The sequence below is a fragment of the Lygodium microphyllum genome, chromosome 22 (assembly GCF_053477565.2).
Source record: "Lygodium microphyllum isolate KBCC chromosome 22, Lygodium_microphyllum_v1.1.10, whole genome shotgun sequence".
Lineage (NCBI taxonomy): Eukaryota > Viridiplantae > Streptophyta > Polypodiopsida > Schizaeales > Lygodiaceae > Lygodium > Lygodium microphyllum.
The window spans coordinates 110527119-110599207 of record NC_141156.1 but is presented as its reverse complement, the minus strand read 5'-3'; positions in this window follow the sequence as shown (position 1 = coordinate 110599207).

Genomic DNA, 72089 nt, shown 5'->3' with positions numbered 1-72089 from the left:
AGCCATGCAGGCCTACCCCCGAGTTTTTGGGCTGAGGCAGTTAGTACGTCAGTGCATGTCATAAACCGATCGCCTTCCAGTGGATTGGATTTCCAGGTTGTAGAGGAAGTTTGGGCTGGTAAGCCACCCTCTTATGCGCATCTCCGTGTCTTTGGATGTGAGGCATTCTGCCATGTGCCCAAGGACAAGAGGAGTAAATTGGATCCAAAGAGCATTAAATGCATATTCCTTGGCTATGGTGAGTCAGGAGAGATGGGCTATCGCCTATGGGATCCGCAGGCGCGGAAAATAGTACGCAGCCATGATGTCGTCTTCCATGAAGACAAGATGCACAGGCAGCCTGAGAAGGTGGTTGAGATCCGCAGAGTGATCTTTCAGGAGGAGCCTAAAGCTCCAACACAGCCAGTAGTACAGCCTACAGCAGTTCCTCCACAAGGCCAGGATGTTGGACAGGTAGTTAGACAGGCAGCAGAGCCTGCGGTGAGACGGTCTACTAGAGATAGACGTCCACCTGACAGATTTCAGCCCTCTATGCATTATGTTTTGGTTACAGATGCAGGAGAGCCTTTCACTTATGATGAGGCTATGCGCAGGGGTGACAGTCATTCCTGGGAGAGGGCTATGCAGTCTGAGATAGACTCCCTGCATAAAAATGAGACTTGGGATTTGGTTGCCTTGCCTAAGGGCAAGAAGGCTTTGCCATGCAAGTGGGTGTACAAGCTGAAAAGTACCCCTGGACACCCCAAGCCGGCATACAAGGCTAGATTGGTAGCAAAGGGTTTTAAGCAGGAACATGGTGTGGACTTTGATGAGGTCTTCTCTCATGTGGTTAAGATGACCACCCTGCGCTTAGTCTTGGCTTTGGTTGCACAGCTTGACTTAGATCTATATCAGATGGATGTCAAGACGGCTTTTCTACATGGGGACTTGCATGATGAGATCTATATGGATCAGCCTAAGGGCTTTGCAGAACCTGGCAGGGAGCACCTAGTGTGCAAGTTGAAGAAGAGCTTGTATGGCTTGAAGCAGGCACCTAGGGAATGGTATCATAAGTTTGATGCCTTTATGCAGTCACAGGGCTACAGCAGGAGTGCTATGGATCCGTGTCTTTACACGAAGAAAGCCCGTGATGGCAGTTTGCTTATCTTGGTACTCTATGTTGATGATATGCTGATAGTAGGGAAAGCTCATGATGAGCTAGATGCTCTTAAATCTCAGCTAAAGAAGAGCTTTGAGATGAAGGATTTGGGACAGGCCTCACATATACTTGGGATGCGCATTAAGCGCGATAGGCATCAGGGACTTTTGTATCTCTCACAGCGGGAGTACATTCATAAAGTCCTTGAGCGCTTCCGCATGCAGGACGTAAAGCCTATTGGCTGTCCATTACCTTCTTATGTGAAGGTATCACAGGCCGATTGTCCGCAGACAGATGAGCAGAGGACCGAGATGGCCAAGATCCCTTATGCATCAGCCGTGGGCAGTTTGATGTATGCCATGATAGCCACTCGTCCAGATATTGCACATGCAGTTGGTGTTGTGGCACGCTATATGGCTACACCTAGCAGCAGACATTGGGATGCCGTGAAGGGTATCATGAGGTACCTGAAGGGCACAGCAGATATGTGTATTTGCTATGGCAGCCAGGATACAGGGGTCGTGGGGTACACTGACTCCGATTATGCAGGACATGCAGATAGTAGGAAGTCCACTTCTGGCTATGTATTCACCTATGCTGGAGGGGCTATCTCTTGGATGTCCAGGGTTCAGAAGTGTACGGCTTTGTCTACCACTGAGGCCGAGTATGTTGCAGCCACTGAGGCTTGCAAGGAGGCCATATGGTTAGGCCGTCTAGTTGCTGACCTTGGGATTGATGCTACACCTACACTGCATTCGGATTCTATGAGTGCCATTCAGTTGGCTAAGAATCCGGTCTTCCATGTGAAGACGAAACACATTGAGGTGAGGTATCACTTCATACGTGGTGTCGTGGAGGACAGGTCTGTTGACCTTGTCAAGATCTCCACTGACGAGAATCCTGCAGATTTGCTCACGAAGAGCCTCACTACTGAGCGCTTTGCCTTCCTCAGGAGGTTGATGGGCGTTGGATGAGATGTCACCTTTCCTCACCTATGTACATTTGTACTGTCTTTTCTTTTTCTTTTCTCTCTCACTAGGGCAGATTCGCCTTTAAGTGGGAGGTTGTTGGGGGTAAAGGCGCCTCCGCCGTGCCGCCCCGTGTATTACTACACTGACAGTACCCGCCACTGCACACTGCAGGTGGCGGGCGCCCATCACGTCACTTTATTCTTTATTCTTTTAGTGACAGTTTGAATAAAGGAAGGCCCGGTCACACATTGTGACTGTCGGAGTTCCCATTTCTTGTCTCTCTCTTTCTTGCTCTTGCTCTCCCGCCATAGCTCGCGTGCAAGCTTCGATCCTTCTCACCTTTCAACATGTGCAAAGTGAGGAATCCATATCAAATAGAACACACATGCACCCAAGAATCTACGCACCTCTGATAGATTCGTGCATACATCTCGCATTCTATCAATCCCATCTACTTTTGCTAGTGATGGCCTTCGCCCATAAGGCCCACACATATGTCCAACAATCAAAACATCTTCAACTCTAAAGATAGACTTTTGTCCAGAAAGAGTTAAATGCACCTCTTCTAGACTTGTCAAAATCCTCTCACAATCCACAATATGGTCTGCAACAAACTGTCTACATCCATGAGCATCCATCTCTTCATTCTTTTCATCCACTGCACACCCTTTGATTGGAACATCATCCAAGAAGGGCATAGTCAATTGTGGTATAAAATCCCTAAGTACCCTATTCATAGCATTTTTCATGTGTGCCACTAAGTTTGTTGCACCCTGTGGGAGAGTACACATCCGTACTAACCCCAAATGAGACTTCATGGTTGTGATATTCCTGCTTTCAATTGCAAGCTAAAACTGATCATAACCCAAGTAAAGATCACCCAAAGAATAGATCGCTCTGCCTGCAAAAGCCTCTGCAAATTCATCAACCATAGGACTTGCACCCACATTTCTTATGGTCACTTTATTGACCGATTGCATGCCTTGAATAAATCTCAAAGCCCCATTCTTTTTGGGCACAGTAAACCAATGATTTGAGTATGAGGCTGAAGAAGACTCCAAGATCTTCATGTGAATCTTTTCATTTAGCAAATCCATCAGCTTTGTCAAGTAAGCTTTAGGCACTGGAATAGGCCTCAAGTTCCATGGTACATGTGGCACAGTAAATATGACCATAGGAGAGACAACATTTGGATCCACACAACCTATTTCACTTGGTTGAAATGAAAATGCCTTCCCATGTCTAGCCAACATCTGCATAAAACAGTTTCTCTTAGCAGGCAAAAGAAACCCTTCTGCACCAACTTTCAATTCTTGTAATGTTTCAAATGTAAACTGATGGCCTATATTTTTAGGATCCCTAAGCTTGGCTACCTTGACACTTTTTCATACATACCCTCACTCTTTGGTGGAAGTGGCAAAGCAATTGGTTTCACCTTTTTGTCAACTGTCTTATACTTTGTCTCCACAAGTGCTTCAGCCCATTGTAATCCTTCTTGCTGAGCAAACAATGCTATAACATCATACATATCCAAAGAACATACTGACAACACTCTGTTTTCAGTCTCATTTTCTGCATGTATAGTTGCTGAAATTTCAGCCATAGTGTCAGTAATATTCAGCCCATAAAAGATGCCTGAAATGCCATCATTTTTAGCTAACAGCCCCAATGATCTTAGTTTCTTAATAGCCAGTTTCATAGATATGCGTTCAGCCCTACACATAGCTTCCATAGGCTTAAACCAACATGAACTGTTTGATGTAAACTAAGAATCACCAATAGTAAACACATGCTTCATTTCATCAAGAGGCGAGTACACCCTTTGAACAACACTACTATAGCCCCGCATTACAGCAGTGCTTAATGAAAATCCAGGTCTTTCAATTCCCTTGCATTTGGAACCAAAGGAGAATCTCGAATCGTATCACAGTTTCTACGATGATTAACACAAACAATAAGAAATTGGCTTGCTTTCCTCCCATCTTTGCTTCTGACTCTTACATAAGCAGAACCATCATCAAGTACCTTTGTTTCCATATGCACTCCTGTAATATAGGATTGTCCCAAAATCACTGCATATGAGGAATTATCTTGCACAAAGAAGTGTTGCTCTTCCTGTACATCACCAATTGTCACTTTTACATTAGGACATGCAGCATAGAGCTCCCCTGAAGAATTATTTGCAGCCCTCATACACCAACCATGATCAGTGTCCACAGGCCATGCACCATATTCATACAATCCCCGCTCAATGACATTTATCTCAGACCCATGGTCGAGTAAAGCAATACAAGGAGTTTCACGTTCCCTTATTCTCACTACCGTTTCAGTGGTAGCTCTAGCCCAATGATTTCTTGTGTAGTGCGAGGAATAAATCCTAGAGTCTCTTCTCCATATTGTTGCATTTGCCTTACTCCATCATGCATATTGCTACAAGATAATGCATTTTCAGCCACTTTCTTCTCTTTTCCACATGTTGTCCACTGATTAGTAGCATCTTGCGTAGATAATTTGGTACTTACTTCATGCTCATATTCAACCCGAATACCCAACAAACTAGTTTCCTCTTCAAATTGCAGCAATGCACTAGTGGTATCACCAAGAAACTGATGCTTCCTTTTAATTATGTTAATGATCTCATCATGAAATTCTCACTTGGCAATGCCAAGCACCATTCCCAAGGTAAATTCCACCCGACTGTTTAAGATCCATTCTTCAAGAACCTTCTTAAGATCTGTGGCTGTCTCAATGTCACATTGAAACTTATATCCTGGCTTCTTACCCTTCTTTTTGCCCTCTTGTTTGTTATCATGTTTTTGCTTCTGACTGACATCTTCCATAACATGCTCGGGAGGTGGCTGATTTGCAGCTTTAGGCTGATCCACACTTCTTCTTGTCATTTTTTTAGATGTCCTTGCAATATCTTCATCTCTTTTTCGTTTTTCTTCCACAAGTACATCCGTGTCTTGTACCTTTGCTAAATATGCATACATTGAATATGCATCTATCGGTGATTCCCAACTAGTTATGCCATGAATTTCTTGCCTTGCATGAGACATTTCACTATCAGTGACCTTTCTCTTTTCAGCTCCATGTAAAGCATGTGTCCATATTTCAGCCTTTGGACCAACCATCACTTGGCCATGCATTCTATCCACCTGTAGACCAAAAGTAGAAGCATGTACTGCCGCATAAGCATTTCAGATAGCCAAGCCTTCCAACAACTTATGCATACCTCCCTTTCCAAAATTTAAAGCAAGAGGCAATCCTATTTCTTGTGCATGGATCTTGCCATCTTTCCAAAAGATAAGCTGTCGTGCCAAGGCCTCCTGATAGGAAACACAATGCTTTCTCTCGTGCTGCAAACTGTCACACTACATACATCTTTTTTCAAGCTTAGGGGCTACTGCCTGTCCCCTTTTCCTCTTTTCCATTTTCATCCAATTATGCAACCTTCAATTGAAGATCCCGCATCCCTTTGACCAATTCATCTAAGAAATCTTTTCTAATAGAGGGAATAATAGCAGGTACAGTCATAGGGCTAGCCACAGAAGTAGGTGGCCTACTGGATACATCAACTATCTTGCCCGGAACAGTGGGCAAGCTAGACACATGCAATCTTTCTCTTCTTCTATGCTTCTTCACAAGCGCAGTAATAGCTTCTTTGACATGTCTCCACTCTGTTTTCAAACTTGTCTTTGTAGTATGATCCTCTAGCAAATCATCAAGATTCTCTTGAAACTCAAGATCAACTGCCTGTAGAAACAATTCAATTTTCTGACTTGTAAGAGCTTGCTGTTCTGCAAGATCCAGCTACTCAAATCTACTTTCAAATTCTCTTAACAATTTTGTAGCCACAAGACCCTTATTGGGTTATATAGCACACTCCTGAAAAGTCTTGCACGTAATCAAACTGGTGTCCACAATGTAAAATTCTTCCATGAGTATCTTCTTGAAGGCTACCCAGTCAACATCCTGCAAGTATAATTCAGTAATCCGTGCTCTCAGTTCATGAACAATAACATGTACAAAATAACGGCTCCATGTAGATTGAGTCACTCCAAAGAATTCCATCTTTTGAGATAGGTATGTACATATGCAGATTTCAACTGCTTGCAAAGCATTCATGACAACACTTTCTGTTTGAGTTGAAGCTTGCATCACTTGTTGTTGTTGTTGTACCTACATAAGCATATTCATATTTTGTACCAACTCTTGCAAAACATCATTGGAGATTGTATTCAAAGGTTCTCCCATATTATCTTTCCTTATTCTGTGACGACCTTTCACATTGGATTCACCAATGTCGGAGGGGTTTTTGTCGAAAGGTCGAATCCACCGGGGATCAGAAGTAGAAGGAAGTAGAGATAGGAGATGGAAGAGAAGATAGAGAATACCCAAGTGGTAAACATGACAAAAAAAAATCACAATGAATTGAATCAATATGTATTGAAAGAACTTGGAATCTTTACACTACTCAGAAGCAATCTCCAAGCATTAGTTCTCCTGGAGCTCCTTCGTAGACCAAAAACGTGGATCAGAAAAATCAGCTCTCTCTCTCTACTGCCCGGAATCCAAATCTGATTGCTCTGTTGGCTCTAAAAGGGGGGTAAAACCCTAGGACACTTGATCACAGATCTCCAGATCACTTCTTCTTCTTTTAGTTCAATCTGCAGTTTTCAGCCTGTTTACAATGATCGCGATGCGTGCAATTTTGTCAATCTGTCTTTTTTTGTGAAAATCCCCTAATTGGCTGAAAAAACAACTAGCTTTTTGCATGCCATCCTAATCTAGAAGATTTTTCTAACTTTTTCAGATTTTTACAATAAATAATATAAAAAATAGGCTAAAATTATCCAAAAAACTAGTATTTTTGGATAATCCATGCAACTTACACTAGTACTGATGGCTCAAATCACATTCACTCTCTAGATCAATAGAGAAATTGGATGATGATGCATTATATACTTTTTCACACAGTGTCCTCATAACATCACGACAACGTGCGATGGATGGAGTGCCTAAGCCAATCCACCACTTGGAAGGTACTACCCAATCTATACCATCAATATCAGAGGAGACAAGCAGGCTTCCAAACCTACCTACAATCTTGGAGCCTGAGATGAAGGCAATGATCGATGCATTGATTCCCATGGATATCGAGACTTCTGATCTGCTTAGAGAGGAAGCATCCATATCATTATATGATGGGTGTCGAGTATCTCGCCTGAAGACACTGCTTCCACTCCTAAGTGTGCAAGCAAAATACGGGTGGAGCAATGCGAGTGTGACTGAGTTGTTCAGGTACCTTGTACGTACACTTTGTTGATTTCTTTTCGGCACTATCATTAAAAATATTTGTGCTTTTTCAAGGTTTTCTATGATTTTTTTCAGGTTACTGAAATATCATATATTACCACCTGCAAATACCATGCCTGAGTCTCATAATGATGCATGACATGTTTTACGAAAGCTTGGCATGGACTACAACAACATCCATGCATATATCAACGATTGCATACTGTTTCGAGGAGAATACGAGACTATGGAGACATGTCCAAAGTGTGGTGCTCACAGGTATCGATAGGACTTGCAAGGGCAAACCATCCCTCAAAAAGTTCTTAGACACTTTTTGCTTATCCCCCGCATAAACCACATGTTTCATACGTCAAGCATGGCGAGCTTGACAATGTGGCATGTGCAGAATAGGTCCACAGATGGAGTTCAACGAATATCAGTGGATTCATGTGGTGGTTGGAAATGGGGTAGAAAAAAGAATGGATGCTGCAATGGAGGAGAAGGTGAATCACTTTAGTATGTTGCACCATGCCTCTATGGAGACGTGACTTGCTAGGTACCAGATCGCTAGGCAAGTTCGAGAGAGGTAGCGCAATCTGAATTTTGACGTAGTACGGGCCATCGACCGATTCGATATCCCGAGGGCATGGAGGAGATGCCACGATTCATGCCAACGTGATGGTTGCATGGAGCTTTGACCGCAACGTCTCGTGAAGGGGCGAAGGTCTCAATTGAGGAGTGGGAATTCTCGAGGGGATGTAGTCCAAAGGTGATGATGTGTTTAGGATTTGTCGTATTTATATTTTATATGCGACAACTAATTTGAGTGTTTCAATGTATAATACAAAGTATATAGTGCAATGTGGTCGCGCAGATGGCATTTTCACGTGGAGCATATTGACAAAATGCACTCCACAATGGAATGTGGTATCATGGCAAGGTTTGAGCAGGAGAGCCGACGACGAGCAACGAATCCAAACATGGTTATAGATGAGATGGAGTATTTTGGAAACTTGCAAATTATTGTTACGGTGGATTATCGTAGCTTCTCCATGATACTATTCAATGTGCAGTGGTTCAAAGTGGTACTTAAAGGAGCTGGAGCAACAGTTCGATGAGGTCCATCTGGATTTCTCAAAATAGATTTCGAAAAAAAAAGGACGGATTTCCATGACACCTTTTTGTTGCCGGCCCATTGTGAATAAGTGCATGAACTCATTTGTTTGTTAATTGTATTACGACATGGTACATGTCACAATAGTTTAATCTCTCTTGTGTGTGGACAATGACACAAACATTTTACTAGAAAGAAAATAGTACTATCATTACATTGAAAAAGAGTGCAAGTACAATGATTTATAGGAAAGTGAATGGTAGCACTTCTCCTATTGTGCATATGGGATTCTAGTCCTGAGCCCTCACTGCTCCTTATAGAGAGACTAAAGTAGGTGTGATTGCTAACATCTCAACATGCCAAGTCCTCCTCTTCTTTTCTTCTCAATCCTCCTCTTGTTCAACAAATTTTCTTCACCTTCCTCTTTCTAGATTGAGCTTCTTTCTCTCCCTCTTCTTCACCAACCATCCTCTAACTTGATGGTTCTTTTTCATGACAAGGAGGTGACCTCTCAGGCATTTGATCCGATCCCTCTTCTCCGTCTTGCACCTCTTTTATCGCCTCTTGGATAAGGGTAGTCAAGACTCCTCCATACCCTATGAATGAGGCCTTGGTTGAGGGCTTCTTCTTGTCAGCTCCCTTTGATGCTGGGGATTCTCCACTTGCTGGTTTTCTTCCAAGGTTGAGTGTCTTGACTAATTGGTCTATGGTTTTCGTGACATAGCCGTTCCAATCCACTTCATGAAACAAATGAGCCACCATGCTCTCCAGCACGGGCACGTTGATCCTATGCATGAGTGAATTTTATCTTAGGCTGGAGAAAAGGGCATGGATCACCTTGGCTTGCAATCTGAAATCCGCATTGGGAATGTCCTGGATACTTATGCCATCATTTGTTAAGACACTTTCCTTCTTCATCCCTAGCATGGCATAGACATCTCTTTTATGCCTCTTCTCCACCTTCGGTTCCAACCCTAATGCCTTCTCCACTAAGGCCTTGCTGAGCGGGACCTACACCTGCTTGATTCCTTCTCTGCTTGCCAAGGACACTGTCCCACTCTCCATATTGGGGTCATAGTCCTCAAGAATTCCACACCCCTCGTGTGGTCATGCTCTTTTCTAAAATTTTTGATATACGTGGCAAGGTTGCACTGATCCACGATCCTCCTTACGACTTCCTTGCTTGTCACTACCCCTTCGATTTTGTGGGTGCTCCTAAACCTGAGCTGGTTGTATGCCCGGTTCTCAAGGGAGAGGCCGTACTTCGTTCTTTCCTCTTCCGTGAAGGGTAGGCGATGAGCTTGGTCTTGCTATGACATCTTCAACTCCTGTCATAAGCCACAGTTTGCCATTAGTGCAACTAATTACTCACTGAAAGAAAAGACTTCATACTTGGTAGATTAAATTATTTTTAGTACAAAATTAGACTTTTTCCTCCAAGTAATCTAAGTCTATTGCTTTCAAATTTTATTGTCAATTCCTCAATTTAGTCACAAGTTGCTTCGTCCTACCATTGAGGTCCCTCATGTGTGATCTTCCTTTATGGTTTTTCTTATGTGTTTGGTTGATTGACCTTACCTCCCCCCTCTTTGGATTGAAAAGAATCCCTCCTAGGATTAAAGGGTTAGAGAATGAAGTGCACTCAACACATTTACCTTTGCATGACCTAAGTGTAGAAATTTGGATTAAACTTGAAATTAGCATAGCTATCCATGTCGAAAGGGTGGATGCCTACGTGTCAAGCAAGAAGTCACCGGAGTCCACTTGACTAGCAACATGCAACTCCTTCTCACTGAGGATGTGATCTAAATAAGGATGTTCCTTAATGTGTTCTTCCAAGGGTTGGTTACAAATGGAAATCAACAACCTATAGGAAGTTGGAGTGACATAGGTTGGGTCAAATTCAAATGCCTTGATTGCACGTTGTTGTTCAGTGTTGGTCATTATTTGGCATCGCTCTAGCTCCCATCATAAGTGTAAAGCGTACCATTTCCACAAGAAGGAGGAGTCATGGTCAGTAAGTTGTTTCAACTTCTTGATTTCTTGGTTTGTGGCCATGATTGTATTCTTACTATATGACAAAATGAGACACTGCTTGATTGCTTGCTCCTAGGATATCTCAGTTGCAATTAACTTCTGAGCTGATTCAAAAGCCTTAACAAATACAAATTCCGACTCCTCCCAAGATCAAGGGAGTGTTTGTACTTCCGTTGCTATAGGTTCTTCCAAGAGGCCTAAATCTAGTCGATCGTAGCTTTTAGCCAAGGTCATGAAAGTAGCGTCCAAGCATCAGAGGCAAACACTCAAGTTGTCCCCCGTATTTTCAACTAAGTCCGTGGCCAAGGTTAGAATTGATCGTTGCTCATAAGAGGGTGGCCGGCGAGTGGCTGATGCTAGACAAGACTAGAGAGTCTAGCAGCTAATAATCGCAGCTTGGTTTGCTCTTTAGGTTGGAGCTTGGCCTCACATTCGATGGGTTTGGTGGTGGTTGCAGTTGTTGCACTACTAGATGCATTTAAGATTTGATGGGTATTATCAACACTAGAACTGGGCATTTTGTTAGTAGTAGGCTGCAATTTTAGGAGATAGATTGGTTCAAGCCCTATTGAGCTAGGCTTTGGAGGTTCTATGGACTTAGCACCCTGATTCTCTTATGTTGTGACTATCTTTGGCATGATGTTTTGTGTGGTCAAGCTTGAGGGTGGCTTTTGTGTAGGGCCTTTGGTTGATTAGGTTTTAGGTAGCCAAATCTAGATGCTACACGCATAGTAGCCTTGCACCTGCAATAAGGCCTTCGAGACCCATCGTGGCTTGACTGTATGTTGGTGTTTATAGTGTCATCTTGGCATCCTAGGTTTTAGGTGCAGATCATTAGCCTTGTGAGGCCATGGGTTGATATTCCTAGGTGATGCTTTTTGTTTAGGTACCCATTTGAACTGGGGTTCGTTGGCTTTTGGTTCTAGTGGGTTGATGGCATCGAGGATTGGTAGGTTGTAATGATCCATGACCCCCCTCCTTAGTCATGATGGTGGGTTCCTCTATCGACGGCTTTGCAATCTTGGAAAGAGTCGCACTGCCCTTGTTGAAAGCTGTAACAATGCGAACGTTTCCCACATCTAGGTGGATGCATTGCAACTAATAGTCGACATTGCAACAAGCTTGCTTCTTGAAAGTTTATCCTAACAATGATTTTGTGCCTACATTCTTTGTGTTGGGCAACACATAGAAGATTATTGGTATGCTTTCAAACTCGACAGAAAGTGCAACCTTGCACTTTCCTAATAGCGTGTAGGGTTGGCCTCCATAAGGGACGAGATTAGCATTAGTGGGCTACAATTGTGGTTTGCCAATTTGGGTCCAATGGTCATGAGCCAAGATATTAAAAGTAGGTCCTTCCTCAATCAATGCATTGATGGTGAATGTGTGTCTAGTAGTGACTATCATGTGTAGATAAGCTAGTGATACTGCTTCCTCATCCTCACCGTCCACCTCAGTGATAGTGGCCATTCATACATGGACAAGGTGTGCTAGCATTGGGGGCTCATGCAATGGGTGTATGGAAGGGAAATACTTCTTTATGCGGTTGCTATTGAAGAAGCCTATGCCCTCACCCTCTAGGGTTTCTAATTCTACATTGCCAGTTCAGATGATGGTTCAAACCTTAAAAGGTCCTAGCCCCTGAAATTTTAGCTTTTTCTTATGTCCTTTGACTGAGAATAGTAGTACTAAGTCACCCTTTTAAAGCTGCACTGCTTGACATGCTTGTCAAACTAGCTTTTTCATATTTTCTTCTCGCATATGAGTGCATGAGTGGCTAGAAGCTGGGTTTTTGTTAAGCGTTCGCGTTCAATCAAGTGTTGAGTCCATGCCCCCTTCCCATCCCATCTTTCTTGAAGGGCTATCTTGAGGCTTGGTACGAAGAATTCCAAGGGAAGGATTGCCTCTTTACCATATGCCAATCTAAAGGGGATCTCTCCTACATCCCTTTTGTAAGCTGTGTGGTAGGCCTACAAGGCTGCCATGAAGTTGTTATCCCAATCACTGCATGAAGCAGAGACGACCTTGGTCAGGACGTTTACTAGGATTTTATTTGTTGATTCGGCTTGATCGTTTGCCTATGGGTAATAAGGACATGGTTTTTGATGGATGATTAGGAAGGAGGATAGGAGGTGAGCTATCACTTCGTTGATAAAGTGTGTGCCTTGGTGGCTAACTAGTTCGATGGGGCAACCAAATCATGAGATCACTTGCTCCCATAGGAACTTAGCAGTGGTTTGAGCGTCATTCTTTCTTGTAGCTCATGCTTCTGCCAATTTTGTTAGATAATCAGTAGCCACAATAATGTATTTGGCTTGTGAATATTGTGTTGTAGGACTAATGAGTCTGATAAATTCAATCCCCCATTTCTCGAAGGGTTGTCATGTGATAATTGGGGTTAGCTCCATGTGATCCTTACGAATCGAAACTTTAGTCCTTTGGCACTCATCACAGTGCTTCACAAATCGTGATACATCTCGGAAGAGGCTGGGCCACCACAGCTGGGACTACAACAACTTGTGGGCTGTCGCATCTCAAATAAAATGTCCCCCTGCAATTCTGCCATGTGCCTCTATCAGCACGTTATGTATCTCGTGCTCACAAACGCATCTGCGCAATAACCTGTCTTGCCCCAATTTGTAAAGTTGCCCAACTATCAATTGATAGTGTTGGATTTTCAAGATGAACCACCTGAGTTGGAATTTTTCTATCTGTCAATCTAGAAGTCCGTGTTTAAGCACCTAAACTATGTCATTTGCCCAATATGGCATCATGTTAGCTCTAAAAAAATCTTTTTCACTAGATAAGTGGAATCGATGCGCGTTTGGTAGCTCATCCACAATGCCTTATCCAACCACTTCTTCCGTGGGGATGCGAGACAAATGGTCAGTCATGTAATGTTGTTTCCCTTTATGCACCATCACGGAGAAATCAAACTCCAAAAGAAAAAGAAGCCATCTTGCAATGCGTCCTGTAGCACATGGTTTGTTAACCAGATACAACAAGGCTTGATGGTCAACAAAGAAAGTAAAAGGCAAAGCCAAAAGATAATGACAAAATCTCTTTACAAAAAACACCATCGCCAGGCCCTCTCTCTCCGTTGTCGAGTAATTCATTTTAGTATCAATGAGTTGTTTGCTAGCAAAGCTCACCGGATAGTCCAGGTTGTGTTCACCAAGTTGGCACAATACAACTCCTACAATGAATTTCGAAGCATCGATGTGCACGTAAAATGTGAGTGTCAAATCTAGGTCTCGTAGTATCGGTGTTGTGGTTAGAGCCTTTTTGTCAAGAAGTGGACTAGAGTGAGAGAAAGAGGAGAGAGAAGACTGCATGAGAGAGAAGAGAGAGTGCATAAGAGTGAGAAATAGAGTGATAAGGAGAGAGAAATACTAGAATAGGAGAGAGAAAGACATGAAGGAGAAAGAAGCCATTGAAGCTGTGAGAAAGGTGAGAGAGAAGGACATTAATCTATTAATGTGTCAAAAAGATGAGAAAATTTACATGTCCTCTACTTTTATACCAATGTCAGTGTGACATGGCATAACATCAATATTATTTGCACACTAAATCCTTATTCTTCCTAGCTTCTTACAATCAATCCTGTCCCAAAGGCTTTTTTCCTCAAAAAAAAACTTAAAAGACTAGAAAAGGATGGATAGAACAGAGTACTACTCTATTTTTATAGCTTTACAAATGGAAAAATGAATGAAAAATGATTGATATATGAACTAAAATGGAAGAACAAGAGTAAGCCTTAGCCACATACATGATCAAGGATGCTTCAAAAGTATAAGGAGCCCAAAAATCTTCAACTGATGAACTCAAAATGAAGTAGACATCTTGCTATCTAAAGTGACCTTACTGGACCAAATCTGCCCCATAACTTCTAGTAGAAGTGTCCAAATGAGACATACCACATGTCAAAACCTAGCTCTTGAAGATTAATTTGACCCTATGTAGGTGACCAAATTTTGAAAATTAGGCACAATAAAAGCTATTTTAAAATAGCGCGACCTTGTCTGCACCAAAACTAGCTCCATAGTCAATAGGCTTCCACCGCTAATGTATCCCTAAAGAAAGGAAAATCATCCAATATAGAATCAAGCCTACAAGAAGCTTCCTCAAGTGGTAAACCTCTCCATTTGATCAAATATTCCAGGATAGAATGAGATCGAAGCTTCATCTCATTCTGACCTATGACAGCTTTTGGGATGTACTGAATAAGACCTTCTTCATCAGTAGGTGGCAACTCATCAATTGTATCAACTGGATCACCATAGAAAGGCTTGAGCTGACTAACATGGAAGACATTATGAATCTTTGTGGAAGAGGGTAGCTCCAATCTGTATGCCAAGCCTCCAATGCGCTTTAGGATTCGATAGGGACCATAAAATCTGTGAGCAAGCTTGTTGCTAGATCCATCTTTCAAAGTGGAATACCTAGACTTGGGCACCTTCAATAAGACCAACTCTCCTTCTTGGAACTCTAAAGGCCACCTCTTCTCATCAGCATATATTTTCATTTGGTCTTGAGCTTTCCTCAAATTCATCTTACATTGCTAAAGAAGGGTTTGCATTCTTTCCAAGTCTTATTTCCCATGAGGATTAATTCTTTCATTAAAGATGATTGTGGGCAAGGGCATCTTATACCATCCATAGCCTCAAAGGATTAAACTCCAATGCTAGCATGAGTAGAGTTGTTGTAGGCAAACTCAACCAAGTGTAACCAAGAATCCCTTGAATTTTGGACATCATAACAGAACTGGCGAAGATAAGTCTCCAACCATTTATTAACCCTTTCTATCTGTCCATCAGTTTTTGGATGATAGGCCATAGATGGAGCTAGTTTAGTACCCATAGATGTAAACAAAAATAATAATATTCTACAACATTTGTAGACCCAATGAAAGCACATCACAATATGAATAGGAGTAAAGCCTAGCACTTGCATCTGTAAAAAATAAGTAGGTGAGAACCATGACTTCTCATGCATGTTACAAGAGTCAAAGACCGTATCAAGTTAATTTTTTTGACCCTTATAGTGGTTTTACCTTATTGATGTCCATGTTGAGTAATTGTTCTCCATTGTAGCCAAATAGCTACAAATAAAAGTAGATGGAATGTGGCAAGATCAAAACTTGGATAGTAAGGATTCTTGCAAGGTTTTTATAAGTGGAGGTTCCCACTAGTCATATGAGGACCCATTATGACCTTGTTTAGTACAAGGCATTGAAGGTGCATGCAAGATAGGCAGGAGTGGCCTTATTAATGGTTACAGCATGAGGTGTTTGGTAGTGCTAAAGAGAATAGTTAATTAGATTAAAAGGAGTTAGATGTGGGGGTTAGTAAATCATGTACATACACATACATATTTATATATTGAAAGTGAAAAAATATTAGTAAGGTATAGCTTATTAGCATGGTTGTATGTAGATATATATGTTTATTTGTTATGTAGTTGATTAAGGGAAATATGTGTGTGAGTTGGAAGATATAAGTATCTTACACACACACACACACACACACACACACACATGCACGCACGCATGCATGTTCTCGTATATATACATATATGTGTATGCCTAATTTTATATATATATATATATATATATACTTATATTTTGTTACCTAATCAACATTGTTTCAATATAATTAATCATTTGTATGCATATTGTATAGTGAAACCAATTTTTTCATATGTATCTTAGAAGTATACATGTTATTAATAATTAGTATATATGTAAGGATATGCATATATATGATAGAATGAAAAAAAATGTTATGTGGGATGCACACACACACACACACACACACACACACACACACACACACACACACACACACACACATAGAAAATATGCTAGCATAATATATAAATTTCAAACTCGGGGGGCGCACCTATAAGAAATCATGTGTGTAACATGCGTTCAAAGGGCATTAATAAGAAATATAATTTCTTTATATGTCATAAGGCCATAAAATGATCCATTTTACTTTTCTAAACTTACAAATTTTTTTCAAATTGTAATTGAAAATTAAATTTCATAAATATAATCTTATAAATTTTACCAAATAAAATACCCTTTCTTTTGAACTCACATGGTATCTTACATGTTCTATAGGGTGCAGGCCCCAAATCTCAAATCAATAGAAGCTCGCAAGAAATTACTTTTGGGATTTTTTAAAGGCTAGCACATAGATTATAGATAATAGTTTGTGTAACAATCTTATAGAGTATTTCATGCTGTTAATTGCAAAATAAAAGTTGCTGCTAATAGTTGTGTGGATGAGGGCTTATTGGGGTAGCTGCATATTACGATTCCTTCATTGCCTACTAGATCATTGACACTTTTTGAAGGTGGATATGCACTACAATAATGCACATGGGATATAGGATGGGCATATCAACTACTTGTGGGCTCATCTTGGTGATAAATTAGATAGTGGGGTTGATAATGGGTTGGGACATGTCTTAAGAGAGAAATGTGACTAGTGTAGAGTGGTAGATACAAAAGTGGTGGCAGTACATCATCACTCTAGAAGTCTAAAGTAGGTGAAAATGATATGGGGAAGTATCTCCATATTTCTATGTGGCAGTCCTTGAAGCTTAGGTACCCATTTGAACTTGGGTTCATTTTCCTTGAATGCAATCTTGACGGTTTGCTGGTGTTAAGGCTTGGAGAGTCATGATGAGTCATGACCCCCTTCCTTAGACCGGGTTGTTGATCCCTCTATCAATGGCTTAGTAGGCTTTGATGAAACTATGTTGCCCTTGTTGAAAGCTATCATGATGCATACATTGCCAAGGGTAAGGTGAATGCGATGTGACTCGTAATCGACATTGCAATGTACCTGCTTCTTAAATGTGCATCCTAACAATGATTCCTTACCTGAATCCTTTGTGTTTGGTAACACATAAATGTTTGAATATCAAGCTCCCATTACTCTTCACTCAGTCTATCTTTATGTGTGTGATCAACATTAGCTGGATACAACTATACACGTGTGTGACATTCAATAAGTTGGTGTAGTCAGTGACTTAACCACAGTTAGTCTTTGTTAGTCATACCTATGCGTGTAAGTCTCTTTTAGTTAGTATGATGGAATAATAATGGAAGAAGGACAACAATGAGCTGAGACTCATCTTCCAATCCACTCTGTCTCTCTCCCTCTCTTCCAACATGGTATCAGAGCTTGAATGCCTGAAGCCTTAAGGCTTGGGAGTGACCATTTGACATTAAGACATCAGATCTGAAGAAAATGTCATCAAAGGAGATTGTGCCTGCACCTCGTTTTTTTTAGAAGCTATATCTTGCTATAGAAATGGTTTTTGGAGAAATGACCCCTCAATCTTGACCATTTTGACATGATCTACAACTTTGCAGAAGTAAGTTTCTTCAAATTCCTCACAGATTTTGAGATATTCATCATAGACATGTGCAGACTGGCTATTTACTGCAGTAAACAACAAGTGATTCTAGGGCACTGGTGGCTTTCATCCTAACAATGTATATGCCCTTATTATCATGCATTTGAATATGATATTGGAGTGTTAAATGCTCAGTTTTGGAGCTTATTTGTAGGCTGGAAACAGTGAACTGGTTGTTGTCCTGAATTTGGAAACAATATACCTATAGGGTTGAAGTATCTGTGATGCTTATTTGCTATTGACAAATGCTTGGATCATACCACTTGAGTGGTAGATGCTTTTTGGGATATTGTGAGTGCTGAAAGTCCAAAGTTTGGATTGATTTGTTGCTAGTTATACCAGGGTATTGACTAGTTATTGTCTGCATGAAGGATACCTATCATCTGCACTTGACATACATGCAATATATTTTGACCGGTTTGACATGTATCAACTTCTCCATAGAGTGGCAACTGAATGAGATGTTTTGGGGCTGTTTTGAGGTCTAAATACTCTTTTTTAATAGATACAATACTATTGGTTATAGTAGTGGGCTGGTTGTATTTGGTATTGCTAATTGCATACAGTACAAACATTGATACTTGTATAGACATAGTTTGTTGCTGGGATGTTTTTCCACTACCATAGAATGTTTTGAACTGATTTGAGCTTGGTTTATGCTCAGTTAACAGTGTTTTTTCATTGTTGGAATACAGTTTATAGCAAGTAGGTTGTCAGGAAAATTGTCATGAATTGCAAGAAACTGTCCTGAATAGCAAGAAACTAGTCCTGAACTATAGGAAAAGGAGTCAGATACTTACATGTTTCATACATCACTGAATACCTAAGCTGCAACTATAGAAAATGCTCAAGGCACTCACAATATCACTCAAATTATGGGAGAAAAGATGGACAACAAAAATTTTGCTTTATGGAAGTTTTATATGAAGAATTTTTTGGTTGGCAAAGGTTATTGGGACCTATGTATAGGTGATGAGGCTGAACCTGAAATACATGAAAGGAATCCAAAAAATGATCAGAAAAGGGATCATAAGCTACGTATTGAGAGATCATGCAAAGTATTACATTGGTTTTTCTTATGTATATTAGATGCTATGATTATACAGATTACTGGATGCACTTTCCCAAAGGATGCATGGGACATACTCATGAAGAATTATGGAAATGTAACACATGTAAGAAAGATTCAGCCGAAGCAACAATTCAATAACATGTCTAGGAATGATAGAAGCATTCAGGCCTACACTAAAGAGATCAAGAACATAGTGGATCAACTTGCCACCATTGGATCTTCAGTGTCCAAGGATGATATGATTGCAATGACATTGAATGGACTTGGCAAAGAGTATAAAGCATTTGATACGTCTATTTCTATGAGAGCAGAATCCCATGATTGGGATGTGCTGATTGCTTTGTTACTGCATGAGGAAGTTAAGCTTGGGCTGAATACAGGTTCTAGTATGTCTCAAAGTAGAGACACTGTTCTTTACTCTAGCCAGTGTGGTAGAGGCGGCAGAGGCCATGGCTCTTTTTGAGGTCAAGGAGACACTCAAAAAACTTATGGTTAGCATCAGCAAAATGCCTGGCATGGCACAAATACATAGGGCCAGGGTGGATCTGGCGACTTTAGAAGTAGGGGGAGATCACCCCATGGTAGAAGTGGTGGATCTGGTTCATGGCAGTCAAATGATCAGTCAAGCAGAGATAAGGACTGTCACTACTGCGGAAGATATGAACACATTGCAAATGATTGTTACAAGAAGCACGAAGATATGAAGGTAAAAGGCAAACAGCATGGGCACTATTCATCTTCTAGCGGTGCTCATGATGAGCAGGTTGATAGATTGTTTGCCATGCAACATGTGTCTAAGAATGCATCTAGGTAGAACAGAGATGAGAGATGGTACATTGATTCAGGGGGCTTCAAATCATATGACACCCCATGGAGAATGGTTTGATGAGATGGTTGCACGTTCACATGGTTATGTGTGTACTAGGGAGGACACCCAACATGACATTCAACACATAGGAATTTTCCATTGTTGATGTGTGATGGCAAGAAAAAGAGCATGCATGATGTACTACATTACCTACAATAACCAAGAATCTTTTGCCAGTCAAACAGATGGCAGAATAGAAAATGCAGGTGAGATTTAATAGAGATGGATGCTTTGCTAAAGAATATGGTAATGGCTGCACATTGATTGCTAGAAGTCGAAGAGATGGCAAAATGTTTACTCTTGATGTGTTAATTGGAGAATTGAAAGCAGCCATGTTTGCACATGATGATGGTGCTATACAAGATGTTGAGATATGGCATAAGCGGATTGGCCATGTGAATGTACAAAAGCTGAAATCTATGCAGCAAAAGGAGATTGTGCTTGGACTGCCTAAGTTCAAGTATCATGACTTTGTACATGTATGTGATGCATGTCAGTTTGGAAAGCAAGCACTGTTTCCATTTATGAGGCATGTATGGAATAGCTCATGACCCTTGCAGTTAGTAGATTTTCTGATGTATGGGATCCTTCTCATAATGCTTCATTTGGTGGTGCTCGTTACTATGTATCCTTCATTGATGATTTCAGCATGTATACTTAGCTTTACATACTAAAACATAAGGATGATGTGTTTGATGTATTCAAGACTTCAAGAAGCATGCTAAAAATGAGTCGAGCTATAAAATTTCATGTCTTAGATCAGATGGAGGTGGAGAATATGTCTCTAACTACTTTGACAAGTACCTTACTAAACATGGGATTAGAAGACAGTTAACTTGCAACTATACACCGTAGCAAAATGGTATAGCAAAATGGAAAAATAGGGTACTGATGGAAACCACAGTAGCTATGCTGAATGAGAAGAGTTTGCCAAATATTTATTGGGCTGAAGAAGCAGTGACTGCTATTGTGTATGTGTTGAATAGAACCCCTATAGCAGGGATTCATGATGTAACTCCATATGAGAGGTTGTATGGTCATAAGCCTGACATTTCACACTTGAAGGTATTTGGTAGCATTGCATATGTGCATGTTCCTGATGAAAAGAGAAAGAAATTGGATCCTAAAGCTATCAAGAGTGTGTTCCTTGGTTATGCACAAGACCGGAAAGCTTATGAGTGTTATGTACCGTCTACACATGAGACATTGATTAGTAGAGATGTTGTTTTTTATGAGCTGGCATCATGGTATGGTAATCTTGTTGCAGTGGCTACTGATGGATCAATCAGTACTAGTAATGCTAAAATTACATCGATAGTGAGTACATCTATTAGTGGTCCTATAGGTGATGGGTCACCTACAGTAAGTCCTTGGTTAGGACGCTTGCGGAGTCGTGACATAGATATGCCAGTGAGGGGGAGATTAGATAAGGGAAAAGAAAAGATGCTTGAGGATGTGGCACACCCACTTACAACAGGTTATGAGTCATCTAACAATGACACTTTGGATAGTGAGTTGGGCATTCTGTCTATTATGATGCCTGGAGCAAGGAGAGTCCTTATGTACCGCCTCATGAGAGGCAAGCTCATAGTGAGCCACAATTACAGAGATATGAGAGAGTCAAAAGACCAGTTGACAGGTTTAAGTACACTGGTTATTCAGCCCGCCATTATGCATATATGGCTAGTGTGACGGGTTATAAAGAACATACAAATTTTGATGATACAGTTATAGATGATAATTGGTGTGCTACCATGGATGAGGAATATGCAGTCCTGGCTGAAAATGAGACATGAAAATTGGTTGAGTTTCCTAAAGGCAAAGTCCCCATTGGTTGCAAATGGGTGTACAAGGTTAAGTGCAAGTCAAATGGTTTGTTAGAATGCTATAAGGCCAGGCTGGTTGCAAAGGGGCATGCACATCAATATGGCCTTAACTATGAGGAGACTTTCAGTCCGGTGGCTAAAATGGCAACAGTCAGAATTTTCATTGCTCTGATAGCATGCAAAGGCTGGAAATTATGGCAAATGGATGTCAAGAATACTTTCTTGAATGGTGATTTGGTTGAGGAAGTATATATAGAGCATCCTAAAGGCTATGTTCACCCAAACTTTCCTACACATGTATGTAAGCTGAAAAAGACTTTATATGGACTGAAACACGCACCTAGAGCATGGAATGCTCAAATCAATAGTTATTTACATCAACATGGATTTAGATTGGGTGATGTAGATCACAGTCTGTTCACGAAGAAGACAGATCATGGATATGTGTTTCTAGTGGTTTATGTAGATGATCTTATCATCACTAGAGATGATGAAGAGGGCATTGCTAAAATTAAATCAAGTTTACAGGCTGAATTCAGAGTCAAAGGCCTTGGTGAACTAAAGTATTTTCTTGGGATTGAGATAGTCTCTATGCCTCAAGGTATATGGCTGCTATAGAAGCAATATGCTCATGACATGTTATAGAAGTATGGTATGGCTGAATGCAAGCCTATGGAGACACCTCTTGATCAAAATGTCAAGCTATAGATTGATGTTGGGAATGACATAGAGAATGTGGCCATGTATCGACATATGGTGGGAAACTTGATATACTTGACTATCACTCATCTCCTGACTTATGTTATGTAGTGGGGCCGATTAGTCAATTCATGCAGAAGCCTTGCAAACCACATTTAGATGCTGTCAGGAGGATCATGAGATATGTAAAGGGTACTACAAATTATGGGCTATTTTATGCATATGGAAAATCTCTTGACTTGATAGGGTTTACTGATGCTGATTGGGTTGGTTGTGCCTATGATAGGAGGTCAACCAATGGTTATGCATTTGGATTGCAGTATGATCAGTTTGGTAGAGCAAGAAACAGCCTATTTTTGCATTGTCGAGTACAAAGGCTGAGTACAAAGGAGCAGCCTTAGCGGCTTGCGAAGCAGTTTGGTTGATGAAACTGCTAAAAGCCTTGGGAATATAGCTAGAAAGCACAGTGAGATTGCATTGTGATAACCTCAGTAGTGTTATGTTGGCTAGCAATCCTGTCTACCATGCTAGGTCCAAACATATTCAAGTTCACTACCATTTCATCAGAGAAATGGTTCTCACAAGGTAGATTGACTTGATTCATGTGAAGACTAAAGACCAGGTAGCGGATATATTTACCAAGACTCTTGGTAAAGAAAAGTTCATATACTTCAAACAGCTACTTGGAGTTTATCGAATGGTTTGAGCTTGAGGGGGAGTGTTAGAATATCAAGCTCCCATTACTCTTCACTCAGTCTATCTTTATGTGTGTGACCAACATTAGATGGATACATTTGTACAATGAGTCAATGACTTAACCATAGTTAGTATTGGTTATTCATACCTATGTGTGTAAGTCTCTTTCAGTTAGTATGATGGAAGAATAATGGAAGAGGAACAACAATGAGCTAAGACTCATCTTCCACTCTACTCTATCTCTTTCCCTCTCTTCCAACAATAAAAGACCATGGGTATGCTCTCAAACTCAATATAACTTTGCACTTTCCCAAAAGTGTGTATGACTGACCACCAAATGGACTAAGTTTCACATTCGTGGGTTGTAGTTGTGGTTGTGGTTGACCAATGAGAGACCAATGATCGTGAGTTAAGATATTAAAGTTGCCCCCCTCATTGATCAACATATTAAAAGTATGTAGTGTCATGCCGCTATGCACACACCATGTGAAAAACTCTAGAGTGCAGCTTTCTTATTGATCTAGAGAGCTAATGCCATTTTAGACATTAGTGTCAATGTCCGTTGTGTGGATGGGTCAAAAATACTAGATTTTTGGACAAGTTTAGCCAATTTTTGATATTTTTGATATTATCTCTTGTAAAAGTCCAAAAACTGTAGATAACTTCTAGAATAGGATAACATGTAAAAGAAAGCATATAGCTTTCAACCATTTTGGGAGGATTCTATGTAAAAAGAAAGATTGGTGAAATTGTGCGACACGCGGTCGTTATTTTCAGGCAGTGAATAGCACTCCGAAGTGGGAGATGAAGAGGGAGTAATCTAGCAGAATTCTGGCTTGGTGTTCTCGTCAACTTCTAGAATAGGATGACATGCCATAACATACCGATCATCTACTCATACTTATAGTAGTCAAAGTCGAGCCGAGAGAGAGGATGTATAATAGGTACAATCCCTCCTTCCTCAATAAACTCAATATGGATACTAATAAGAACCCTATGACAATAGTGGAAATAGATCCCAATATCCCACGTGAAAGATTCATCTTGCCACTCAGTAATATGATAATCCTTACTCCACTAGATCACTCAACCTTGGTGGTAATGCTTCTCTAAATATGGTTTTTTGAGATAAGAAATGATTTGGCCAATATGATTGCCTTGGCACCTATTATAACTACTCGATCCTCTAAGTCACCTACAAAGACACCAAGTCCAATGTCATCCCCTACACATAATAGGGCTTCAATTTATTAAAGTTTACTTTATTTTTAAACTCTACCCCCTGTAAATCTACTAAAAGGACTATAGAGCCATTCTTTCCTATATGGATGATCTTATAAGGGCCATCCCATTTTGGTTCTAACTTACCACAAAATAACTTGTGATGTGCATCATAATATAGGACCAATTGACCCTTCACAAATTTATATCTTTTAGCACAAAGGTCATGCAGTGCTTTCCATCCTCTTCTTCCATAGCTCTTGACATAACAAAGCTTGCAATGCGATCTCATCAAGATGTGCTAGGAAGTTCTACCATTCTTCCAAAGCTTCCTCTTATCCCAAAGAATGGTTCAAACACAAACCTCACAATGAGTAACTCAATTTCCAAGGTCAAGACATACTCTTCCCCATAAACCAACTTAAATGGGGTGTGGCATATTACTCTCTTGAATGTAGTATTATAAGCCCAAAATAGCCACATGAAGTTTTTTGTCCTAGTCATGATTACCCTCAGATATAGTCTTGGATAAAAATTGATTTAGTCAAGGTTTCTATAACCTTATTCAAAAAGTGTATCCCATGGTCAAACAACAACAGATCTTCAAGTGGACCAAAACAATAGACAATTTGTTTCATAATCAAACTAGCTACTTCTTTGGCATTGTTCTTCATCATAGCTTGAACTTCAAACCATTTTGTATAGTCCATTGCCACAATGATATAACACTTCTGCACAGTAGACAAAGGATGCACAATCCAACAAAATCGATGCAATACTTCTCAAAGGGAAAAGTCACAAGAATAGGATTAAGCGGCCACTTATGATTTTTCTTAGCATCCTATCTCTAACAGACATAACAATGCTTGATATATGCAAAAGCCTCTTGAAAAACTATTGGCCACCTATAGCCAACATGTAAAGCTATTAGAATGGTGAGTTGTCTAGACAATAGGAGTTTGGACTGATGGGATCACACCCCCACTTGAAGTGGGTTGACTTGGTGGAAGAGAGGAAGAACTTACGCTTCCTCCTGCACCTAAAGGACTATGTGCAACAGTTGGGTTACTAAGACCACTGCCTTTTATGCGTATTGGGCTGCTCCTTTGAGGAGAATAGCATCTTATAATCTCCAACCGCCGTCTAGCCCTCTTAGCACGTTCTACTTTTTGTATTTCAGCTTGACCGTCCTTGTCAGAGGATATAAACCAACTTTTTGGTCCCTAAAAACCCTAGATTCGAGAACCACCACTTGTTGGCAGCTCCTGACAAATGCCCCATTGATGGGACCTCAAATGGGCCGGCACTGGCTATGGCACTAGCCGGATCTCATGCTCATAACAGACAAACACACCCACACGGCCTCGCAGGCTAGGAGCGTCTATCTGCTGCTAAAGGACGAACTGTCCTAAAGCCTAATCAATGCATTTATAGTTTTGTAGTCCAACTTTTCCCTTTCTATAAACTCCACAAAGGGAGAACCCATACACATTGGCAATAGATGCCACGATAATCACATACATGGGAGGCAACCTCTCGGTGGAATCACCGTGGCCCCACTGCAGCTCTCCTACATCGTAGGGATTAGCCCCTTGATGTGCTGCTCAACATATAGAACAAACGAAAGAACTCCACTCTTTCATTTTGAAAATATTCTAGGAGATACCATGTGTCCTTACCAAATAATTCCCCAAAAAACGAACGTCTATCCTACGGCTTAGGTTGCCTTTCCACACTCAAGCGTGGGTCATCATAATCGAAAACAGGTGCTATGCATCCAGTCTTTTGTATTTTGATACCATGGTTGACATGCACATGCAAAAGTGGATGATCCTAAAGTGCTCAAACATAATTTTCAATCAAAAACGTGTTGTGCACAACCAGGCTTTCCAATGCTCATTCACTAACTCGTTGCGGCGATGTAAGGATAGCACCAAGACAACACTCGTGCTACTATCCTCTTAATTAAAATATAACAAACTCTATGTCATGATATGCATCAAAAAATTAGCAATAATCAGCACACAAATCGCACCATTCAAACATCCCACCCCCTATGTTTAGGTATTGCTGTCGTTGCATAGGTGTAGAGGTTCATTTTGTCATGTTTTGATGTATGTAAAGCAATAAATCACCAACTTTGACAAGGAGATAGGGAAAACTGAGACTAAACCTCATGATTTACTACTACTATACATCCACAAACAATCATTATATTTTTCCTTATTTTTGTGAAGCGTATTTCTAAATTTCCCCTTATTTTCTCTATTTTCTTAATTTATTTGGCAATAGAATATGCTATTTTTTATTTTTCTTGTTCCAATAATTTCAGCATACTAACAATCAATTTATCTTCAATTTTTCCCCCATAGGAACACATTTCACCCACCCGAAACGACAAAACTATCATTTTACTGCTTAAAAACCGCATTTCGGGTTCTACGAGAATTAAATAGCACGTGTAAATCATTGCCAAATCAAAATTTTCTGATAAACAACAATTAATCATGATGCAACCAACACTCAAACAATTTTTCATCCAATAAAAACATCATTACCATCATAAAATATCAAAAAGCCTTCATTTTCTTCATAAAATTAGTCATACCGTGTTTTTACGAAACCCGAGATGCATTAAATGACTGCGTGACCAGTGAACGGAGCCTCCATTGCTCTCAATCCAATGCTGCACATCAATCTTCAGCATCTCCATCAATCTCCATCACCGTTTTCTTCAATCTCCTTCCCAATTTCTCCTTCAAGGTAGTGCATATGAACAGCCCATAGAGAGGAGAGAGAGGGAGGAGAGAGAAATACTAGATTCTGATCTCTTCATTCAGCCAGCCATATCTCACGCGAAGGGCGGCGATAGGATCAGGGAAGAAGGAGAAGTTTCCGGGTATTATCAGTTCCATGGCTTGCTTACAGTCCAAAATCGAGTTGTGGGGGGGAGGGGGGATGGCGATTTTTGTGTTGTTTTCCTGATCAACGTGCTGCCGCCATACTCCACGAAAAAAATGGGGGAGGGGGGGTTCCAAAGGGCACCCCCCTCTTGGCCTAAGTTTTGTCCACCTTTTCAAATCTTGGTCCATTTTTTGCCTCTTCCGCGTCTGGGCTCCGTTTCAACCTCCGAAAAATCCTGCGCGTCCGTCTCGGCATCCCGCATTGACTGCAAACTCCCAACATCACGCACGGAAGTTGGAAAATTTATCAAAAATCTGCAAGTGTCTCTCGGGCGCCTTTTAAAAGCCATCTTTCACTTGGTGCTTAAAATCATCCAAGCTGCAGCCGCCGCCTTCGATGTCGAATATTTTTCCCCTAAATTTTGGATTTTTTGGCAAATTTTAGGCACATTCTGGGCTCAAAACTCCACTCTCAACTGGTGACCACCCCCATAACTCTATGCTTATGCGACTTTTTTAGGCAACATCCAACAATATGGCTAGAGTTAAAGCAGTGGGTTGAAGAACCAAATGAGCCAATTACCTCAGACTTGTCTGAGCCCGATATAGAAACTCAAATACCGAGTCTGACACTGCACTCCATGCCTAAATCCTTGCATGTCAATGCTTTTTGGGAAGGCACGGAAATACATGCAATCTTGTCAATCCGAGCTCTGAGGGATGTCACAAGAAATGGAATTGTAGACACAGGCACAAGAGTGAGTGTGCTAAGCTATGTAGTACTCCAAACTTGGGGTAATCCACCGATCGAGACTGCTAGGTTCATTGGCTAACGGAATGAAGGTAAAACTGTGTGGAATGTTGAAAAATTGGCCAATGAAGATTGTAGGAATCCAATTCTTGGTTGACTTTATAGTCATGAAGGGAGTGGACTACAACATCCTACTAGGTTGACCCTGGATGTGCAATGCAAGAGTCGTAGAAGACTACGGCAACAGTCTTATCTTCTTAGGAAATCAAACAGAGGCTGTAAGGGTAGAGATGGACACTTAAAAGACTATGCCAGTCGACCTAGATGCCATCTTCACCATGAGGAAGGGCAACGAACAGACTAGGGAATCCTATGGGGCCCTTATCAAGTATATTCCATGCCCTAAGGATGAGGAGACTAGATGCATATCCTTGCTACCATCAATCTCCGTTGTCAGACACACTGAGGAGTGCGAACATGCCATCAAGGAAACTAATAAGCTCAAGGACACACCTTCAGTGCTAGTCTACATGATGACTAGGAGCCTACATGGAAGACCCAATCACGTTGCATTCTAAGTCCCAAAAAATAGACGAGAGCTCCTAGAGATTCTAGGGTACTTGACCGACAGCTAGCAAACTAGCAACAAATCGTAAGCCACTCCGAGACCTCTTGGATGGGCCTGAACGGCGATGGTCCAAGATACATGATTTAAACTTGAGATACAATTGGGCTCTAATCCTCAACCAACAAGAAGAGAATTTTCAAAACCAGGAGAATGAGGAGCAATTGGATAAAGACAGCTCTGAGGATGAATATGAGGTTCCTTCAATGATGAGATCAAAAGGGAAATTGATACTCTCCAGTATGACACTAGGGGGCGTATAAAATGAACAAATATGAGTAGACCCCACCACACAAGCAGAGTGCACTTAGAGTAGAGAAAGAAGTTAGACAAATGGAATGAACTTGGTTGGAGCACACTAGTGCAATCAAACTACGAGCAAGTAGGCCTAGTCCAACTAAGTGACGCACCACTACTGCAAACATAGTTACCTTCTGAGCTACAACCACTAGGAGAGAGCCCCTCTTCTAGCAAAGATGGAGAGTTTGATTCCGAATTGGAAGTCAGCGCAAATAGTGACCCTAAAATACCTCGGTCTCCCAAGACTAGATGCACTAAGGGGGACCTACCTGTCCACCTACGGCATTGATGGGTAAGGGAGGAACGAGGGATGCTGAGCAATGAAACATAGACAAAAGAACAATGAAAACTACAAGACATGCCAACACGATTCAAAAAGTTCAAAAAGGGAGATAGAGTGGTGATCTTGCTGGGAACCAAACGACAAGGGCAAGCAAGTGAACCAATTGAGAGACCTGCCAAGGTCAAAGAGGTCAATTTAGCTAGGGAGGGGAAGACCCCACGACCTATCTTTATAGTCGATAACTTGGCTGAGCAAGATAAAGAAAGTCTCATTACTCTCTTGCAAGAGTATGTAGACATCTCTGCTTGGTCCCTAGAAGAGCTCAAAGGGGTAGACCCGAGTGTGGTGACTCACAACATACCCATGATACCTGATGCAACACTGACACGGGTTAAACAACGACCATATCCCATGAATCCAAAGCACACCCATGTTTTCAAGGAAGAAATCGACAAGCTAATGAGAGCAGGATTCATCTACAAAATTGAACACACCAACTGGGTTTCCCCCATAGTTATTGTATTAAAGAAGAATGGAAAGATTAGAGTGTATGTCAATTACAAGAAGGTAAACATCTACAAAGAGAGATAATTACCCACTGCCATACACTAAGCACATGCTCGAGAGAGTGACTGGCAAAGAGGCCTATATTTTTTTGGACAGTTTCTCTAGATACAATGAGGTGCAAGTGCACCCTAATGATAGGCATGAGACTGCATTCACCGCTAAATGGGAAGTCTTTGCCTACATAGTCATGCCTTTTGGATTGACTAATGCACCAATCACTTTCCAATGACTAATGTGTAAAATATTCAAGGACATGCTAAGGAAGGAGTTATAGATCTTTGTGGACGATTTGTGTGTTCACTCTACTTGGCAAGAACACTTAGACAGGCTTGGTCTTTTAATGATGTCAGCTATACCGCCTCTCAATGAACCCCTTGAAGTGCCAGTTCTAGGTGAAGCATGGATGTATACTAGGACACATGGTGTTAAAGAATGGCATTGCCACAGATTCCTTGAAGATCAAGGTCATTGTCGATCATCCACCCCTAATTGATTACAAGGGTGTTCAGTGCTTTTTAGGACATACATGGTATTATCGACAGTTTGTGTTAAGCTTTGCATTAATTGCTAGACCTCTATACAAGCTGAGCATATGAGGAACTAAGAAAGGCTATAACCACAACACCGATACTATGAGCCCCAAGTTGGACACTCATCTTTCACGTGCACATCGATGCTTCAAAATTTGTAGTAGGAGCTATGTTGTGCCAACCTGGTGAACACAACTTGAACTATCTGGTGAGCTTTGCTAGCATACAACTCATTGAGATTGAAATGAAATATTCGACAAGGGAGAGGGAGGGCTTGTCCACAGTGTTTGCCGTAAGGGAATTTTGACATTATCTTCTGGCTATGCATTTTACTTTATTTGTTGACCATCAAGCCTTGTTGTATCTGGTTAACAAACCATGCGCTACAGGAGGCATTGCTAGATAGCTTCTTCTGCTTTTGGAGTTTGATTTCTCTGTGATGGTGCATAAAGGGAAACATCATTATATGGATGACCATCTATCTCGCATTCCAACGGGAGAAGCGGCTGGACAAGGCATTGTGGACGAGCTGCTTGACGCGCATCTATTCTGCTTATCTAGCAAAAAATATTTTTTTAGAGCTAACATGATGCCATTTTGGGTAGATGTCATAGTTTAGCTACTTGAACACAGACTTCCAAAACGACTGATAGAAAAAGCCCGACTCAAGCGGCTCATCCTAAAAATCCAACCCTATTAGTTGATAACTAGCCAACTTTACAAACTAGGGCAAGATGAATTATTTCGTAGATGCATGTGTGAGCACGAGATGCACGACTTGTTGATAGAGGCACACGACAGAATTGCAGGGGGACATTTCAACGGAGACACGACAGCCCGCAAGGTATTGCAGTCCCAGCTGTGGTGGCCCACCCTCTTCCAAGATGTAGCATGATTTGTAAAGCACTGTGACGAGTGCCAAAGGACTAAAGTTCTGATTCGTAAGGATCACATGGAGCTAACCCCAATTATCGCATGACATATCAAGAATCGCGTGGTGGGGGGACTTGCTCAAGATGCTGCGCCGAACACACACAGAATACACAAGGAGAAGCTCACTCAAGAGACAAGAAGAGAGATGGATGCCAAAAACGTTTTCTTGCTGATTTCTTCTTCTTCTTCCACACACTTTACAATATACACAAAGTATAGATAAGATACAACATAAAGGAAAGTGGCCTACTAATTCAAACAATGCATAACCGATTACACTAGTCGACTGGCGCTATAACTATGCCAGTTGTAAATAGGTGTAACAACCTGAATATAATAAGTAATGAGTTAGTGGTCATGTGAGAGTCATAATGACCACCAACGTGTTAAGTGTAGACATGTGGACCCATCTAACCGGCGGTCCATCATCAATGTCTACATGTGTTGAGCTTGTCATCTCAACACTCCCCCTCAAGCTCAACTGCATCTCTGCTACTCCAAGTAAGCTTCGAAACTTTTGAAGCTTCTCTATACCCAATGCCTTCGTGAAGATGTCAGCTATCTGATCCTGTGTGCTAACATACGCCAAGTCAATCTCACATGCTAGTACCTTCTCTCTCACAAAGTGGTAGTGTACCTCAATATGTTTTGTCCTTGCATGGAACATAGGGTTCCTAGCCAACTGTATACTGCTCATGTTGTCACAATAAATGACAACTGAACCTTCCACCTGCACATCCAAATCAGCCAATAACTTTTGTAGCCATGCTACCTCACATGCTGCAACAGCAGCACCTCTATACTCAGCCTCTGTACTCGACAAAGCAACTATAGATTGCTTTTTGCTGCTCCAAGCAACTGCTGCACTACCAAGAGAGAACATGTATCTGTTGGTAGATCTTCTAACTATCAGACATATTACCAGCCCAATCTGCATCTGTGTATCCAAACACCTGTACATCTGTACCTGCCTCATAGAAAAGTCCATAATGTAATGTGGACTTCACATATCTCAATATGCATCTCACTGCATCCAAGTATGGCTTTCTAGGTACTTGCATAAACTGACTCACAAGACCAATAGCGTAGCTCAAGTCTGGCCTTGTAATGGTCATGTAGATCAAACTCCCCACTATCCTCCTAAACATAGTAGGGTCTTCTATCTCATCCCCAACATCAGCACTCAACTTCACATTCTGCTCCAACGGAACTGAAAGTGGTTTGCATGCTGTCATAGCGTACTTGGACAACATATCCAAGCCATACTGTCTTTGGGACAGCCATATACCATCATCACATCTGATCACCTCAATGCCAAGGAAGTATCTTAGCTCACCTAAATCCTTCATCTCAAACTTCTTCTTCAAAAAATCCTTGACTTCAGCAATCCCACTATCATTATCACCTGTAATAATCAAGTCATCCACATAGATGACTATGATGACCAAACCTACATCTCCCTTTCTCACATAAAGTGAGTGATGAGCATCAGAAACATGAAAGCCAATATTGACAAGATACTCTCTGATCTTGTCATACCATGCTCTAGGTGCTTGCTTGAGCCCATAGAGCACCTTCTTCAACCTGCACACATACAAGGGATGCTCTAAATCTTCATAACCTGCTGGTTGATCCATATACACTTCCTCCTACAAATCACCATGCAAGAAGGCATTCTTCACATCCATTTGCTACAACCTCCAACCTTTGGCTGCTGCCAAAGCAATCACACATCTGACAGTTGCCATCCTAGCAATTGGACTGAAGGTTTCATCATAATCTATGCCATATGTTTGGGCATAGCCTTTTGCAACCAGCCTAGCTTTGTACCTACTAATAGAACCATCTACCTTGTGCTTAATCTTATAAACCCACTTACATCCAATAGCTTTCTTGCCCTTTGGCAATGATACTAGATCCCAAGTCTTATTGGCCTCTAATGCAGCCATCTCCTCATCCATTGATGCATCCCAATGAGTATGACCAATAGCCTCCTTAAAACATGTGGGCTTAACATCCTCAACTAGTTTCACCATATAAGCATAATGGTGAGCTACATAACCTTCAAAACCAAATCTTTTAACAGGGTATCTCACCCTGCTAGACCTCGGTACCACTAGATCACTCAATGGAGTCTTTGCATTAACGCGTGCTCTCTGCACGCCTGGAGTCCTCACTGAAGGAATGCTAAGCTCATCACCCAAGCTCTCTGAGCCACTGGAGTCTCCATCAAGAATTGCATCAATGCCTTCTGACACTTTATTCTTTCCTTTGTCTTTACCTGTAGTGCTACTAGATACACCCAAAGATGTAGGGGTACTCCTCAGTCTCCCAGACCAAAGACTACCAGAGATGATGTCTCTGGTCCACTAAGAGTTCGTGATTCTTGCTTTTTAGCCTGCACATGAGTGCCATGATCATCATCATCATCCAATGCATCACCATTAGATGCATACCAACTGCTCATTTCATCAAAGATGACATCCCTGCTCACTCTGAACTTATATGTGACATGGTTATAACAGCGATACCCTTTCTGCTCTAAAGAGTATCCAATAAAGACACACTTTTCAGCCTTTGGATCTAGTTTCTTCCGCAACTCATCTGGCACATGAACATACGCAATGCAGCCAAACACTTTCAAGTGTGAAACATCAGGCTTCTTACCTGTAAAACATTCTTTGGGAGTCATACCATGAACTGCAGCTGTGGGAGTTCTATTCATAATATAAACAGCAGTATGAACAGCCTCAGACCAGAAATGCTTATGCATATTCTTTTCAGTCCATCAAGGCACGTGTAACTTCTGCAATATGCATGTTTTTCCTTTCTGCAACCCCATTTTGTTGTGGGGTATACTTGCATGTGAACAGTCTCTTTATTCCATGAGATCTCAGAAAATAACTGAACTCATTTGAGAGGTACTCTCCCCCTCCATCTGACCTCAAGCACTTTACTTTCAAGCATGTTTCTCTTTCAACTGCAGCCTTGAAGGTTCTAAAGTGCTCAAACGCTTCACTCTTTTCCTTCATAAAATATACCCACAGCTTTCTAGAACAATCATCAATGAATGTGACAAAGTATGAAGTGCCTCCAAGAGATACATTTTGTGTAGGCCCCCAAATGTCCGTATGCACAACGTTAAGGATATTTCTGCTTACATCTCTGTTATGTGGAAAGGGTTGTCTTGCCTGCTTACCAAACTGACATGCTTCGCATACCTTATGAAGTTTTGCAACTCTAAATGTAGGCAAACCTGTAAAACCAACCCTTGAGACTGCATTAATTTCAACCTTTGTACATTTGTATGTCCTATACGTTTGTGCCAAATTTCAATATCTACTACAACACCTTTTCCTATAGCAGCATTCATAGTAGGAATTCCAACATTTAGAGTAAACATGCACCCAACTCTACTTCCCTTTGCAACTAAGCTGCACTTGTCATTGAAGTCTTCTACAAAGTAGCCCTTTGCATTAAATCTGACTTGCAGCCCTTGCTCTACCATCTGACCCACTAACACCAAGTTCTTTGTAATAGATGGCACATGTAATATATCTGAAAGACTCTTTGTCTTACCATCATGCAAGGACAAGGGAACTTTTCCAATGTGTGAAATTGGGTGGCATGAATCATCACCCGTCTACACATAACTTGTATTTTGCAAATTTTGCATCTCTCCAAACCATTTTGCGTGGCTGGTCATATGATTGGATGCACCTGAATCAACATACCAAACATCATCATGTGTTCCCTTTCCTGTAATAGCATTCAGCATATGCTGCATAACAAACAAACGTTCATTTTTGTCTTCATTCTGTCCTGAAGACGATGCATAGTTTCCTTGCTACAATTTACCACTGTGAATATCATCTTTCTTAGCATAACTTTGGGCTACAATATGACCTGTTTTTCCACAATAGTGACACACAATACCAAAGTTTTTAGAACCTCTGTTCTGCCATCCACCTCTTCCTCTAAAGCTCCCCCTGCCTCTAAAGTTACCATGACCTCCTGAAACCTGCATATCGCCAAATTGCTGATTCAATCTGTTTTACTGGTTATCACTACCATGTCTTATACCACGGCCTCTTGAAGAGAACCTGCCACGTCCCCTTCCTAAACTAGAGTAGAAAGCTTGGACCTGTTCACCACTTCTTTCAGATGTCTCACTCTGCATGTTGATCTCTTCAGTGATCATAAGAGAGACCAACTCATCAAAATATGGAAATGGCTTTCTGACATATACGGAAGTTACAAAAAACTTCCAAGCCTTTTCATTGTTAAGTCCACCCAAGGTAGACGACACCAAATCATCATCATCGGGCATTGCATCAATCGCTGCCAATGCATCTGCAATGCTCCTTACCTTCAGTGCATACTCATTGATAGACATCTTTCCTTTCTTCAATGTATTCAACTCTTGCTTGAGCTGAATCTTTCGTGCCTTTGTATTTACAGAAAACATACTTTCAAGTATGGTCCAAGCTACATATGAATTCTCTGCATTTCTAATGTGTCCCAGCATATTATTGCCAATTACTACAGACAACCAATACATGACCTTCTTATCTTTTGCATTACATTCCTTCCGTGCCTTTGTCTCTTCTGCAATTGGAGGATCACTCACCTCCGGCTCCTTTTCTTCACCTGACACAAACTCGTAGAGGCCTTTTCCAATAAGGAAGTTCGTGACACGGAACTTCCATGAAGGGTAGTTGTTTTTGTCGAGCTTCTCAATGATGGGGCTTCCACCGTTCTCAGCTATTATCACAAAACTAATACCAAACATCAAGCAAATCTTCTACAACCCTCGATCTGTAGTGCACAGCAATACACGAGACAGCCTTTTTCACTGTCTGCTCAACAATACATGCAATCTGCAACCTGTTTGCAAATAAACCTTATGTTTGCTTCCTGGAAACACCTCAAGAATTATAGATTTGCAATCTATAACCTGCGCACTTACTTTCAGTCAAAACAGCCGAAATCACAGTGTACCCTGAAACTGTTGTCCGCAACCTTGCGGCTCTAAAACGGGGCTTGAAACAGCTTCAAATGCCCAAAATAACTGTGGGCAAGCCCTTAAGGGATTATCTGCAAAATACACATCGCTCTTTGCGCACACCAAATCTCACTGAAATCTGAGATTTTTGCTCTCCCCTGCTTCCGGTGCCTCTACAGGCACTATCCAAGAGAAAGAGTGGAAGGATGGGAGAGCTTCTTACCCGTGGCTTGCTTGCTCAAACCTTGCTTCTTCTCCTTTGCTTCAACCTTCGAAATCAGCCTCTCTCAGTTGTGCGGCTCTGATACCATGTCAAGAATCACGTGGTGGGGGGACTTGCTCAAGATGCTGCGCCGAACACACACTGAATACACAAGGAGAAGCTCACTCAAGAGACAAGAAGAGAGATGGATGCCAAAAACATTTTCTTGCTGATTTTTTCATCTTCTTTCACACACTTTACAATGTACACAAAGTATAGATAAGATACAACATAAAGGAAAGTGGCCTACTAAGTCAAACAATGCATAACCGATTACACTAGTCGACTGGCGCTATAACTATGCCAGCTGTAAATAGGTGTAACAACCTGAATATAATAAGTAATGAGTCAGTGGCCATGTGAGAGTCATAATGACCACTGACATGCTAAGTGTAGACATGTGGACCCATCTAACCAGGCGGTCCATCATCAATGTCCGCATGTGTTGAGCTTGTCATCTCAACATGACAACCCTTCGAGAAATGGGGATTGACTTCATCGGACCCATTAGTCCTGCATCACAGTATTCACAAGCTAAATACATTATTATGGTTACCAATTATTTGACAAAATGGGCAGATGCACCAGCTAGGAGAAAGAATGACACTCTGATCACTACTAAGTTGCTATGGGAGCAAGCGATCTCATGATTTGGCTGCCCCATCAAACTAGTTAGCGACCAAGGCACACACTTGATCAATGAAGTGATAGCTCACCTCCTATCCTCCTTCCTAATCATCCATCGGAAATTCTTGCCTTATTACACATAGGCAAACAGTCAAGAAAAATCAAAAAATAAAATCCTAGTAAACGTCTTGACCAAGGTCCTCTTTACTTCACACAGTGATTGGGATAACAAGTTGATGGCGGCCTTATGGGCCTACTGCACGGCTTACAAGATGGTTGTAGGACAGACCCCCTTTAGATTGACATATGGTACAAAGGTAATCCTTCCCTTGGAATTATTCGTACCAAACCTCAGGATATCCCTTCAAGAAAGATGGGATGGGAAGGGGGCATGGACAGAATGCTTGATTGAACTTGAACGCTTAACAAAAACCCAACTTCTAGCCACCCATGCACTCATATGTGAGAAGGCAAGATGCAAAAGCTAGTTTGATAAGCATGTTAAGCAGCACAGCTTCAAACATAGTAACTTAGTACTGCTATACTCAGTCAAAGGACATAAGAAAAATCTAAAGTTTTTGGGGCTAGGACCCTTTAAGGTTCAAACCATTAGCTAAACTGGCAACGTAGAAGTGGAAACCCTAGAGGTTGAGGGCATAGGCTTCTCCAATGGCAGCCACATAAAGAAGTATTTCCCTCCCACGCAACCATTGCTAAACACACATGATGGTCTTTTATAAACACATATGCACCATCAACACATTGATCGATGAAGGAGCTGATTTTAATATCTTAACTCATGATCATTGGGCCCAAATTGGCAAACCATAGTTGCAACCCACTAATGCTAATCTCACCCCCTATGGAGGCCAGCCCTACACACTGTTGAGAAAATGCAAGGTTGCAGTGTTTGTCGAGTCTAAAAGTGTGCCAATAATCTTCTATGTGTTGCCCTAACACTAAGAATGCAGGCACAGAATCACCGTTAGGATAAACTTTCAAGAAGCAAGCTCGTTGCAATGTCAACTATTAGTCATAGCGCATCCACCTAGACATGGGACACATTCGCATTGTTACAACTTTCATCAAGGAAGGTGCGACTCTTTCCAAGACTGTGAAGCCACTAGTAGAGGAACCCACCATCAAGACTAAGGAGGGGGGTCGTGGCTCGTCGCAACCTACCAAGCCTCGATGCCAGCAACCCACTGGAACCAACACCGAAGCCCACGAATCCCAGTTCAGATGGGTACCTAAACACAGAGCGCTGCCTAGGAATAGAAACCCACGACCTCACAAGGCTAAAGATCTGCACACTTGAAACCTAGGATGCCAAGACAACACTATAAACACTGTCAAGCCACGATGGATCCCCAAGGACTTATTGCAAGTGCAAGGCTACTATGCGCGTAGAACCTAGATTTGGCTACTTAAAACCTTTGCTAGTCGAGTGGACTCTAGTGACTTCTTGCTTGGCATCCTCACTTACATTACGCACGTAGGCATCCGCCCTTTCGACATGGATAGCTATGCTAATTTTTAGTATAATGTGAATTTCTACGCTTGGCTCATACAAAGGTAAAGCACTAAGATTATGTGCTGAACGCACTTCATCCTCTAACCCTTTAATCCTAGAAAGGATTCTTCTCAATCCAAAGAGGGGGGAGGTAAGGTGAATCAAACCAAACACATAAGAAAAACCATAAAGAGAGATCACACATGAGGGACCTCAATGGTAGGATGAAGCAACTTGTGATTAACGAATTGACAATAAAATTTGAAAGTAATAGACTTATACTACTTGGAGAAAAAAGTCTAATTCTTTACTAAAAATAATTTAATTTTCCAAGTATGAGGTCTTTTCTTTAAGCGAGTAACTATTTGCACTAATGGCAAACCATGGCTTATGATAAGAGTTGAAGATGTCGTAGCAAGACTAAGCCCATTTCCTACCCTTCATGGAAGAGGAAAGAATGAAGTACGGCCTCTCCCTTGAAAACTGGGCATACAACCAACTCACATTTAGGAGCATCCACAACATCGAAGGGGTAGTGACAAGTGAGGAAGCAGCTAGGAGGATTGTGCATCAATGCAACCTCGCCACGTATATCAAAAAGTTCAGGCTGACCACACAAGGTGTGTGGAATTCCTAAGGACATATGACCCCGATAAGGAGAGTGGGAGATTGTTCTTGGCAAGCAGAGAAGGGATCAAGCAGGTGCAAGTCCCGCTCAGCAAGGCCTTAGTGGAGAAGGCGTTGGGATTGGAACTGAAGGTGGAGAAGAGGCATAAAAGAGATGTCTATGCCATGCTTGGGGATGAAGAAGGAAAGTTTCTTAATGAATGATGGCATGAGTATCCAGGACATTTCTGACACGGAGGTTAGATTGGAAGCCAATGTGATCCACACCCTCTTCTCCAACCTAAGATACAATTAGCTCATGCATAGGATCAGCTTGCCCGTGTTGGAGGGCATGGTGACTCATTCGTTGCATGAAGTGGATTGGAATGGCTATGTCAGGAAAACCATAGACCAATCAACCAAGACACTTGACCTTGGAAGAAAATTGATAAGTGAAAAATCCCCATCATGAAAGGGAAGTGACAGGAAGAAGTCCTCAGCCAAGGCCTCATTCATAAGGTATGGAGGAGTCTTAACGGCCCTTATCCGACCAAAATGGAGAAGAGGGATCAGATGAAATTCTTGAGAGGTCACCTCCTCATCATGACAAAGAACCATCAAGTGAGAGGACGATTAGTGAAGAAGAGGAAGAGCAAGAGCAAGAAGCTCAATCTAGCAAGAGGAAGGTGAAGACACCTAAAAAGAAGATGACAAAGAAGTAGGAGGAAGAGAGGAAGAAAAAAGAGGAAGTGGACCTACTAAATGCCAAGGCTGAGTCAAGAAGAGCCTAGGAAGAGAGGAGGAGAAAAGTTGTTGAACAAGAGGAGGAGTTGAGAAGGAAAGAAGAGGAGGACTTGGCACAAGCTATACACATGTCCATAGAACAATACTGCAAGCATGAAGAACTAGTAGCAATGAGCTTGACTCAGTAGGACAAGCGGGGAACCATTGCCCACGCATCAAAAAACTTACCTCCACCATCCTAGAAGGAAAAGGCAAGGCCACACTCCACCTAACCCTATCTACCCTCTTGCCCAATACCCTGACTATCATAGCAATGCTAAGCACCCCAACCACAGTGAACACTAGCAATGTCATGGCATGGGTGCAATTCTTGGTCGATAAGGCACATACCCCAATGCCCACCTCCAGTGTAGGAACCCCAATAACAGGAGTGAAAAGATCAGCTATTACAGATGTCAAATCTCAACAGGGACCCAAGCGACCAAGAATAGATGCTACCACTGTGGAGCCACAGCTTGTTGACGAGGACGAGCATGTCAGGGAGCTCTACACTCAGTTAGAAAGGGCAAAGGAGGAGATGAGAGTAGCAGTGGCGAAGCTCAAAATAGAAAAGGAAATGCCAAATGCCTTCCAGTTAGAGAAGACCCGCCTGGCCTTGCAACAAAAAGAAATCCACTCGCTAAAAGCAAAACTGAGGACCAAGGAAGACAACAAAGAACAGTGGTGAAAAAGACTAGAGGAAGAGAACCAGGAGCTGGTCGCAATGCAAAGGGAATACAAACTCTTGGTTCTACAGCAGACGGATCTCAAAACACAAATGAGAAAACTCCAGGAGAGCATGGAAGAGCTTGCCCTGCTGGAATCAGAGAGAGTACAAGAGCAAGAAGAATAGAAAAAAGAGAAAGAAGAAGCAGAGCATGGAATAATGCAAAGACAAAGGGAGGAACAAGAAACACTAGAAAAGGAGATTGAGTGCCTAATAGAAGAAAAAGAATAACTTGTACAAAAATGAAAAAGGCAAGAGCTGTTGATAGTGGCCCTGTCACAAAGGCAAGGTGAGGACTTGGAAGAGACGAACAAGAGGGAAGAAGAATGGGCTAGCCAGAACAAGAAAAGAGTCAAAGCCTTGGCACTCCATCTCGCTCAAGCCAAAATAAAAAAGAAAGCCTCCTTTTTTAGTCTATCTACTAATGGACCCGCCACATGAGCATAATTCTTGATGAACCTCCTATAGAAGGATGATAACCCAAGGAAACCTCTCAAGGAGGTTGCATTCATAGGAGTAGGCCATTCTTTAACACATTTTACCTTTGGGATCCACTCTAATGCCTTTATCTCCCACAACATGATCTAAGTATTCAACTTTTTCTTCCATGAAAAAACACTTCCTCATCTTGGCAAAGAGTGTGTGTCTTTTTAATGTGTCAAATTCCTCTCATATATGCTTCAAATGCTCATCCTTGGATTTACTATAGATAAGGATATCATCAAATAAAACAAAAAGGGATGCAATATTTTATTCATGAGGGCTTGAAAAGTAGTGTGGATGCATTGGAAAGTCCAAATGGCATGACCAAGAAGCGGTATACTCCTCTTTCAGTCCTAAAGGTTGTTTTGAACTCATCTCCTTCCTTCATTTGAATTTGATGATAACCTGATCAAATATCTATTTTGGTGAATACCTTTGAATCTTTAATATCATCCAAAAGATCATCAATTCGGAGAATAGGATACCTATTCTTAATTGTCAACTTGTTCAAATCCCGATAATCAATACATATGTGAAATGATCCATCCTTCTTCTTGACTAAGAGCATGGGAGAGGAAAACAATGATTGACTTTGCCAAATTAAATCCATTTGTAGTAATTCTTTGACTTGCCACTCCACTTCTTCCCTTTCAGACTTGGACAAGCGATATGGAGGTTTGTTGATGGGCTTTGTGTTAGGCAAAAAATCAATAAGATGGTCAACCTCTCGCTTTGGAGGTAAAGATGATTGTGGCTAAAATAAATCCTTGTATTCCTCCAATAGCTCTTCCAATCTTGGATCCCTTTTCTTTAAAGAAGAAGATGTGACTGATTTGATGATTTCCCTTCATCTACTTTTGCAAGCAAAAGAGTGAAGATGCATTCAATGATATGCAATGGGGCTTGTAAAACATTGAATTGGATGAGAGCTGATTTTAAAGTGCAAAAGTGCCATGAGAGGTGTAAAAGAGCAAATTTTCATGGAAAATGAAATGGTTTTGTTTATCAAGGAGTTGGAGTTTTTCTAGATGCATTTTGATGTTGGGAATCCAATGCAAGCATCCTTTGTCAATCAGAGTCCATTTGACCCCCCCCCCCATTTAATTGCCGCAAGGTTTGGTATTATGAAGCAAATACCAGATCCAAAAGTTGAAAAGCATGTGACCGAAGTCAAGGTGATAGATTTGTGAAAGATGTGGATCTAGGACCCCCACTTGCAGGTGAGTTTTTCCACACTCTGCAGAGTGTAAGGGAGCATTGGGTTGGGGACCCCAATGTCCTGAACCACCGCAATCCACATCTCATCCATCTGTGCAAGCGCTGAATCATAAGAGCCATAACTCATCATTCACAAATCCAAAAGTATTCATAACCATAAGACAGTTTTACTAGTTGTCAATGCGATGCATAGAAGATATCCCCTTCATCAATTTCAGTGTTCCTTCTTAAAAAGCATTTGATAATATTAACATGCTTTTACAATTCTAAGTAAGTTCTAACAAATCATGATCCTTTTCTAACTTGATTGTCTTCATTTAACCATCCATCATGCTTACGGTTTATAGCCGCAACCTCGATTTGTTGTGGGATGGCTGGTTCTTCATTTAACCATCCATCATGCTTACGGTTTATAGCCGCAACCTCGATTTGTTGTGGGATGGTTGGTTCTTCAATTTGAATGGGTTCGGGGGTAACTTCCACTTGTGTTTCAACATCGTGTTGAGTTCCCTCAGCACAGTTGTAGCGACCACTTCCTCGTGTTGGGGAGCTCTCTGAGTGTGACCTTGCATAGCATCTTGTCGTCTCTTAGGAGCCATGAGAGAAGCTTGATGGTGGGCAGTGCTTCCGCATAGGGTTGGAGAGAGAGAGAAAGAGAGAGAGACTAGGCTGATTGCAGTAGAGCTTTGTCGTGTCAATAGCAACAGAGAGACTTTTGCATGATTCGCTGTGTCTGTGTGTATGTCTGTTTGACGTGACGCTCTACCCTTGTTTATATAGTCGAGCGAGAGGAGGGGGGTAAAGAGAAGGCACCTGCTTTTTGGTGTTTTTGATGACATCATCGATGACAAAGATTTTCATTTATTTTTTTCCTACAACTTGTTTGGATCATAATTTCATCGTATGAACTTCAAAATAGATGTTTGGGTACTTAAAACGATTGGAACACATCTGATCAACAATCCCAACTGAGCAAAATTACAAATATCCATCATAAATAAGTCACAGTATATATTTGGATCTATCTAAAGTGAAAATTAAGTCATCTAAACATGATACTAGAGATTTCAGACTATTCTAGTAAACCAGTCCTGTTTCTTGTAAATCGCATAGAGCTTCTGCAGTTTTTTTCCATATGTGGATGTGCAATATAAATTAATTTTCTTTGGAATGTACACTCACATTGTTTATTAAAATAAACTAAGTAATGGAGACATTACATTCTCCCCTCCTTAGAGAAATCGAAATGTCCTCATCTCGAGAGAAACTGGGGATATTCTTTCATAAGGGTTGTCTCATGGACTCACGTGGAATCTTCTTCAGGATAATCCTTCCATTGTAGCAAGTATTCTCTTAGAATTTGAATTCTTAGAGGTTTTTACCTTGTATCTAGAATCTTCTCGGGTCGCATTTCCAGAATCCATTGGGTAGGCATGACTATTTGTTTGTCATTAAGCACACGTCTGCTAGGTGAGAGATAGCCATTAGAGCTAGGGCTATCATTTGCTTCCCATAAGATCTTGGAATTCACTTCTGGTCTTTTTGGGATACAAAAGTGGTCATGATAATATAGACAACCATTACTAGCATGATAATCCTTAATCTTAGACCTTTCTTTGTCAGAGCTTCCCCCTTGGGGTACCTTAGCCATGAGTCCTTTATATTCTTTATCTTGAGAAATAGCTTGGCACACAAGATCAAGTACAGGGTTATCAGGTATGGATATAGTTCTTAAGCTTTGATTTGCAGGCCCAAATCATCACCAAAATGATGGCAAAACATTACCATTACATCCACCAATAATAGGCATCGATTGCATAGGAATATGGGCATGAACCGATGTAGATAAGCTTCAATGTACCTGCAAAAAACCCTGTCACAGGTTGTAACCAATAGATCTGTTATGTATTCTAGTAGAGCAGAGGTTCAATCCAAGGCTCCAAGCACACTAGCAATGCCAATCATCAATATGATGTGCCCAGGAGGGAATATGACCCACAAATGGTGTTTTAACCATAGTTTTGCTAGTCGAAAATTGGGCATATCAGAAATCAACTACACCTACATGGAGAAGTTGTGCCTTGCGATGGTCTTTGCGACTAAAAAATTCAGGCACTACATCCTCTATGAGAAGGTAGTTTTCTATATGAAGGCGGAAGGGCTTAGATTGCTTATGAACAAGCTGCAACCAACTGATCGTTTAACAAAGTGGTTAATCACTTTGCAAGAGTTCGATTATGAGATTAAGAGTAAGCCACCGAGGTTGCATGGTATTGTAGAATGCCTTGTGGATTTCGGGGAGCCGAAAGAGACTTTGGCTGAAGGAAGTGATATCGAAGAAATGTTAAAATTGATACAGCTTCTATTCCATCTCGGTATGCTGCTATCATGAATTATCTATCAATAGGAGAGACTGGAGCTCGTTTATCAAAATTAGAAAAGAGGAAAATTAGACAACATGCTTTGAAGTTTTCCTTGATCACAGGAACACTATATCGGCAAGGTATTGATGATATCTATCGCCGATATGTGATGCCTTACGAGGTTCCTTTCATCTTGGAAGAGTGCCATGACTCTGCATGTGGAGGGCACTTTGTTGGACGGTTGATGGCATAGAAAGCTTTAAGAGCTGGATATTGGTGGCCGTCTATCTTTCAAGATTCCTTTGAGTATGTTAAGAGATGTGATACCTGTCAAAGACATGACAGCAAAGAGAATAGGAAACGTCCACTCACGCCTATCATGGCTATCCTTCCATTTGAGAAGTGGGGCGTTGACTTTGTGGGTCCTATCACCCCATCGTCTACTATTCAGAAGAGGTACATTATAGTAGCAACTAATTATTTTACAAAATGGTCAAAAGCGCGGGTGACGAGGCAAGACAATGCAAAAGAGACTGCAAGTTTCCTCTTAGAGCAGATTATCTGCCATTTCGGTCCACCAAAGGAACTAGTGTTGGACCGTGGAACCCACTTTTTGAATAAAGTGATCAAAAGCCTGACTAAAGCTTGGCAAATCAAGCATAACAAAACAACCCCCTATAATCCGCAAGCCAACGGGCAAGTCGAAAGTACTAATAAGCAGGTTGTGGGTATCTTGTCTAAAATAGTCTCTCAGAAGAAACGAGACTGGGACAGGAAGTTGTATGTGGCAGTATGGGCATACAATACAACATTCAAGCGAGCTACCGGCCATACATTTAAATTAGTTTATGGGGAAGAGTGTGTGTTACCCCTCAAAATTGAGTTGCCAACCATACGGTTTGCAATTAACCACTCTTTGGGAGATGAGGATGCACTCTTTGAACGTTTCACGACCATAGCCCACTTGGATGAGTTGAAATTGCAAAGCTTATTACACCAGGAGGTAGCTAAACGTCGGATGAAGCAGTTGCACGAACTTAAAGCAAAGAAGTATACCTTTAAAAAAGGCCAATTAGTTCTATACTACGATGCGCGTAGGGAGCTGTTTCCAGGGAAGCTGGAACCTAGATGGGATGGCCCCTACAAGATTGTCAGGATAGGAAAAAATAGGTCTACGGCTCTACTAGCTGATCTGCAAGGAGTAGAATTTAAAAATAAGGTTAACCTTAATAAGATTAAACCTTATTATTTCTAAATATGCTAACACGGAAAAATGCATTGCATGTCCATGCTGGGGCTGATTAGAGACTTGCAAAAGAGCTTAAAGTTGGTTGATGGGGCGGTTAATTCCTTATTTGGAGCACCCATATCTGGAGCAGAGATACCATCAGGGGAAACTTATCTGGTGGAGCAAATGATACAAAGTGATTAAGCAAGAAGACAGAACCTTTGTGTGGGAGATCAAAGTCTTCTGCCACATCACTGCTTACAAATGTTGACAAGTATCCCTGTTGAGTTTAATGAAGAAGGTGGGATGGAGCCGTCAGTTCATCCTCTAAACATGCTAAATTTTGACTATCACAATTACGAATAGAGGAGTGTACACATTGTGTACCCATTGTGGACATACCCATTATATTTTGACGGAGCGTCCACGAGCCCTAATAAAAAAGGGAGTGTTGGAGTAGTAATCCAAGATCCCCGACGTAGAGTTACGATGAAGTTAGCTGCTTATCTCGAGGTAGGATTCACTAACAATATGGCGGAGTATAAAGCCTTGGTTATGGGACTGCATATTGCTAAGCAAGGTGGTATTCAGCGGTTGTTAGTAAAAGGGGATTCCCAGTTGATATTGAATTAGCTAGATGGGACATACATAGTGCGGAATCCCATCCTTTGTATGTATCATCGGACTGCCATGACCCTACTTGAGGAGTTTGAGAGAGTATCTCTTCATCTGATTCCACGTTACTAGAATCGGTTTGCGGATTCACTGGCAAACCTTGCTTATGAAGAAGACCTTTTCTTCAACTATGGTCCTAGTTTGGATATTGCTATCAATAATGAGACAGGACCCAATCGCTTGTGGGGAATGTTATCAAAGCATGCAATATATGGTAGGCGATGGTTGATATGGGTGATGCAAAGAGTAGCCGAGACCCATCTACTGTTGTTATCTTGGACCCATAGGTTGATTAGACAACATGTTATGCGTACGCCTCTTGCTATATATGCAGGAGGGATGGGTCATAATCTTATGTATTTAGTTTAGGGCTGCGAGCCCTATTTTTCCTCCTTGGAAAGGAGCATATTATTGTATATATGTACTATTTCGGGGAGGGATGTGTAGGTTCTATTGTGTTTGATCTCTTTAGGCCAAGAGGGCCAGTTTTGCGAGGTTTTAAATATTTTATTTCATTAGGCCAAGAGGGCCAATCTATTTTTTGTAGTGAAAAGCTTTATTTCATTAGGCCAAGAGGGCCAGTCATCTGTTTAGTACGGGTGCGGTTAATGGTTTCTTGTTTTAGTCCTGTGCTAGACAGGTTCAAAGAAGAGCTTGGAAGGAGCCTATGTCGCACGGAGACTTCTCGTGGTGCTATCCAGGTGATATCTCTCCTTTACGAGTACCGTGTTTTTATGCTATATGTGTCTCTGTACTTGTAGGGGATTTTCTTTTCTTGTTGGGGACCAGCGTCAAAGGCATGAAGTCCCAGGTTTAGGTTAGGCATGTATGAGGGAGGGCTGAGTAGTCGTTGCCTCTTGTAAAGACATTGCCAGGCATTGAGAGACCTGTTTCAGAAAGTAGTCCTAGTGACCCTGTTATGCTAGACTGCTAGGTAGCCGTTCTAGGAGTTCTTGTTAGTTGTGAGGCAGTTAGAGAGGCCTACCAGAGGAAAAAATGATGATGATAGAGAGGAAAAAAAAACCCTGAATATCTCAAATAAAACAAATATATACAAAGGTGTGTAAAAAGGGGTTCTAACCCCTATAGAAAAATAGAAAAGAAAATAAAGGAAACTTTATAAGCAATTCATCCTCACCTTGCGAAGGCCTAGTAGATTCCTGGGGATGAGTCAGACCCGGGGCCGATGCCTTGTCTTCCTAGGGGTGGCGTCTCACTGGAAAAGAAGAGAGTAAGGAAGGTTGGGGAGCAAAAATAAAAGTGAGCGTCAGAAAAGGATTAAGTGTCGCCTCGCGAGGGCTTGGTAGGTTCTTGGGTGCCAAGACAGGACCCGAGGCTGATGCCCTGTTCTCCTTGGGTCACTACACTCAGCTTCCTCCTTTTTACATGCACGAGTATGGGGGAATAAAAACCTAAAAGAAGAAATGTGCTAAAAGAAAATACTTATTGATCAGGCTATAGGAGTCCTCGCCTAGTAAAGGCTCCTGGTTGTGTTGTCCTTAGTTAGGTTAGTAGTTCAGGCCACCACTTAGGGCAACCTCTTTGATAGTTCTTTTTAGTCTGGTTGTGTTGGAGCAGTCGGTGAGTGACCAGCTTCGGACCTTCGATCAGATTATGCTAGGCCTACTCCTTGTGGATTTCATGCCTTGGTTTTGTGAGGGGGTAGGATGAGCATTGTATTGTGGTTTAATATGTATCTATTTTGTATCACCTTGATGCTTCCTTTGGTTGTTTTGTGCAGATCTGTTGTGGGATTCGATGGGCTGAGTCGCCCTATCCCGTGTTCGCCAATGAGAGCGGAGTATTGAGCCCGAAATGTGCCTAAAATTTGCCAAATAATCTGGAATTTAGGAGAAAAATATTCGACATCGAATGCGGCGGCTGCAGCTAGGACGATTTTAAGCACCAAGTGAAAGACGGCTTTTAAAAGGCGCCCGAGCAATACTTGCAGATTTTTTATAATTTTTCTGACTGCCGCGCGTGATACTAGGAGTTGCCAGTCAATGCGGGATGCCGAGACGGACGCATAGGAATTTTCGGAGGTCGAAACGGAGCCCGGACGCGGAAGAGGCCAAAAATGGGCCAAGATTTGAAAAGGTAGACAAAACTTAGGCCAAAAGGGGGGTGCCTTTGGAACCCCCCCGCCATCTTTTTCGTCGAGTATGGCGGCAACACACTGATCAGGAAAACGGTGCAAAAATCGCCATCCCCCCCACAACTCGATTTTGGGCTGTAAGCAAGCCATGGAACAGATAATACCCGGCAACTTCTCCTTCTTCCCTGATCCTATCGTCGCCCTTCGCACGAGATATGGCTGGCTGAATGAAGAGATCAGAATCTAGTCTTTCTCTCTCCTCCCTCTCTCTCCTCTCTATGGGTTGTTCATACGTATTACCTTGAAGGACGAATCAGGAAGGAGATTGAAGCAAACGGTGATGGAGATTGATGGAGATGCTGAAGATTGATGTGCACATTGGATTGAGAGCAATGGAGGCTCCATCCGCTGGCCACGCAGTCATTTAATGCATCTCAGGTTTCGTAAAAACACGGTATTACTATTTTTATGAAGAAAATGAAGGTTTTTTGATATTTTATGATGGTAATGATGTTTTTGTTGGATGAAATTTTTTTTGAGTGCTAGTTGCATCATGATTAATTGTTGTTTATCAAAAAAAATTGCTTCTGCAATGATTTATTTAATTCCCGTAGAACCTAAAATGCAGTTTTTAAGCGGTAAAATGATAGTTTTGTCGTTTTGGGTAGGTGAAATGTATTCCTATGCGGGGCAAATGGAAGATAAATTGAATGTTAGTACATTGAAGTGATTGGAACAAGAAAAATCAGAAAATATCATATTTTATTGTCAAATAAATCAAGAAATATAGGGAAAATAAGGAGAAAAATAGAAATACGCTTCACAAAAATAAGGAAAAATATAATGATTGTTTGTGGATGTATGGTAGTGGCAAAGCATGAGGTTTAGTCTCATTTTGCCCTATCTCCTTGTCAAAGTTGGTGATTTATTGCTTTTAATACATCAAAACATGACAAAATGAACCTCTACACCTATGCAACGACAACAATACCTAAACGTAGGGGGGTGGGATGTTTGAATGGTGCGATTTGCGTACTGATTATTGCGTATTTTCTGATGCATATCATGACATAGAGTTTGTTGTATTTTAATTGAGAGGATAGTAGCATGAGCATTGTGTCGGTGCTATCCTTACATTACTGCAACGAGTTAGTGAATGAGCATTGGAAAGCCTGGTTGTGCACAACACGTTTCTGATTGAAAATTATGTTTGATCACTTTAGGATCATCCACTTTTGCATGTGCATGTCAACCATGGTATCAGAATACAAAAGACTGGATGCATAGCACCTGTTTTCGATTATGATGACCCACGCTTGAGTGTGGAAAGGCAAACTAAGCCGTAGGATAGACGTTCGTTTCTTGGGGAATTATTTGGTAAGGACACATGGTATCTCCTAGAATACTTTTAGAATGAAAGAGTGGAGTTTATTCGTTTGTTCTATATGTTGAGCAGCGCATCAAGGGGCTAATCCATGCGATGTAGGAGAGCTGCAATGGGGCCGCGGTGATTCCCCCGAGAGGTTGCCTCCCATGTATGTGATTATCATGGCATCTATTGCCAATGTGTATGGGTTCTCCCTCTATGGAGTTTATAGAAAGGGAAACGTTGGACTACAAAACTATAAACGCATAGATTAGGCTTTAGGATAGTTCGTCCTTTAGCAGTAGATGTCTGCTTCTGGCCCACGAGGCTATGTGGGTGTGTTTGTCTGCTATGAGCATGAGGTCCGGCTAGTGCCATAGCCAATGCCGGCCCATTTGATGTCCCATCACCAGTGTATTGAGGAGGTTTGCTAGTCGCTTGCCTCTCTCCTAAGTCTGCGATTGTTGGCCAATGGCCTTGACTAGTTTGCTAGCCCAAAGCATTTAGACTTTGTGTAGGTGGCTGATGGGACCAAAAATGGGCCATCACTGGCTATGGCACTAGCTGGACCTCATGCATAGAACAGACACCTCCACCACCACATGGTCTCGCGGGTCACGAGTGTCTGTAATAACTAAATGCACACTAGATACATCTAATATTGTGTTTGTGGCTGAATAAGAGTCCAACGGCACCTTTCCCAAAACCCCTCAAAGGGGTATCTCACACATATTGGCAATAAGTGCCACGTATCACAAACATAGGAGGCACCCCATCGGCTGATTGCAGTGACTCCACTGTAGCTCTCCTACATCTTGGGGATTGGCCCCTCGATGGGCTGCTTTTATATATAAACACATTCGCATAAGACTCCTCTCTTTGTCAGCGAGATCCAAGAGATACCATGTTTCCTCACTAATAATCTCCCCTAAGAAACAAATGGCTAACCTACGGCAAGGGGAATCTCACCCTCTCAAGCGTGGGTCAACTATAATTCAAACAATTGCTATGCATTTCCAAGAGTTGATACCACATGTATGATCAATGCAATAGTGGATGTCTCATTGTGTACAAACAATTATGTTTCAAAATCAGTCTATGTGCTAGTATGCAAACAGACTTTCCATGAATTCCAACTTATACGTATATATGCTTCGCTGTAAGAATCTAGCACCAATGCAAACCTTGTGCTACTAGATCCCTAATTTCCAAATAGGCCATTTCCTAAATGCTATGCATAGAAAAAAAAATCAAAATTTGTATTATCTTAGTCCTCAAATTGTTGCACAAAATTCTACTCCCCCTTACCGTTAAAGTTTTACTTTGTTGCATAGGTGTATAGAGGTTGTTTTGTCATGGTTTAGTGTATAAAAAGCAATAAATCACACACTATAACAAAAAGATAGGGAAAATTGAGGCCAAACCTCATGCTTTGCCCCACCATACATCCACAACCAATTATTATATTTTCCCGTATTTTTCTAAGGCATGTTCTTATTTTTCCTCTTATTTTACTCTAGTTTTCTCTATTTTCTAATAAAATATTGATATATTTTTAGAGCTATGGCTCTTGATTCTTAGAACAACAAAAATGAAAATTTTATTAGCATTTTATCCCATATTTATTGGTTTGTCCCACCCGAAAACACCGAAAACCCTATTTTCCTCATAAAAATCGTATTTTACAGGTTTCTAAAAATCATTTTCAGCATTTTGACTTTATATTTTTTTATTTTTTCATCATGCAAGCATAGAACAAACAGTAAACAACATGTCTACCAATTTTCACTCCATAAGAACAACATTGGCTCAATCAAATATAGAAAACAAGTAAATTTTCTTTGTAAAATAGAATTACCGATTTTTTCCTTTTTTGCAGATTTTAAAATATGATACGGACTACAGATTAGTCCTCATTCAAGGCTCAGCCCACCTCTGAATAGCCAACTCTAGCCCTTCATCAATCCGGGAGTGATCCAGTACCATACCGGACAAGCATCCTTCAATCGGTTCTCTTCTTCTTCATGGGCATGAACTGCCTCTTAAGGGGAGAAAGAGGAAGGAGAGTGAAATACTAAAAAATGAGATTTTTAAATCCTCCATTAAAACGGGCAATCATCATGTTCCTCTCCCTGCCCTGATTGAGAATCTCCCTCTCTCTCTCCAAACGGGTTTGAATCAAAGAGGCATCGAGCAAAAATGAGGAGGCGCATTGACGCTTCCCTCTGTTCGATAGTTTTTGCATTGATTTCAAAGCTTTTATTAAGCCTAAGATTTAAAAAATTAAAATAACCGGTTCATCTTTTTGTGTTCACACTGTCTTGCAAGTGGATTTTTCAATTTTGAAGGCCCAAACGAACTCTGATTTGCAATCCAACTGGACAGGTGGCTTCATGGCGTTGAACTCTATCAACATGGCATCTCCCACACACTTTATGGTTTCCCGATCCAATAGCTACTTTATAATACCGAACTTTGTGGGGATTAAATGGAAGGTCAAACGACCTCCGATTGATGAACCGAGACTTCTGTGGATTCCTGATGTCGAAATGCATCTAGGAAAACTCTAGCTCAGCCATCTGTCATTGTTTGATTTTTCATGAACATTGGCTCTTTAACACCTCTTGGGCACTTTCCAGCTCCAAAATGAGCTTTAATACTTCAAGAATGGGTCCAAATCGGATCCTAAAATCAGATCTCATTGGCGATCATGGGATAGAGCGACTCAGCCCCTCGAATCCCACAAACGAATGTGCACATAAACACATCCACAAAGAGCATCAAGCTAATACAAAATAGATACACAACAAAACACATCACAACTCTCACCCTACCCCTTGATAAAACCAAGGTATGAAATCCACAAGGAATAGGCCTAGCACAAACTAATAAGAGGCCAGAGCTAGTCACTAACATGCTGCTCCAACACGGCCAAGCTAAAAAGAACTATCAAAGAGGTCATCTTTCTTTTTTTTCTCTTATATTTCTCTATTTTTCTAATATAAATATTGATATATTTTCAGAGTTGTGGCTATTGATTCTTAGAATAGTAGAAATGTAGAAGCCTAAGGTTTAAAAAAAATTTAGCCGGTTCATCTTTTTGTGTTCACACTGTCTCACAAGTGAAATTTTCAATTTTGAAGGCCCAAATAAACTCCAATTTGCAATCCAACTGGATACACGGCTTCGTGGCGTCGAACTCCATCAACATGGCCTCTCCCACACACTTTACGGCTTCCTAATCCGGTAGCTGCTTTATAACGCCGAACCTTGCGGGGATTAAATGGAGGGTCAAACGACCTCCGATTGACGAACTGAGACTTGTGTTGGATTCCTAATGTCAAAATGCATCTAGGAAAACTCTAGCTTGGCCATCCGCCATTATTTGATTTTTCATGAAAATTGGCTCTTTAACGCCTCTCGAGCACTTTTCGACTCCAAAACAAGCTTCAACGCTTCAAGAATGGGTCCAAATCGGGTCCTAAAATCCAGCTCTTAGTGGCTCAGCTTGTGGTGCCATCACCTCCCTTGATTTTGGTCGTGGGAGAGAGATTGGGATGCTTATGCTTGAGAGATTATCGATCTTTTCTTCCAATATGGGCTCCTTTCACATTCTTGATGGCTTTGAATTGGTGCTTTGGGTTGGGGTACTCCCCGACCTTAGCACTTCCCTTTTCAACCATCCGAGGAGTCGACGTTTCTTCTTCTGTGTCAATGACTTTCCCTCCAACCAGCAATGTCATGGCACTTTCGATTTTGAGGTGACCTTGGCGTTTGGTCTCTTCTTCCTTCGTCTCTGACTCTTCTTTCCAACTGAGGTTGCGTCAAGGTTGCTAGGCCCTGGCAATGATATGCTGGCTTGCTTCGTATACGTAGGGGTCATGACATGCAATGGGATAGATGTGGCCTCCCTATCAAGTGTCTCGACACCAAACAACCCCAATGGAACCAATGGCTCCTTAGCCAAATTATAGGATGGCCTCTGCCTAGGGCAATCGACAAAGAGATGAGTGATTCCACACTCAATGCATCTCAAGTCCACCTTATCTCTATTTTCTTGCTCCCTCTTGGGGCAGTGTGAAGAAATATATCCTGGGTAACTGCAAGTCCAACCTGGCTCTTGGTTTTGCCCTCCTAGGCCTCTACCTCTCCCTCTACCTAACGCCATCACCGGTACTGGTCGATAGTCCATAAGGATAGCATTTTCTTCCTCATCGTATGACACGTATGGGTTTACATAAGGCTTGTCGTTGCTCGGCTCGTCCACATAGTGGACTAGAGTATCACTAGGTGGATGGGTCACGTAGGGTCCAGTCGGTCTAGGAATACCTATAGGATTTATTCCATCCTAGGGATAGTCAGTTTAGCATCATTAGGTGCCGAAAGAGCCGATGGGGATCCCCTTCCATAGAAGTTCAGTGGCTTGTTTGCACGGTAGGATTGACCATAAGACTGCAAGTATGGGATCCTCTGAGGTAATTGATAATGCATGGTGTCATGACCGAACCTACCACAATTAGCACACAGTTGTGACCTAGGGTCCTAACACTTGGTTGGCAAGTGGTTTCCACCACAATGCATACATTGGGCATGTGGGTGCATTGGCCGTCTCATCATCTCCTACAGTTTGGCTATGTCCATCCTAAACTCTGCTAGCTCTTGTCCCGAATTAGCACCCTTCCCTTTGTCCTGCATGCTTGGGTCGGCTCTCTCACTCGGCATTGAGACCCTCTTGGAACTCCTAGTGCTAGACTCTTCTTGATCTGAGCCTCTGGATCCTCTTTCCTTGAGATGTCGTCCACTCTAATAGTTTTTTCCAAGACCCTTGCTAGTGCATCTTGCTGTAAGCTTGAGTTGCCGGCCAAGGCTTTGTAGAGATTTTCACTTTGTATTCCACTGATGAACACCCTGGTTACCATTCTTTTGGTTGGTCTCTTGTCCATTGGGATTCTTTTGAAGAGGCTCCTCACATGGGTCACATAATCTTGGATGTCCTCCTCTCTCTGCTTGACATTCATGAGTCGCCCTAGTAGGTTATCGGAGTATCTAGGTTCAAAAAATCTATTAATGAAGATATTTTTCAATCCATTGAAATTGGCATGCTCTATAGCATCTAGAATCATGTGCCACATCTGGTCCTTGTTGCCCAAGCACAATTGGAAGGCTTCGGAGTGTTAAGTAGGATTGGTGAGGCATTGGCCTCGCAGACTTGCTCAAACTGTTCCACAAAGCTATATAGGTCGTCGTTAGCTTGGTATTTGTCTAGTTGCTTTGCCACCACATGAATTTTTTATTGGCTCTTAGAGCCTTGGTTAACCCCTTACACTGCTAGCAGTGATGCTGCTAATGTTGCAACGCTTTGCTCTACTACTGTGTTATCTAGCAGTCGCTTTGTTAGGAGCTTTCTCAGCTTGAGGTTTCTTTCTAGCTCTCTCTCACTCTCTGACTAATTTCTACCTCTGCTAGGGTTAGCACTCTCTATATCTCTCACATTTCTAAGCTTTGGCATAAGTTCCTAGTTTGCTAATCTTGGTTATACGTGGCTAGGCCTTGCAGAGCCCTACGTACCAGTTTCCTCTCCTCCTCGAGATCTACTATGATGTCCTCTACAGGTCTACCATGATACTCTAGCCGGGTTTGAGCATCGTATTTGTTCACTAACTACTAGACAACCTCATGAAAGTCTCCTAGGTTAAGCTTCTCATTGCTTCTATAACATGAGCTGCCCTCTTTCATGTCTAGGACTTCATGTTCTGCCAAGTTATCGATCAAGTCAATAAGGCCGGGTAGATCCACTTCCATGATATTGTCTGTCCTTGTTGCATTTGGATTTTTGGCTATGTCCTTCACTTGATCCTACTTTTGGGGATTCGGTCACCTTTCTATGTCTTTGGGACGTCTCTTATTGGTGGGTTCCTTCAAGTTCTTAAGTCTGGGTGTGTTCTTTGTTAATTACAACGAGTCCTCAACTTACCCTCACTATGTGCATGTGTGTGTGCATGTGCTATTTTCTATGCACTATGCAAAATCAGGCTTATATCTCTTCTCAATTGTGCTTTGAGGGCTGGAAATCAAAGTGAGTGAGAAAACAAGTGCCTAGACAACTCTAGTACTCTCATCATGGGTTTAGCCTGATAGGCTTGTATGCTCAGTTTTTGGCTCGATTTTTGGCTTGGTTTTTGGCTATCCCCGCAAGTTTATAGGATTCTCTACTATTCCCTCTTCTTAGTCATGATTTGTTAGTACTCTAAGACTCCACTTGATGCTACTACCAGGCTGGATCGCTTAGATGGTCGAGTAGTGTCGCCTCTATGCCTGAGTCTCGTTGATCCCTTTGTTCCTTATGCCAAAAAGGCGTTTCAAGTGTCTGTATATTCTTCGAATGTTCATATAGCTGGTGTCTAGGTGGTCTAGTCCAATTTTCAAAAAAAATTGGAAAATTTAGACTCGGCCCAATAGGTCCGAATTGCAGGGGCCGAGTGGCTAATTCAAACATGTCAAGTGATGGGTGTTCGAGCTGATTGGACTAAGGGTTGAATAAGAGATGGGCCAAGGGCCGAATTTTGACGTGTCTAAGTCGAGTGGGCCAAGGGCCAAATTTTGACCTGTCTAAGTCGAGTGGGCCAAGGGCCACTTGTCCGAGTCAATTGGGTCAAATGGTCAAATCGGAGTGGGGCTAAGGGCTGATTCTAGGACTCGGCCTAGAATCACCGTCACTCAACAGGCCAAATGCGATGCGTTTTCTCCAAGTTGATGCAAAATTCACCGTACCAAGAAATTGTGGCCTTCACACTAGTCGAGCACCTCCAAATCCTACCTATGCATGAAAGAGAAGGTGTGGGTATATCTATAATGGGCAATGAACTTGTCGACGATGCAATTGAAGCAGGTCCACGCAATGAAGCTGACTCACACACACACTCTCTCTCAAATAACCAAGGTTTCAAATGAGCTCCCCCTGGTCTCCTGGCTATTAAACCCCTCCTTCACAAGGTTCTTGCCACTCCTGCCCCCTTGCTTGTCAACATCAACCCCCTTTAGCTCTCCTTCTTCCCATTTTTCCTAGATCTGCGCCCTTTTTGGCCTATTTTACAGCAGCAAATCCTACACTTTTCCAACCAATTTTCTAACCTTAACCTACTCTAAATGCAACAAGAATCAAAAGCAATGTATTGAACTAATTTCTCATACTAAACTAACCATCAAAAACCAAAAATATTTACTTGTGGCATGGATTAAAGACCCAAAACCTCCTATCTATCTCAAGCTCTGGTGTGGGGATGAAACTCTTACTTCGATGTTTGATTTCAAGTGTGCAAGTGCTCAAGCTTGAATCCGTTGGTCCCAATAATGAAACCAAAATGTAGAGGTGAGCACAAACTCAACCTCCAAGACCCATAGACCACTTATTGTTCAAGTGTTTCAAGGGAGCACTAATGGCTACCTCTCATACAACCGATGTGCCATCCCTCTCTACAAGTGTAGTGACCTTACCTTGATGCCCAATTGAGTTGCTTTCTCTCTCAAGCACTCAAATAGCTCCATGATTCTTGATGCAAGCCTTAGGGAAGTTACTATATGTATATCCTCTACATGACATGCGTTCAAGGTCTATTTATAAATATCATTATCTGTGAAATTTTCCTTAATAAAACATAACCCTTTTCTATTCAATCTGTAAATAACCCCTTCATATTACACCCTTCTATATGTAGAAAATGTATAAAAATGGTATTTTAAAAATATCTTATTTTGAACCCACGTGATGCACACATATATTCATGAGACTTACCTGAGATGCAAACTCAAGCATCCTCAAACCTCCACCTTCAAGCTCCATCCTCCATAGCCATGCACAAGATGAGAGAAGAGAAGAGAAAAAGAAGAGAGGAGATGGAGGAGGGCTTCACCTACAAGATCCCTCACCCTCACACACTCACTCACTCACACTCCCTCCCTCAAGCACTCACAAGCAAGCAAGAGAAGAGAAGAGAAGAAGAGAAGAAGAGAAAAAGAGAAGAAGAAGAGTACACTTTGCTATATACCAAAGAATGAGCTCTCATTCATCTTTTGAACTTTATATACAAAGCCCTAAATCCCCTTTGGGTAGTCATCCCCTTTTTACATGGCTGGCCAAGCCCTTTTTTCCATTGTTCTCCTATCTTCTTACCTTCCTTCCTACCGCCCATCTACCTTTACAATTTGCACAGTGGTAGGTGAATTGGGTAGTCGGCCTCTAACAACCCCCAAGACGCCACAAGATAAAGACCGAGGATCTTCCCTCAACAAAACCCATGAAACAACACCACTGAACACATGATCCAAAATTCCTAATCACTCACTCCTCACTGTGACTTGAATTCAATACTTAAACATTTCAAACCTTCAAGCTCAGATTTTACCACTTTTAGAGAGAATCTAACACTGAAACAACCATGGATGAGACTCTAATAACATAAGCTTTTAGATTCACAGAACTCCTATTTTTTAGGGATGGCAACCCCACACAGCAAAATGCCCCACAAAGCATGGTTGCATCAAGCAGTACAAAATCAGTTGTAGACCCTCTCTATTGTTCTTTCCTCAGAGCACACATAAATACAAACCGAATACATGGGTAATCAAAGATTTATACGGCAAACTTTTATGCCCATTCAACTACTACAAGAATTTAACTATTGTGGAAATTTCATTACTGCATCAAAATAGAGCTTTCACTGATATAGAAATGAAAAAACATGATGAATTTCATGGGAAACCTAGTTGGTGACATAGATGGTGCTAAATTCACATTTTTCCTCATAGAGCACAAAAATTGCCTCATAGAGTATTACACAAAACAGTTCATAACTTTCTATTAAAATCTCAGATCACCAAGCTTTAAAAAGGAAAGTTGTAGCTCTTTTTCCAATCTATAATTTTTTAGAACAAGTCAAAGTCAAATTCCTTGATCTGCTACCTTGAAACATCTCTGCACTGTCTGCAATCCTAAATTTTTGCATGCTCTATACAACAAACACAACTACTCTATTCCAAAAGCACAATCTTGCATTGACAAAGAGTCGCGGGAGCTTTAAACTTTACAAACTCTGATCTATTATTTTCTTGGCTGCAAATCCTTTCAGATTTCCAGTAACTTGAGTAACATGCCTTCAACACCTGACCATAATACATATTCCTTGCTACATGCCCAGTTTTAGATGTAGAGACCCTTCACCTCCATTCTTCTCTACTAATGGGAAGCCTCACTCAACAACTAACATGCATTACTCTCAACAGGATGAAGAACAACCCTTTGCTATCTTTCAATCATATCCATACCTCAGAACCGATATGCAAACTCCCTGCCCCACAAAGCAGTGTAGAAGAAAACAAGACAAAATGTAGACTCTTATTACCATCATTTGAAAACTAAGAACTCGCATCAGCCCATTGACTTCAACAGCCCTGCCACCCTGCTTCTCAACTCCAATAACTTTAGCTTCACGATCTCTTTCTTCTAATAGTTTGTTATTCTTCTTTTGAGCTTCACATCTCTCCCTTCTTCAGCGTGCAAGATTCTTCTCTCTCTCTCTCTCTCTCTCTCTCTCTCTCTCTCTCTCTCTCTCTCTAATTGATTGTCTTGTGTCGAACACTTCTCTTCTCTTTTTCCAAAAAACTACTCACGTTTTTGCTTTTTCCCTTAATTTTTCAAGTTGCCCCTTGCTTCCCCTTAATTGCGAGATGGCAAATATACCCCTTGCCACATAAAATTCCACTCAAGGACTCAAAATCAAAAACAAGAACACATTTTATTCACTTCATGCATGAAGCGTGTGTCTCAAAACTGAAATATCACAACCACGTGTCAAACATGCATGGTACCACTTGGGGATTTCCATTTATCAACCTGACTCCCACTACAAGTGTTAGAAAGACAAAAAAATTAGCATGTGTTACCCCACTTGACTTCATGCAACACCATTCTCACCCAACTGGTCAAAGGCTAGCACTCTTAAAATAAATCAAGGTATGCCTTGCGCTCTTTTATGAAAGTATTGACTTGTGCTTTTTCTTGTGCGCCTCTCCTTGATTTAGGACTTTTTCACACTTCTTGTGTTTCCCGATTTTATTTGGCGTTCCTTCGTCCTCCATTTGACTTTTGCCTTGGCCTTGTCTTCTGCTTCAGAATTTTTGGATTTTCGACCTTGTTCATCAGATAAGCATTAGCAATTTATAGTCAATTTGGATAATCCCATTAGTCATCTAACAAAATACAAAAAGAGATGCCAATGCCAACAAGTGTCCACCAAGCATTGACCACATGGATCACATGCCTTCTAACAAAGACACAAATTAGAACTATAAGAATGCACATCCTCTCTCTATATCTATTTTTTTGTTTTTGCGGTTGTGTGTCTTTGTTTAAAGCACAAAGGGGTCTACCTCTTCATCCAGCTTCATCAATGCCCTTCTATCTCTGAATAATCTACTAAGGGACTCCATCACCTTTGATGTCCACCATAACCATCTCTCCTCTTAGAAGCAACTCTTGAAGCTCACTCATTGTCTCAACTTGATGCTGCTTAGCACTCGCACCCTCACCTTGCTCCATGAGATCACTCACTTACGTGCCTTCTCATGGATCCTAGGAACCCACAACACCAATGTTAGAGATCACCCTCCTCCATCTGATTGACACAAGCTATTAATTTTACGATTATGCAATGTCAACAACAATTGCTTCCTTAATTCTATTATCTAGGTAATTTAGTGGTAGTACTTGCTGAGTGATTGAAGTTAAATGGATATGATTTTATTTTTTATTTTTACACTTCACACATAGTTGTGAAGTCTGTAGAGAATTTGCCAAAGATTTGTGCATTGTCTGACAAAGAGTTTTGGAGGAGCCAAAGTTCTTGAAGAATGGAGATGCTAGATTTGTGAAATTTTTTTCTTCTAAGACAATGATTGTACATACCTTTGATAAATACCATCCAATTATACATATTTTTCTATTGATGGTATGAGGTAGAACATGGCTCTAGGTGTCATTAAGGTATTTGAGAAGAAAGAGCCCAATATCCAATAAGAGCAAAAGTCACTAAGGTTGTAGCAACCTAGAAGAAACAAAGAGTGCAAATCCTTTTAATTGATATTTTAAAACTTGTTTTGATTATAAGCTACTTTGCTTTGTGCTTTGGATGATTAGGATGTTGATGTCTAAGGTTATGCAAACTTCGCTATTGGCGGTGGCATCATTCACTTGTGTATTGTTTCCCTACCAAGTTTTCATTGACCACATATTTTTGAGACCACTACAATTATGTAATCATGATATGAGAAAAGTGTAGAAATTAGACATCCATCATCTTGAGAAAGTGATCTAGTTCTATGGAACACTTAAGACATCCACCTTCTTGAGAAAGTGCTCTAGTTCTATGGAACACTTACGAAAAAAGATGACACTCAAATTGGTCAAAGTGCTGCTTCTTCAACATCTAAATAGGAATCATCTCTTCATGATGCAGAAAGGATCATAACCCAAACTCACAGATACTGCAAGCTGCAAATAGTGAGGAATCATTCTCTTTTAGCAAATCCATATCATCTAGTACAAAGGAATCGTTCATCAACAGTGCAAAATAGTTTAGTAAGAGTTTTGTGCTTCAACTAAACCTTGCACAACATATGCATGTTACAGAAACATAGCACTTCAATAACAATCAAAATAACTACTTATTCATGAGTTTTTACAATACAAAAGAGAGAATTTACCTATACGATAGAATATCTACACTGTATTAATTGTAGTAACAACAATAGATTTGAAACTTATGATCATCAAAACCTATTGAAATCATAGATATGAGAAAATTATGACTAGATTGTTCAATTGATAAATCCATTTTAAGAAAAAATATCTGGATAGTTGCATGAATAAAAGTAACGTAAATTTGGTGAATTTACCTATAAGTTGATTTACTAAAGATAAAATTGAATCATTGTTGATCAAAACCTAGAGCTACAAAATTTTTGCTCTACCTCTTGTGTTAAGTGTTCCAACAACAATTGATCGGAAAGTTAAAACTAGCATCAAACCCTACTATAAAGATAGTAGAAAAGGAAAAACACAAAGAAAGAAACAAAATGTGTATGAGTGAATGGGGGAGAGAAAGCAATGAATACCTATCCAATCTTGCCGAAATCAATCTCTAGAAAAAGATAATAGTAAGAGTTAGTATTTACATGAAGGTATACTAAAAAACAATAGAAAAGAGAGAAAAAGAGAGAGGGAGAGAGAGATCACTTATGTAGGCTCGTGCAAAAATAACTCTGCAATAAAACAACAACAAAAGATAGAACTTACATTATGCTATATTGAAAAGATAGCAACAAAGAAACTCCATATATATATATATATATATATATATATATATATATATATATATATATATATATATATATATATATATATATATATATATATATATATATATATATATATATATATATATATATTTATATTTATAGAGAGAGAGAGAGAGAGAGATGAGGACTTATCCTTCCTTCCCAAATCAACCTCTGTAATAAAACAATAATAATAGTAAGAAATAATATCAAACCCTACTAAAAAACAATAAACAAGAGAAAACATTAAGGAACATGGGTGCTTATGTTTGCCCAAATTCTGGAATTGCAAGGAGAAAGTGGAGAGGTAAGTAAAATACTCAAAACCCTAATTCTTCTTACGAGAGACCTTCAATGGAGATAGTAATTTACTAAAATAGAGAAGAGAGGGAAAATAGTCTGATGTTAAACTTTTAAGTCAAATTGATTTCATGAGAGGGAGGAAATTTAAAATTTAAAAATCACTAAAAAAAGAGAAAAAATAAGAGGTGAGAGAAACTCAAAATTTATGTACTACTTATTCACCCCTTTTTTTAATCCTCCACTACCTCTTTTTTAATAAAAAACCCAAGATTTGGAGAGAGAAAATTCACCCTCCATAGATGTCAACATGTAGCCTTCCTACTGGGACAATCTAAAATGCCCACATCTTAAACTATATTATTTTTAAGGGCCCATTTTGGAGTCCAAATACTTCGTAATGTTTCTTCTTTTCACCTCTCTCTCTCTCTCTATTTCTCTCTCCCTCTCTATCACTTTTCTCTTTCTACCTCCCTCTCTCTCTAATTCTCTCTCTATCTCTCTAATTCTCTCCCTCCCTACCTCTCTATCTCTTTTTCTCTCCCTCTCCCTCTTCCTCTCTCTATTTCTCTCTCCCTTTCTTCATTTCTCTCTCCCTCACTCTTTCTCTCCCTCCCTCTCTCACTATTTCTCTCTCCCTATCTCAATTTTTCACTCCCTCTTCTATGTTCATTTCCTCTCTCCTTCTTTTCTATTTCTCTCACTTTGTTTCTATCCTGGCCTCTCTCTATCTCTCACTCCCTCTCTCTCTATCTCTTTTTCTTTTTATTCCTCTCTTTGTGCTCTCTCTATCTCCCTAGTCCAAATCATATCATGATTAGCTTGTGTATTAGGCAAACCGGTTATAAAATCCATTGAAATATGTTCTCATGGACGGTCAAGAATCAGTAAAAGCATTAACAAACCATATTTCTTACCATGGTGTCGCTTGACTCTTTGGAAAATTAAACACTTAGAAACAAAGTTAAAAACATCAGATTCCATTTGTGGCCAATAAAAATCTTCAACCAATGTTTTTAAAGTGGAAATAATACCTCTATGACCTTGACATGGAGGAAAATGAATTTCATGCAACACAAATTATCTAAATTGAATAGTGACACACAATCTTTTCTCATAAAACATAAATCCATCAGAATAAGATAAAGAATCAATTAGAATCCATTTATTAGCAACTAATTTATTCCAATCAACTTGAAAACTGGGGTCATGGTTATAGGTATCCTTCATAGGAGTAAGGGAATCAAAGGACAGAATGGAAATATTATGGATACTTGGTCTTCTACTCAATGCATCGACAACAACATTTTCTCTTCCTGGCTGATATTGGATAAGTGGAGGAAAACTTTGAATGAAATAAACCCATTTAATATGGCGGTTAGAAATTTGTGGTTCACTAAGGAGCTACTTGATACTTTGCTGGTCAGTTTTAATCATAATTTTGGATCCCATCAGATAGTGTTTCCATTGACATAAGGCTTGAACTATAGCTAACAATTCTAAATCATAGGTGGTATACTTCAGCTCAGAAGGTTTAAGTTTGCAACTAGAATAGGTGCTCATTCTCATCCTTATTGAAAACCAAAATATCATCAAGTCTTCAGGATGTGTAGGTGGTAACTAGGTGGTAAATCAACAGCAAAACAATCTTTAAATTGTGAAAGAAATTGTGCATGCCTAGGATGCATCTTATTTTCCTTAGCGTCAATTTCATTCGCCCATACTAAATATGATTTAATACCTTTTCTCGATGCACATTTAGCCTGTGTGTGACTAAACAGGAGAAAATTATCAAAGGTGTGCAATCCATGTAATGTGATTTAGGTTCCATTAAAATGAATTTTCATGGAATGTGTTGAATAAACTATGTTAGGGTTATATTTGTGATACCAAGGCATTCCTAAAATAATATCACTAGCTTGCAAAGGCACAACAAAGAAATTTCTACGCTCAACATAATCACCGATTTTAATCTCTAAATCATGCACTTCTTGCGTATCATTGTATCTAGTGCCTAAGAATGCAGCCTTTATGCGATAATGAGTTGGGATAGTAGATAAATTCAATTCTTTCACCAACTTTGCGGAAATAAAATATTACATGCTTCTATCATCATGTAAAAAAATATTTTCTTGACCATGCATAAACCATTTCATTGTTAATAAGGAATGAGGATTTGGCGTACCTGGTAAAGAATCTAAAGCATCGCCAATATCATCATCATCTTCAGTAAAGTCTAGCATATCTTCATGGTCCTCGTCATCGGTTGCTCCCAAGTGATTGATTTGAACAACTTGCTTCTTGGACTGACAGCTCACTGCTAAGTGTCCAGGCTGATAATACTTGTAGCAAACCATAAGCTTTGCTTTGGAGACATTATTGGTAAGGTTTGGAAGTTTGGGTATATTGGGATTTTGTTGGAGGGAAGGCTTAGGGTTTGAATTTGTATTTGATGGTAAAGTAGGAGGTTGAATCTAGGGTTTACGGAAAGAAGAAGGAGCAAAGAGATTTTGATTGAATTTTCGAAAGTTAGAATTGAATTGATTTGTATCAAAGTTACCATTCACAGAAAATTATTGTGGTCTCTTTTCTCGTCCATGAATTTTATCCTCCACATCATGTGCTAAAGAAATTGCATCCTCCAAAGTCTTTGGTTTGAACATATTCACTTCCGCATAGAAGTAACCAAGCAAACTGGACATGTACTTGCACTTGTGGGTCACCTCAAGAACATTTTCAAGCATTTGAAGTTGAAGTAAGGCACTCCAGAAATGCTTGGTGTATTGCGGGATGGATTCACGATCACTTTGTTGCACGAGATCCCACTGTTTGATGGCTTTCTCATGAAATTGAGAAGGAAATTCTGCAAAAAAAAATTGAAAGGCTTTCCAAGTAGAGGGACAATCAACACTATTGCGGACAACAGTCCACCATAATGATGCTCTATCTGCTAGATGGTTAGTGACACATTTAAGTTTATCTTTTTTAACATATTGCTCTTCATGAAAATAGTCGTCAAACTGACTAATGAAAGCAATAACAATTTCTCAATCACATTTCCCATTAAAAGTACGGAATTTAAAATTTCTTTTACTTATCTTGCTCTCTTTCCTAAGAGCCTGTGCATCAAGCGTAGCATCAATAGTATGTCGAATGACATCTTCAGGTGGCGCTCCATCTTGCTCGTCAGTGGATTGTTGAAGTGTAGCCAATTGTGCTTGCAAGTTTTGACGTGCCCTTTGGTCTTCTTGAAGCTACATCATGATTAGATCCAATTTCTATTCCATAGTCGGCTCTAGCCAATCGCCTTTGCCCATAAAATCATCCATGTTATGATCTAACATCCTGGATTGATTGAAGATCTGTCGCTCGTCCTCTAGTCATGTGTGAATAAGATCACCATGAACTTGCTTTGTTTGTTAGTATGATTTTGCTTTTACAATCTTGATTTTCTTGGGTACAAAAATTGAAAACATTCTTCTTCCAAGTAAAATAGTCTTCCCATAGACTGCGCATGACAACCTACTTGCTGTAAATCCGTTCAGCCAAGTTGCAAGTGGAAACAGGGGCTTACTAAAGCTTCAAAACTAGTCGGGAGTACCACAATGTGAACACTTGCTATGTGAAGTATTGGTAATTAATATTTAAGCTTAAGTTAAATAACTAATAACTTAAGCTTTTAAAAAGCTTAAGAAATTGGATGAAATCGACACACGATGACGGCATGTCTTTGATCGATTCGACGTCACCGAGCACATGCTCCCGCCACAATTTGTCAAATTGGTGAGGCTTGTGCCTCTTTTAAGCTTATTAATAAGCTCTTATTAACTCAAACTTTATAAACTCTTTTTTTTCATACTTCTCTCTTTGAGAGAAAATGACTTGTAAAGGGACTTCTTGAGTGGTCTTCCGCCTCCTGTGAGAGGTCCTTCGCAGTTAGAGGGTACAACAGCGGGTTCTTGACTACCAGGAACACGCCTATGTTATCAGTTTGTCACGAGACAGCCTGTAGAGCCCATTCATTCCAAGAGCTTTGCCTTCGTGCGAGATGGTAAGCAATCTAATACCATTGATGCACAGATCAGATGTTGTATGCGTACGTAGCGAATGCCAGAAGATCCCCAAGAACAAAGAACTCTACAAACCTTCATAATTTCAAGTACAAAGCAAAAGCAGATTTGCATGATAGAAGACAAAAAGACAAATTGGGTGCAATCTCCTGCCATGCCTTGTGTGAGCGCTTCACAAGGCATGTATTTATAGATTTATTTATCTTCAAGCTAAAAAATAGACCACTTTACAAATAGCATGCTTTTGCTTTTGTGTTTTTGTTTGCCCAAATATAAAGTAAGGTGTTTGGGCATCTAAAAGTTGAGCTGTGCCCAAATACAAATATCAAATAGTGAAATATTTAATCGAGTGCCTATGCGCATACAAGATAATAAATGTTTTGTTAAGCGCTTTAATAAATAAGCACACTTAAATAAATATTAACACTATGCCTTTAGTGATAAGGCATGCACCCATCAAAAATAGTAATTCTTCTAGGCATTTGGATTCATGCCATCACCCAGTGCTACCCAATGCTATCATCACCTACTCTACACAAAATGAAGGACAAGATATTGTATGATCTCAAAAGAAAATCCAATGTAATGTCAAGCCATCAGTCAAAGCCATATGAAATCCCAAATTCTATGTATCCTAAGATTTATGTAATGGTTCAACAAGTCATGTCAAGTCACAGCAATGTACCTATTTGTATCCATCTCAAACTCACTAAGAAAAATAACCTTACTAAGAAGACTAGAGCACAAGATAATGAAGAACAATTCAAATATGAAGAGCATGAAGAGAAGACCAAGAAGATCAAGGACATCACCAAAGGATGCCAAAGAAGAAAAATGAAAAAGATAAAGAAATTGTTGCTAGTGACAACAAATAAATTTTCCTATAGTGGATCTTTATTTCCCATAGTGGATCTCTATTTCCCATACTGAATCTTGTTATAGTGGATCTTTATTTCCCGTAGTGGATCTTGTTTCCCATAGTGGATGTAAAATCCCTTACCAAAAATGTAAAGTTTCAAGCCTTAACTTGACTAGGTTGCCAAAGAGCTAGTCTCTCGGGCCATGTCATCATGTAGGAGGGTAAGAGCCATCAAGGGTAGATACTCATCATTTGAGGGGGGTGTTGAGAAAAACAAATGATGTATGACCAGATGTGTGCCCAAAAGAGGCTCACCCATAAGTGGCTTTGTATGAAAGATAGACATATGATGTATTCTCTAGGAAGAGATGATAGAATCCCATAAGCACAGTGAGGTACAGTGGTACTATCCAAAAGCTATAAAGGCATGTATTTGTTGACACTCATTTCAAGGTAATGGTACTATCATTTTGAGTCATTGTCAGTGTCATTGTCTATCTTACACAAGAATGTGTTTATGAGTCCAAGCTTCCATTTGGATCCACTTGTGTAACAGTTAGTCTATCCAAATCTATGTCATCATGAGTTGTATACTCATCTTCCATCCTCCATAGCTCATGCCATGCTCTAGATCCATGTTCTTGACATGATCGTGGGTTATATAATTTCTTTGGTGATGCCATTTAGGTTGACCAATGCCCCAACCACCTTCTAGAGTCTGATGAACAAAATATTTCAACCTTTCCTCTGTTAGTTTTTTTTTATATTCTTTGATAACATGCTAATTTAAAGCAAGACATTGGAGAACCATCTATCACATAAGCAAGCAAAAAAAAAAAAACCTACAAAGTCATCCAGATATGTCCTATGGCCACCACTCTCAAGATGATGGACCACTCCGGCCTCTAGTCGTGCCCTCGCCACCTCGTGCTGCTGACTCCAACATCCTAGAGAATCTGTAGCCTCTTCCCTCAAAAAAAGATCGTATAAAAAAGATCAAGCTACATATATGCATTCACAAAAGGAAATATTTTTGAAAATATCAATTAGGAGTATTTATATTCCATACACATAATTTCTACATAAGGGTTTTGTTAATTCATAAAGTTGACTTGAATTTTCTTACCAAAAAGAGGTCTTGAATAATGCCATCCACTTCTATAGAGAAGGGGGTTAGGGTTAAGTCACGGAGTTGTAGTCATAGCCAACAAAGCTATTTAGATGTGATAGGAACCAAGAGTTATAGGCAAGGAGCATTAGAGCTCTTGCAGCATTGATGGAGTTACTACACAAGTGAGTATCAAAAGCCCTAGGGATGGAGATGGTTAGAGGTATGAGTATTGTACTTGTGCAACCAAATGGTGACTCCACATATCCCTAAGCATGCCCAAACTTGATTTGATATGTGCATGATATAGCCCTAGGGTTGGAGATGGCTAGAAGTTTGAGTATTGTAGTTGTGTAACCAAATGGTGACTCCACATATCCCTAAACATGCCCAAAATTGATTTTATATGTTCATGATATAGCCCTTACTACCCTCTTTTCATTATCCCTTAGCTAAAACCTTTTTTCATTAATTAAAATGAGATTAAATTGGGCTAGAATTGACATGCCATTTTTTTAATTTAGTAAGTTGAAGTTCATAACTGAGATTTGGGAGGATCTAAAGTTGATTTGAGTTAAGAAGGTGTGAGAGCCATTCAACATTATAGAATAGGCATGCTTCAATGAAAAACTAGAACCATTAGCAATTTATAGTAAATTTAGATAATCCCATTAGTCATCTAACAAAATAAAAAAAGAGACGCCAAGGCCAACAAGTGTCCACCAAGCATTGACCACATCAATGACATGCCATCTAACAAAGACACAAATTAAAACTATAAGAATGCACATCCTCTCTCTATATCTATTTGTTTTTTTGTGTGGTTTTGTGTCTTTTTTTGAAGCATGAAGGGTCTAACTCTTCATCTAGCTTCATCAATGCCCTTCTATCTTTGAATAATCTACTAAGGGACTCCATCACCTTCCATGGCCACCATAACCATCTCTCCTCTTAGAAGCAACTTTTGAAGCTCACTCATTGTCTCAACTTGATGCTGCTTAGCACTCCCACCCTCATCACCCTAAGCTTGCTCCATGAGATCACTCACTTTCTTGCCTTCTCATGGATCCTGGGAACCCACAACACCAATGCTAGCGATGACCCTCCTCCACCTGATTGACACAAGCTATTCATTTTACAATTATGCAATGTCAACAACAATTGCTTTCTTAATTCTATTATCTAGGTAATTTAATGGTAGTACTTGTTGAGTGATTAATGTTAAATGGATATGATTTTATTTTTTATTTTTACGCGTCACACCTAGTTGTGAAGTTTGTAGAAAATTTTCCAAAGACTTGTACACAATGTGCCGGCTAAGAGTTCTGGAGGAGTTAAAGTTCTTGAAAAATGGAGATGCTAGATCTTGGAAAAAAATTTCCTCTAACCCAATGATTGTGCATACCTTTGATAAATACCCTCCATTTATACATATTTTTCTATTGATGGTATGAGGTAGACTATGGCTCTAGGTGTCATTAAGGTATTTGAGAAGAAAGAGCCCAAGATCCAATAAGAGCAAAAGTTACTAAGGTTGTAGCAACCCAGAAGAAATGAAGAGTACAGATCCTTTTAATAGATATGTTTAAACTTTTTTTGATTATAAGCTACTTTGGTTTGTTCTTTTGGATGATTAGGATGTTGATGTCCAAGGTTATGCAAACTTTGCTATTGGCGATGGCATCATTCACTTGTGTATTATTGCCCTACCAAGTTTTCCTTGACCACATATTTTTGAGCCTACTACAATTATGTAATTATGATATGAGAAAAGTGCATAAATTAGACATCCACCTTCTTGAGAAAGTGCCTAGTTCTATGGAGCGCTTACAAAAAAAGATGACACTCAAATTGGTCAAAGTGATGCTTCTTCAACATCTAAACAGGAATTATCTCTTCATGATACAAAAAAAGGATCATGAACCAAACTCACAGATAGTGCAAGTTGCAAATAGTGAGGAATCGTTCTCTTCTAGCAAATCCATATCATCTAGTACAAAGGAATCGTTAATCAACAGCAAAATAGTTGAGTAAGAGTTTTGTGCTTCAACTAAACCTTGCACACTATATGCATGTTACGAAAACATAGCACTTCAATAACAATCAAAATAACTACTTATTCATGAGTTTTTACAATACAAAAGAGAGATTTTACCTATAAGATAGAATATCTACACTCTAACTACTTATTCATGAGTTTTTACAATACAAAAGAGAGAATTTACCTATACAATAGAATATCTACACTATATTGATTGTAGTAACAACAATAGATTTGAAACTTATGATCATCAAAACCTATGAGAAAATAATGACTAGATTGTTCAATTGATATTTAATCCCTTTTAAGAAAAAATATCTGGATAGTTGCATGAATAAAAGTAACATAAATTTGATGAATTTACCTATAAGTTGATTTGCTAAAGATAAAATTGAATCATTGTTGATCAAAACCTAGATCTACAGAATCTTTGCTCTACCTCTTGTGTTAAGTGTTGCAACAACAATTGATCAAAAAGTTAAAACTAGCATCAAACCCTACTGTAAATATAATAGAAAAGGAAAAACACAAAGAGGAAGAAACAAAATGTGTATGAGTGAATAGGGGAGAGAAAACAATGAACACCTATCCAGTCTTGCCCAAATCAATCTCTAGAAAAAGAAAATAACAAGATTTAGTATTTACATGAAGGTATATTGAAAAAACAATAGAAAAGAGAGAAAAAGAGAGAGACAAAAAAGAGAGAGGGAGAGAGAGATCACTTATGCAAGCTCGTGCAAAAATATCTATGCAATAAAACAACAACAAAAGATAGAACTTACATTATTCTATATTGAAAAGATAGCAACAAAGAAAATAGAGAGAGAGAGAGAGAGAGAGAGAGAGAGAGGGAGATCATCTTCATCTCTCGCTCCAAATGAACTCTACACGAAAACAATAACAATTAAAACCAATGTTGAGATCTATTGGAAACACAACACAAAAGAGAAACAACACATAGAGGGGCGGTGGAGAGAGAGAGAGAGAGAGAGAGAGAGAGAGAGAGAGAGATCATCTTCATCTCTTGCTCCAAATGAACTCTACACGAAAACAATAACAATTAAAACCAATATCAAGGTCTATTGGAAACACAACACAAAAGAGAAA